We start from the raw sequence: 70,295 nt of genomic DNA, 5'->3' as shown, positions 1-70,295 counted from the left end.
ACGCGCACACACGCACGCGCGTGCACACAAATAATATAGTAATTTATTCTGAAAGGTTTTACCGGAAGTAAGTGCAGTGAATCTTTGGTCCTTTCTTATCATTTCAGGAAACGCCACCGTCCAAACTGAACGTTACAAGGCAAACATCAAGAGCAAACATTGAGCGCTTTTTTTTTTGCGGTGGACCGAGTTTTAATTCTGCAAGGTAAATATGCGAAGCCCCCACGTAAGGTGTCATCGCTAATAACCGGTACCGAGGTTGTTTGAATGGCAAGTTCCAACTAAAGGCTGTCTTGCATGGTCTTTTCTTGGGCTGAATAGAATATGATCTGCACCTCTCAGCTATTTGATCGCGCCTTTAAATATGCACGCGTATGCGTTAAATTGTAATGTTTGTAAGTGATGTTTCAACAAATGGAGTGAATGATTAACGGGAAGAATAATATCAGATGTAGTCGAAAGTGATCATTTCAGTAACATCTTCGTGACTGGGGCAGTCGCTTCTCGCAAGGTTGTCTAAACTTTTTCCTCCTAGGGCTGCAAACACAAAAATAGAAGGAAACAAGTCCCATTTTGATATTGTCTTACTTTAATTGATCAAACACGGTGAAACCAATCGATCAAACAAGAAATTATACATTGTTTCAGTAGTAAATTTTTTTAACTATAGTTGCTAAGGCAAGGTCTTCTGATAAAGGTGAAAAGACAAATGGCAGAGGATTTTTTTTGTTTGTTTTTAGGTTTTGGGGTGGCCTGTGGCCCTGTATCCCACTTGAATAGGTCGGCCCCTTGACTGAGCAGCAACTGAGAGCCATCTCCACATTTAAAACTAAGACAAGAGCAATCTTCAGTTAGCTGACCATACTCATAGGATCATATTCATGTGATATGTTCACAAATCAGACTTGGGCACAAAGCAGAAAGTGGAGAAAACAATTTTTGGTTCTGACTCTAATTCATCTTTTTTCCACAGTGTTCTAAAGAGAACCCCCGTTTTTATTTTAGCTGTAAATTAATTTTCATCTTTGCATATCTTTAGTAGAAGTGGTGGTCCCCATCACTCTCATCCCACCCCTTTTTCGACAGCTTCAAATGCTGCATCAATCTTTACCAAAATTCATGTGCACATTTGTCGGTATTCCCACATCAATCTGTGAAAATATGATAACAATATTTAAGATTAATATCTTCCTCTCCGTGGCGTCCTGGTGGCCCAGTGGTTAGCGCGTCGACCTCACAGTGCAAAGCGAGGTCATACCATAAGGTTCAAAGCGAGGTCACATCATAGTCAAAGTATGTCTGTTCATAATATGTCGTCAAGCTGATAATGCACATAGCTAAATAATGGCTTCACTAAATAATGGCTTCACAAGACAAGTCAAGTCAAGTACAACTTTATTGTCAAATGCGCTGTATGTGCAACATACAGCAGAGATGAAATTTCTTCCCTCTCAACCAGACAACAAGAGGAGCCGTTGCGGGTGCCTGCGCCACCATCAACAGAACAGTTAACATAAAATGACAAAATAATACAACACAACACATAGGACACAGACAGTCATGCAACCTTAACCACTTTTCCTGCATACACTTTGTTGTTTGAAGCAGTTATAGATGAAAGAGGGCAGTAGGTGGGGGGACACCCTGAACCGGTTGCCAGCCATTCGCAGGGCGCACATAAACGAACAACCATCCATGCTCACACTCACACCTAGGGACAATTTTAGAGCGTTCAATCAGCTTGCCATGCATGTTTTTGGAATGTGGGAGGAAACCGGAGTACCCGCAGAAAACCCACACAGGCCCGGGGAGAACATGCAAACTCCACACAGGGAGGCCGAAGCTGGAATTGAACCGTGCACCTCTGCACTGGGAGGTTGACACGCTAACCACTGGACCGCCGGGCCGCCTCCTATGTTGCATCAGAGCTTTATTTCTTCCTGGAAGCTTGATGCGCGATTGCCAAGTGGCGAAGAAGTCATCACGCAGAACAATGAAGCACTCACAGTTAGCGCCATAATTACTCTTTTTATGTGTTTGACAAAAGGCCTTGAAGTGTTGTGTACACTAATATTTTCTGCAGCTATGCTATGACTTTGCAACTGCTTTTTGGTCGGCTATAGACATACTTGACAAAAGGCTAACTTGCATTTAAATTTAGGTTACAGTGAACCCCCATATATTTGTGGTTGATTGAGCATTTGCAATTTCACCTATTCACATTTTTCTTGGGAACCTTTTCTCATTTATTTACGGGAAAAACATACCTATTCTCTGTTTTTGTGCTTTGGCCAAAGCCTTGTCTAATTTCAAAATATTGCTCTCGCATCTTTTTGTTGTTGTTGTTTTTTTTTTTTGCACCCAAGTCTTAGACATTTGAATTTGAGTGTCTGCCCATATACCGACTCCCAATCAGATTTGGCAATGCATTTAAAAAAAAACAAAAGCACATCCAAATTGTCTCAACTGTGCTCATCTCTTAGCATGAATAGAAGTCTCACAACATGATACCATTGTAATGTCCAATAAACAGTCCCATATTAAATGAACAAACTAAAATCTAAAAATATCAGAAATTCTTCTTAACTCTTTCAGACACCCTGTAACCTTTTTACATGATATATTGTCCACTGTAGTAACCGCTTTCCCTGAAAGGGTTAATGCAGTATCAACATAAGGATGGATTTTTTTTTTTTCACGCGACATCGCTTATCTGCAAATGACGTGATCTGCTCCAATTTCTCATCACGTGTGATTGGGTTGGGACGACACTAAACTTACCGTCAAGGAAGTATGTTGACGTAGGGGGAGGAGTTTGTCAAATAGAAAAAGTTCTTTCCGCATCTATAACAAGGTGCAAACCTTTTTGGGTGGGTGTTACTTTTAGCAGATTTTTGTGTACCCGTCCCTTGCGAATAGCGGATGTTCACTTTCCATCGCCACCAAAGCAGTGATCCTCTGCTGTAAAGCAAAACTTGCTCTGTACATACAATAAATTATTTTTGTTTTCAGCATGCTCCTGAGAATACTTGTCCAGCTGGGCCTCCTGTATGGTTTTTGGCCTCTGGTTACTGGAACGTGTCAGCAGCAGCATCCTCCGCCGCCGCTGCTGCTTGTATCGTTTGATGGCTTCGGAGCCGACTACCTGCAGAGGTTCCCGATGCCCAACCTGACGCGTCTGTACAGCCAAGGAGTCCTGGTGGAGCAACTCACCAACGTGTTTGTCACAAAGACCTTTCCCAACCATTACAGCCTGGTGAGCCAATCTTAATATGAATCACCATGTCAAAAATGAAAGCGTAGTGACGGTTTGAAAGTAATACAAGCATAGACTCAGCAAATGCAACAAACACTGGATTTGAGTGAATACATCAATAATTGGTACAAGTTTATAGAAGGCAAACCGAATGCATTGATCATGAACTAAAAGCCTATCCATGCAAATGGATGTATGGAGTTTGTTTTTAAAAATCTGAACATTCTGAACAGTTCACAGGTCCGTAGGAAGACTTTTTCACACACACGGGCTATACATAGTAACGAGCAGCTGCCTAACCTCAGGTTTTGGTTTTCAGTCTAAGAATTATTAAAAGGCCAGAAGCAGAAGCCTTCAAAAGCCTTACAAGGTAAAAAACAAAAAAGTTCAATTTATTAAGATGGCACAAAGCTAATAAGAAACTTAAAACCCAATACGAAGATTTGAAAATAGATCAGAGATGTACAGCCAGCCACAGGTGGAACCTGAGAGGGAACATATTGTGGAAGACAGACTTTTCGTTTGGTTGCAAACTGTTGGGTCCACAGAGTGCCTGCCTACCCGTCAAGTGTAACATTCTCATAAAAGCGTTATGGATTTTTTGGAGGCCGATCCCGATTTTTGGCAGCTGAAAAGATTACCGATTTATTCAAAAATGTACTTTGCATATATCTTTCAATGGCCGTCAATTATACATCTTATATTTCTTACATGTGGTTACAAATGTATTTTCTGGTTGTTTTTTTTTTTTTCAAGTTATATTTGAAGTTGAGTTTTGGTAGTTGAATAAATATTAAATTTTGAAATCAACGAATAAACATGATTGTCAATCGTGATTTTGTTGCCATTTTTACCGGTAGTACCATGACAAAAAGGGACCATTTTGGTCGCCATATGTGTAATGTTTACACCATATCATGTCGACTCTCAGCATTTACATGTTTTTGAGTTTGAAATTGTGGTCGAGTTCATGAGCAATCGTTTTGCCGTCCCGCCTCCAGGTGACGGGACTCTATGCGGAGTCTCACGGGATCCTAGCCAGCAGAATGTACGACCCAATCAGCCACAAGCACTTCCACGCTGGCAAAACTAGCGATCCAATGTGGTGGAATGAGGCGACACCTATCTGGCTCTCAGCAAATCATGCAGGCTACAGGACAGGGGTAGCCATGTGGCCTGGCTCTGATGTGGCCATCCACAACCGTACGCCTACACACTTCTTGCCTTACAGCAGTGATGTGACCTTCCGGGAGCGTTTGGACAGTGTGACAAACTGGATGCTGGGAAGTGAGAAGGTAGCCAGCAACATGTCCTCCTTTCTCCTTCAAGGCAAGTCTTCATGTGGCAGTTTGGCGAGTTGGATTTAACGTGGAGAGTTTGTCTCATTCCAGGAAGAAGGAGTGATGTTCGCAGCTCTCTATTGGGAGGAGCCAGATCGCTCAGGACACATATTTGGACCTGACAATACTTCGGCCATTGGCAAAGTGCTGAAGGAAGTAGGAATCTTTCTTAATTTGCTTACTTAATCGTGGAACATTGATTCATGAAAGAATCTAACAATATAGAATTGAGGAAATTGCACTACTCACAGAAGTGTCAGATATTTGGCTTTTGCGTGAAATTGGAGGACTAACCAAAATCTAATTAGGTGCACCTGTAAAGTAGGGCTGAGAGATTTTAGGAAAAGGTTGAATTGCGATTTTTCTGACGGATATTGCCATTTCAAGACTTGGGCGCAATATTCTCCGTGTACGGTAAGATTTACAAACATAACGGAAAATTCTGCCATACTATCAAAACCTTAAAACGCTCTTACTGTTCTAATAGAGGCTGTGAGAGTGAGGCAATCCTTTTTCAAGATTTTTTTAAATGGTTCAAGAAAGACAGACCTACAGCTTGCCACCATACATCTATCACTATGCAACTGTGATACAGCTATATTGGCGTATGTAACAAATGTATCCATAAAAAGTATTCCAATTTGTACAAATGGAAAAGTTCCTTGTACATAAATGTGCAATTGTTTGTCAATATTCTTATTTCCATATTTTTATCAGAAACTTGGCTGAGGGCTTAGCGATATGGCCTGAAATTCATATGGTGCTATTACTTGAATCCCTTCACAGTAGTGGTGAGTGTGAAAATCAGAACGGAAGTATTTCTGAGTGAGTGAAATGATGAAATGATCAGAAAGCATCATTTTCTTCTCTCTGCTCGTTTTCATTCAAATTTTGCATTTTCATGTGAACATGGCTGATTTTTCTGTTCTGAAATGAAATCGATTCAACAGATAAAAACATGTAGTCCCTTAGCAAAGATAAATTGAGTTTTGGAGAAAAGATGTAAGAATTTTAATTTTGAGGCTCTGGCAGGATGGGCGGCTCATGGGGTTGCAACACTTTTTTTTATTGAGCTCAGAGCTGATCGGTTAGGGTTTTAAAAGAGCGCACCTTGGATGATGGTGAAATCCTGTTGTCTGAGATCATGACTTGGATCCCAAAACCATAAATCGTCCAGCCCTACGGTCAAGGTTACAGCATAAGTAAGCTTCATCCTGAAATGTTACCTTTCAGCCACTTGTGAGTAGCGCAAATGTGTGTCCTCGGCCGTTCAGCTAACTGATGACCAGTCCAGGTCACGTGACCGAATTGTAGGATAATAATGGATGGCTGCTCGATATCTTTCACACGGAATGAAATTGTGCTGTGCTTCTCCCAGGTTGACGACGACATCGGCCTGCTGATATCTGAACTGAATCGGACCGGGCTGTGGGGCCGCGTGAACATCCTGGTGACCAGTGACCACGGCATGGCTCAGTGCTCGGCCGATCGCCTCATCCGACTGGATGACTGTTTACACCCCGACAACTACACGCTGGTGGAGCTCACTCCTGTCGCAGCCCTCATCCCAAACAACGGTACGTAGCCACTTGTTGTGTGCGATGACACCGAGCAAAGCATTATGCCGACACGGGCGTGCCCTGTTCTTGTGTGCTGTTCTAGAGCCAAAGGCTGTCTTTGCGCTGCTTGAGAAGTGCCACGCCCACATGACCGCCTATTTGAAGGAGGCTATCCCAGATAGTTTGCACTACCGCAACAATGAACGTGTCCAGCCCATCATACTGATTGCTGATGAGGGATGGACTATAATACAGCAAGGGAACAAACTGCCGAGACGTACGTCATGATTCCAAATGTGACGCGAGAAACTTGACGTGGCGAAGCTGATCTCTTTGTTCCGTCCTTCAGTGGGCGATCACGGCTACGACAACTCCCTACCCAGCATGCACCCCTTCATGGCGGCAAGGGGGCCCAGCTTCCGGAGTGGCTACCGACTGAAGAGTTTGCAGAGCGTGGACATTTACCCGCTCATGTGCCACCTGCTAGCTGTGCCCCCGCAGCCCAACAATGGTAGCCTGGCCGAGGCCCGGTGCATGCTCGTGGGTGAATGCAGCCAGGATGTGCTGGTGATCGCCGGTCTGGCGATGGGTATCCTGATCGTGCTCGCTATAATGCCCGGTAAGTGAAATCTCCACGCTAATAGCGTTATGATTGCATACTTTGCAAAGCACGGGGAAGTGAAATGCCCTGCAATTTGTTTTTCCACAGTTCTGTTCAAGCTACTGACCCGCTGCTTTCGGCCATCCGCTCCCCAAGCCTTTCGGAGACTTGAAGTTGAACCCGGCAATGATGAAGAGGAGTCCCTGCTGGAGTAACTTCCCTCAGGCTTTGCCTGCTCATGCACTTTACCCACCGAGGTAGAAGCGGCGAATCCATTGAGATCAAGTCATACTATTTCTGGAGTTGTGCACTGTTACTTGAGGATCCCGATTGAGGAGACCTGTCAAACGATGGTGGCGAACCTCTGCCGGCTGACATTTTGACTCTGCTGTCGAAGCAAGTTTTCAACCATTCTTCATGTTCCAAATGCAGCTCTGTTTTTTCTTTTCTCTTTTAAGACAGACCTAATGACTCTAATTATCTCCTACCCAAATGTCACAAGCAAAAATCTTGCCAAACGGGCTTTGCAGAAGAAGGGCGTGTATACAACACGCAAAAGGGCATAAATGATGAGGTTGTCAATAATCCAAAGAAAGGCTTTTTTTTTTTTTTTTTAAATTTAAAGAGTTATGTAAAAATTCCAGAAAAGGAATAGCACGTCCGGGACCCTTGTGAGAATAAGCAGTTCAGATAATGGATGTAATGGATGTTTTTTGCAAGGTTAATTCACCTATTGCTCACTTTTGTGTGTGTGTGTGTGTGTGTGTGTGTGTGTGTGTGTGTGTGTGTGTGTGTGTGTGTGTGTGTGTGTGTGTGTGTGTGTAGGGGGGGGTGTCTGTAATACTAGTTTTAGTCAGCAGAGGGGGACGATACCTGACTTGTGCAATGCATTGAGGTATTGCAGGGAATCTTGAAAGTCCATCATTTGCTGTATGCATTCATACATGAACGAAATGACTGTGGCACGAGAGATGCCGTTTTGCACAGTAAAAAGCAGCAGGACGCCGAAGTAGCACCTACTGGACAAACTGGTGATTTTGGGAATGTTATTTTCTATGCAAAACTACACTCAAATAGAGTTTCTCAGGGATCTAATTTAGGCCCGTGTTAAGGATAATACCAATGTACCCTTAGCAGGAAAAAAAGTCCTAATTCCATGTGACATAGTGGCTTTGTTTTCAGTGCTTTTTAAGTTGGAATGTTGCTTTGCTGTCCACTCTATAGTGTTTGGAACATGCGGGTCAGACCCAACAAATTAAATTACACTTCTTATAGCATTACTATATGTAAAAAGCATTACTTTCTAGTTGTCTTTTTTTCTGAGATTCCCATCCTAAACAGTAGTTGGGGACTGAACACAGTGCTGGTTTGGTAAAATGGGATTGCGTCATGGGTCAGGTGTGGCAGCTTTGAACCTGTGTCTGGCCTTTCACTTTCAATTCTCTTCCGTGATGTCAGATTTTTGTCTTCTGCTGCAGTACATGTTTTAAATATTTGTAATACAAATATTTAAACAAAAATATATACTATTTTTGTATTTATTTTTTTTCTTGGCGGGCTGGAAGGCAATTTCAGGCCTAAAAGAGATTCTCACAATGATGAGATTTTTTTTTTGTGTGTGTGAATACATTTCCTGAAAAGTTTCTTTTTCAGCTTACTTCAAAGGAAAGGAAAATATGGCAAACATTTGGAAATTTAATTCATAATTCTTTATTTCATATATATATATCTTTTTTTTTCTCCATTGCAGACACAACAAACAATACGGTGTAACAAAAGGGAAGTACTGTATATCAAACAAGACTGACATACATACTCTTGTGTTAAAATCCAAACAAATAGTTTCTGTCTTTTACATTATTCGACGTGTCATCATGTGGTTCTCTACGTCACTGTAAATCTTTGCAGATAAATAGACTTTTATTTTCAGGAGGTATTGTAAAAAAAATAATTTGTAATACTGGCCACGGCTGAGCCATTTGTGAAAAATATTCAACTCTTTCCCAGAATGATTTGATAATATTGTAGACACAGTATAGAAAGAAACCAGCCATACACAATGCATGCTTGTGTTTCCACTGAGACATTTGGTGTGAGTTTGGGGTTTTTTTCTCCCCGAAGACAGGTTGGTTCCTGGATAATTGTGAGGTGCACCGACATTTAACATGGCTGATGACTGTACCCCTCACTCAACTTCCTTCTCCGCGCATAATGTGGTGAAATAAAATCTCACATTTAACCCTTCCATGACAAATGACTTGCTTCAAAGTTGGGACGAACCTCAAACAAGCGATTTTTACGTTTCATGCAAAGCAGGCTATGACGCTGTAGCCGCGTTGCCTGTAATTAAATCAAAATCCAGCTTCTTTGTGTGCTCCAACTGGGGGTACAATAGATTCAAATGCTTTTATTTCATTGCATGTGAATGAATAATCCGATTGCCACCTTGGCAGTAGCCTTCCCAAAACGTAAGCGTGTGTTCAGAGACTGGTCTCATCTATCATTGCGCTTCTATTTAGGACAACACGTTGGCACAGACTCCTACAAAAACACCTCTACTGTATTGTATTTTTCTTTTCTCCCCGTACATTCTGGATATTTATAGAGAACACTTACTAGCCTCGGAATGAGCAATCTATAAGTCAACTCAGCCAATATTGAGGAAACTGATGAGTTCACGCAAAATAGCTATTTACAATCAAAATGCCACAAGAACTCAAAAGCTACTTTAGCACATATTTAGCACAGTTTCTACAGCTACTTAATTTCCAGCTCAAGACCACAGTAGAAAAGCATTAGCCCCCGCCCTCCCCCAGCCTAAAATCCAATCATTTTTCACCTGATGCAACTATAATAGGTGATGATACTTTCACAATTATGTAACAATCTTTCTTTTTTGAAATGTAGCTTCATAAAATGCGATACACACAAACATAGCCTCACATAGGCATCATATGCTTTGCAAACCCTGATCGTGGAACATTTAAGTACGTAAAAGCACAAAAAGTTCTGTTTCTTCATAATAGGATGCACATTCCGCAGGCGGGGATCCCAGTTTTTTTCCCAAAATTACCTTTCACTTTTTTTTAACCCCTTCCCAGCTAATTTAAAGAATAGGTCAGTGGTTACAAACTGCAAACAAGTAACACAAGTGTATCCTCCTTTACACCGCATGATTAAAAAAAAACAAAAAAAAAAGGCGAACAACTGATATGAAAAGCAAGGGTGCCCAGAAGCTGCGCAGGCGTGATCTTGCATAGCTGTGAATGCGAAGCAATACAACAGGGAAGAAACGCCGCACTGAAACGGAGGAACCTTTTGCACATACAGTGATGCAGAGTCGCCTGTAGCTAAACAGAAGCGATAAGGAGGAGATACCTGAGGCTACAATCAAGTCTGAGCACCACACATGCAAAGCAGGACGCTTACAGTCGATCAGAAGTATTAAGACATTGACAGTTTTTGCCTTTAAAAAGCCACCACGATGGCGCTTGTATTTCAGCGGTTGCCCTAAATGATGGCCTTTTGCCATTTAAGAATTATAAACATTAGATTTTTTTTTTCTTTTACTTTAATAGGACCTTTAATATACGGAGGACCAAAAGACAACCGGAATGAATTATGCCAGAGAAAAGCCATAAACATCAGCAGTTGTAGATCATTGTTAAAATCTACAATCAAGAGCTTGTCTTCATATTATCCTCAATATCGGCGACCCATGTCAGAAATGTTACAACTGCCTCGCGGCGGAATGGTGTTTTTCTGACCCGAATAAAAATACAGGGGTAAACCCTCTGGAATCAGACTCTTTGGGCAGAAGACAGTAACGTCAGTTTATATCAGAAGGATGCGAATAGAAACGTGTGGCGAATGAAAGGATCGGACCATCGTCACCTGCAGCATGTACCGCATCCTGTGTCACGGACATGTTTAGCTGCCAGTGGAACTGGGTCACTGCTGCTTACTAACGATGTGAGGTGTAGAGTGCTTGAAGCGCGACACACTTTTTGCCACAAGCTACAAAATGGATGTGGCGCTTCACAGTATGGATGAATAGGGAGTCGAAACATATTTTTGGAGGACGAACGGAATGATCTTCAACAGTCAGGTTCTCAAGCCAAGACTGTGTGAAGTGTCTTTGTCAGTTTTGCAAACACTTGTAAATGTGATATTCTCTGCACAAAATGGCTGTCCTTCATGAACGGTAAAGAAAGCTCTTAAATTAAAGCGGAAAACTGACAGTACTTTTTGGTTGTGTTTGACCTGATTTGGCTGTGAAACACCTGATTAGCTGGAGCTATCTGGATGTGGCAGAGTGGTTGTTCGGGCGGTTGCTGAGTATGTGAACATAGCACCCACAAAACACTTTATAGGCAATAAATACTCACTCAGACACATGAATTCGGGGCTGTTTTTTTTTTCTTATATGGCACACTATGTTGGGTTAGCACACAAACAAATTCCGATTCAGACAGCGCTTGCCATGGAGCGTGTCGCAGCAACGCCCCCTGGAGTTTCCCTTTGAAAAATGTCCACATTCACTTCAGAGTGTGTTGCTGCTTAAATGTGGAGCTCACAGCACAGACAGTATTTTGCTGAATTCACCGTGAGACTGTAACCATGACGATACAACCTAGCAATCTTCACTTGATAGCACCAATAGAATCTCTTCCCAAACTGTAAAGGGGTCAAGGGGTCACTGTATCCGTTTGTGTGTTCAAGTAGTGAGGATGGGATACATCCCATGTTGTTCTTACACTACTTTTCACCGAATGCAAAAACAAATTAGCACCCTGCTCTACAGGACAAAACTGTTGTGAGCGCGTTAACTAAGCACATCTCCCTACAAGGAGAGAGTTGCATAGCAATGGTGTGTGTGGCTGCAGCCTGATGGCCACTAACTGAAGGCAGTACTTGAGTTGCACCATAAAATCCAAAGTGACAATCTGCCCTTTTGCACCTTGATGACGCTTGTATGTGTGTGTGTGTGTCACATATCTGCATGTGAACATACTGTATGACTCGATTGCATCTTCACACTGACTAATCTACTCGTCTGTTGGCAGCAAATGAACTGTAGCACCACAGAAAGTGGTATGAAATAATTCATTGGTAGTGCGTATACTTAAAACGAGTTGCAATCTCAACTGTACCTTTTCCATGGTGTCGCCCCTACAGAGCACATGACCATATTTGGCAACATAAATTAATTAGGCAGGTGAAGCCCAGTGCAAACATGTAACAAAGAATGAAAGAAAAGTGCATCACATGTATAACATCACCCTCATGAATCATTGAAAACAATAACAAAAACTTTGGACAAAATACAAGACAACAGTAATTTGTATTGAAGGGAATTTGAATTTTCCCAAAGATTTAAAACATTGACTTCTTGCTTTAGCAACCCCAAATAGTTGTTCAATAGCAACATTATTTAAATCTTTGTTTTTGGTTCGAAGACCACCAGTGTATATTTGGTCAGTTTTAGTCAATGTAAACAAAAAGTAGCTTCAGGTTTAACGTCAAAATTGTATTTTCATTTCTGACTCTCATTTGAGCTCTTTTGTGTGCCTGTTCCCCAGACAGCAAAAATAATAATGTCGCTATGTGTTCTTCACGTTGCATCATATTTAAAAAAAAAAACCCTGTTTTGATTCCAAAAGCCCTCCCTAACCAGTACCACCCCTCAATTCAAAGACTCCCTGTTTGCGGTCATCATGACGTGCTCATGCGGCTGGCGCACTGACCACGTGTGCTCAAGAGATGACTAAGGCTCTGTACACATGTTTTCTCCTGCCAATGTAACAGCTTGGAATTAAAAAAAAATAATAATAATAAAAACATCACAGCTTATCTGTAGGTGGCTTTCGATGAGTGGGTACTCTCATGCGTCAAGAGAAGAAAAATTACATAAATAGGCTTACATTTGCTCTTGTTGAAATTTCCTTTTGGTCATGATCTAGCATTTGTTGAATATATTTGCTTCAACTCCATATTATGTCTTCCATCTTATTTCAGACATCGGGCCCTGTTTTCGTAGACAGGTGCACATGCGCTTGGCGTAGAAATTGGCCTATCTTCATTTTTGTGAGAGGGCAAGTCTAGTTTAGCGTCTTTGAGAATTTGGCAAAGCGTTCTGTGCCTCGCTTGGGCGTCCCAGCTGGTTGAAGGCATTTTCTTCCACACGCCCCTGACAATTTGGTGGGATAAAGTAGACAACAATTTAGACCAGATAAAAGCAAAGAACAATGTTTGTGTCAATCCCTCTGAATCATTGTAGAAATTAATTAAACAAATGATTATCATCTTAAATATGTTTCATAAAAGCACATCCCTGACCGGGACACAACTATGGTTTTGTCACATACGGACACACGATCGGGGTAGAAGGCGGTCTCCAATGGCCCACTCTATATCAGGGGTGACTCATTTTTGTCGCGGGCCACATTGTAGTTACCGTTTCCATTGGAGGGCCGTTATAAATTTTGGGAACCCGTATAAATGTTTAATCCCCTCCACATATTACATACACAGCGCACAACAAATTGATGGATAACTAGTTTTAAAATCAGAAGTCAAGAATAATGACTGTTATTGTGAAATACATATGACAATTTGGAATTTTTGTTAAGACTGTAGCAAGCATCATGGAACTTGAAATGCTTGATTCGCTTTTGCGGGCAACATAAAATGATGTGGCGGGCCAGATCTGGCCCCCGGGCCTTGACTTTGACACCTATGCTTTATATAATCCGCAAGTAGAGATCTTGCGGTTCATTTTAAATGTACTTTGCATGCGTCGCTCTCATGGTTGGACTCCAGCGAGTCCTTCCATCATGTAGACCATGCACTTCTTGTACTCTGAATTTAAAGGGAATGAGGCTTCCTTTGGATGACAATCAAGTCGGTTGCGTTGCCTCCCACAACGGCGCGAATGCCCCCTTCCAAAAGAAAGAAAACTCCAACCATGCAAACAGTTAAACTCCGCTTTGCGCAAGACCTGACCCTGGGCACGAAAAGAGGGCCCCATTGTCTTAAGATGCCTCCTCTAAGGATAACAGGGAGGATAGACATCAAATTTTCTCCCTTCCTCTCCAGTTTGTGATTGCCCATCATACACATTCATTGGCAGGAAATTTGAGCATTGGCTCAAATTACAGTCTCGTCCATGGAACTCAGATTTTTGGAAAGCCATATGATTATTTTTTTACACATCCTTTTTTAAATTACAGTAGCGAGGTTTTGGTTGCTTGTACAGAGAGGGCCTTAATCCCTGCAACAACCCAGGTTGACATGAATTTACATAAGCGGGTTGCTTTTTTTTCACTGTCTCATCTTTGTAGAGGTACTTGTGAATTTGGGGAACAGTGGGGAACAAATAAATCTGGTGAGAATATGTTCATGGTTCTGAAACTGACACATGGAAAAAAAAGAGGAGGAGTTCTCAATGGACTCCCACTGAGGCAGCTTGTTGAGTCATGGCCAGGGGACTTGCAGGTTGAAGGTGCTTGCAAGGAATGTGTGTGTTTTTCTGAGGGTGTGTGCATTGAAATATGACAGATTGCTTGAGTGTCTCTGTGCTTATACCAAGTGTGACGTGTGCGTTTCTTATTCCTCTCTGAATGTGACCATCCATGAACACCAACATGTCTCTTCACAGTGTGTTGTGTGTGCACTCATTGCTGTGTGCGTGTCAAAGCGAAGACTCGTACTGTAGAAGTTCGTACAGCAGGGGTCCATCGCGGTAGCGGATGCCCACTGCGGCCGGTGTGATGTACTGCAGGATGTTTATAGTCCTTCGCAGGCGCCTGTCAACGTAGTGGGCATCCCACGCCGGGTAACGTTTCCTGGGCATGTCGATCTTTATAAGTGGGCCCTCGGGCTTGGAAGTGGGGGGCACTGACCTCACCTGGAAGACGGGAAGACACGTCTCAGCCACATCCTCTTCTGTCTGGGACTTGGTCATGTGTGCAGGTGTAGGTGGGGCGGTCGGTGGTGCAGAGGGGGGAAGGGGAAGACCCCAAAGCAGTTGGGCGCAGCAGGAGGAGGCGGGGCTTGGGTGGATGTGGGCAGTGGCCGGGTGCAGGAAGCCGTAGTACAACAGCATGACCAGAACGCCGCCAGCAAATGTCAGGTAGACGCCGCACAACGCCGGGACGGCATATGAGTCGGTCAGCACGGGGTCCCTGTAGGTGTACCTGCATGTGGACACAGTCATGTTAGTACTTACTTGATGTAGGTCAATAATTTTGGTGTATTTTGTATGGCCACCGCAAGCCTTTAAAATCTTGACTCAAGCCATATTTTTCACTCTTGCATTTGGTTAAATTACACCAAGTCTGCGACGATCATCTCTTGCCTGCCTCATCACCTCGACACCACTTGTTATCGGGTAGCAGGTGAGCTGACTTTTCGTAAAAAGTGGAGCACACCTTGCCTGTGCTCCTTCCGATACGTCCATCCATTTTCTAATCCGCTTCTGCTCAAGAGGGTCGCGGGTGTGCTGGAGCCGATCCCAGCTGTCAATGTGTGCCAGCCAATCGCAGGGCACACATAGACGAACAAGACATCCGCGCTCACACTCACACCTCAGGACGAGGTCGAGTGTTCCATTAACCTGCCACGCATGTTTTCGGACTCTAGGAGGAAACCGGAGACAACCCACGCAGGCACAGGGAGAACATGCAAACTCCACACAGGGAGGCCAGAGTCGGAATCGAACCCCGCACTGCTGTACTGTGAGGCGGACGTGATAACCAGTCCATCACCGTGCCGCCCGCTACCAGTATGCATATTTTAGATTTGATGTATTTCGTATTGTTTAAAACAGATGCAGGACAAACAGTGTGATGTCACGTGGTCACATGGGCTGCACGACCAATCATAGGTTTCAGTATTTAACATGTGGTTGAAGCAGGTGGAGGCAGCTAGAGCGATGAGATGCATGTGACTTTTTTGGACTGTGACTAGCACAACTGACTCCATTCAGTCTAAAGAGCGTCCTTTGTCAGCTGCTTGACAAACAATATGCCTATTCCCCGGAATGTAACATGTAAATCAGCTGATATGAAAAGCCGAGTGTCCTCTGTCCGTGGAATGGTCACACTCTGGCACAATCTGGTAGACACGACTTCACCAATTTATACGAGTTATGAGTTGTCATGATCAGGAAACGTTACAAGGAAACAACGTACACATCGAAGTGTCGCTATGATTTCATGGGGCACGCAATTTTCAACATCGGCAGAGTTCTGCTCATGTCTTGATCGCCACAAAGAGACCAGGTGGATAAGCTGTCACATTTGTTCATGTTTTGAACTCACCACAGGCCAGTGAGAATGGTGTTCTCGGCCAACACCACCGTGTAGTACGTAATCATCCTGTGTCGCGTCTGGCCCTCCTTCACATTAAACCAGCAGAAGATGTAGACAATGCCCACCACCATGTTGAAAAGCACCTCCTCCCACTTGGACATGCAGAAATCGGTGCCCCCGTGCACCACCCAGAAGGCCATGGCGGACCAGTGGACCACCACAAAGATGCCAAAGTAGATGTGAAAGAGCGACGCAAAGAGGGCGAGTGAGAGGACGCGGGACGAGATGGTAAAGAGGCGCCAGAAGAGGTGCAGCAGGGCCCCGCGGTAGCTCATGCTGCGCTGGTCATCACGCGAGTCCCGCAGCAGTTTGTGGTAGGAGGCCAAGACCCAGGCGAGAGACAGGAGCGAGGCGAGGGAGGAGATGCCTGCGGGAGACAGACAAGACTCATGCTTCACTTCCTCCGAGTTGAATCCTTTTGGAACAAAGTTTGGAGAAACTTCAAGTGAGTAGACACAAATTTAGGTTGAGCTTGTTGGGGTTGTCTTTAACTTGAACCAAAGGTAACTTCTTGAAAGACTCACAAAAATCACACACGGACAATAATTGGACATTACAAGATGTTTTACTCTTAGGATCATTTGATACTGTCGTTATGCTTCAAGTCATTGTTACATTTGTCAGTATTTTTCTTAGCCGATTGGCTGCGAGAAATCATACAGCCCCTACTGAGGTGTGCATGAAATTATAAAACCTTGAAATTGAAAATGATTTTATAGACGGGTATAACAAGAGGTTTTCTTTTTTCTTTTGTAAAGCGCCCCCCCCCCCCCAATGTGGTTAGCTTTATGTTCACAGTTCGGGTGCAGGAGCGCCTGCCGCTCCACCGTATTAAATGACAGCTGCGCGATTAAATCAAACTTTCTGCTCAAACCGGCCAGAGCAAATGATTGTCACTAACTTTTTTTTTTTTTTTTTTTTTTTTTTTTTAAACGCCCCCCCCCCCCCCAATGTAGTTAGCATTATGTTCACAGTTCAGTGTAATATAATTCCCCTTATTTTATTTATTTTTCTAGTTTACCATAAGTTTGGCTCGGTGAAATCACCTACCCGGTAGTATTATGGCATGGAATTTGACGTGAGTATGGTTTGTTGCTGTATCATGTTCACATCTCAGCTACTGTTCGCCCTTGCCTTCAAAACATTTGACATATTTTCACTTGCCGTGAGCGGGTGACCCCACAAATGACCAATTTCCTGGATGACAAAGCAAGCTCACTGGCCAGCAACGCAACACGAACACTTGAAATGATTGTGCTTTCCATAACAAAAAACAGAATCTAAAAAGCGGCAGCATCGTCACCCAAACTCCGAAGCACAACGGCTATGAATGGCATTCGCACAGCTCCTGTTGTGTGTGCTCTTTTTGCGCGCCATGTCAAGGTATCTCCTCGTCCACCTACACTGCAGTGTTTCGGCACGGTTCTCCTGGATCATGATGCACAGTTGCAGGACCAGCTGAGGCGCCGACTCCAGGAAAGTCTCCAGCAGCCGAAGCATGTTGACGTCTGCATACTCGAACATCATGGCCCAGTACCAGCGGCGCTGGTGCTCCTTCTGCCGCCGCGACATCAGGCCAAGGTAGAGTGTCCTGATGTACCTGCAGCAGTCAGAGGTAATAAATAGACTTAACTAATCAATTCATTAGGAAAGTACTGTATACCTTAACCAGCTGGTGTATATAGAGATGATAATAGCCAGTTTTGACGAATAATCTTGGGTGGCGATCACAACTACATTCTTCTCTCACAACATCACTTAGTGTGTTGTCGTCTCTCTGAAGCCAGAAATGATGATACCGTACTAATTTGAATCTTTCATTGCACCTCATTATAAAGTGCAGTATGTAGGAGAAGCATCCTGAATAACATTAGGTTATCCAATTTTGCAATTATTAACGAGAATTGGTTTGTAATGATAAAATATGATACAATTAAAATTAAAAGAAGCATATTCAATGAAACTTTGGAAATGAATTAAATTCAGTTGACCTAAAAAAATGAAACCAGGTCATATTAGGCAGAGTGGTAAAATTGTACATTTCGCATGCATTTACATACATGTACCATATACACTATATCGATGAAATTTGCCAACAACCACGCAAATAACGTATAACATCAAGCAGAAATGTGGTTCCGCATTTTTCCATTCTATCTTTCTTCAGGTTGAGCATCATTTTGCACTTCCTTTACACTATTTGAACAAGATCAAAGACGGAGATCATTTAAATGGGAGAAGCGTGAAGATGGGTGACACATATTTTGATGCTTTTTTTTTCATCAATCTGTGAATAACCATGCAGACAAGCAAAATATGCTGGATACTTTGTTGTTAAGATACAGTTACGGCTCGTGTGGGTGAATGTAGGATTTCAATTAAAGTGCCCCTGGGCTCTTAGTCACGAGTGCATGTGTTTGTGTGGATGTGTGCGTACTGTGTACTACAATGACATTTTCCGTGTGCATAGGCGTCAGTGCATGCTTTTATAGCATGTCTGGTGCGGTGTTGCCATTAGAGTCCTCTGCTTCGCAAAAAGTACCAGTTACATCCACATAGCATGAATAATACAGCATCCAAAGTGGAGCTCATATACACGCACGCCCTGAGAGTAGCATGGATCCTGCTTTGACCTTGCATCAAAATGTGCTTGTGACCTTGACTCGAGTATTATTGCGATTTATTTATTTTTTTAATTATTATATTAACGAGTATGATGTTTGGCTGGGGCGTAAACACAACACAACAGCCTTTTGGTTTAAAGATGGAGTAGCGGGTCACCCTGACAGCTGCTTGCATTCGATAATTACAACCAGTAAGTGTGGATCTTCTGCATCAACCCTCCCCCAAGCACTTTCCCTTTCCTTCTCCCATCCCCCTTTTACTGGTATTGTGCGCAAGTAACCTTTTCCCGCCTCGTCCTCTTCCCATATCATCCCTTCCATTCTCTTCTTCCTCCCTCCTCCCATTCGCCTCCATCCACTCTTTTCGACTTTCCCTTCTTCTCACTTCCTTCCTCCCTCATCTCTCTCGCCTCCTCCATCCTCTCCACAGCCTCTCTCCATCTCTTAACGATCCATCTCAATCAGTCTGAAGGCTTTCCCCTGCCCCCTCTCTCCATGTTCCTCCTCCTTTCCTAGGTAGCACAGTCCATTCAGCAGTGTGAGAGGGGTGCTCGCAAGTTGGAGTGGCTGGAGTTGGTGTGCGTGTGTGTGTATGGACAAGTTGAAGGGTGGTCCATTTAACCCTTAGAGCTGGCCAAGCTGAAAAGCTGCACTGGTGTTTCTCCTCTCAGCAGGAGGTAAACAAACACACATGCGCACACAAACACAACAGGGAAGCTGCTACTCAAGCTGCCATCTGCCCAAAGGCAAGTGGACACCATAAACGAATATTCTCCCAGAGTTCAGCCAGGAAGGGTATATGTGCACTTGACATCAGTTTGGTGAGCGACTTTGTGCATGGGAGTTCTCTAAATCAGTCTACATGTGTTTTGTGGACTTGGAGAAGGCATTCAACCGATTACCCCTGGAGATCTTGTGGATGGTACTTCAGGAGCGTAGGGTATCAGATGCCCTATTACAGGCTGTTCGATCCCCGTACGAACAGTGTCAGAGTTTGGCCCACATTACCGGCAGTAAGTCGGCTTCGTTTCCACTGAGGGTTGGACACTGCCAAGGCTGCCGTTTGTCACCAATTATGTTCATAACCTTGATGAAAAGAATTTCTAGGTGGAGCCAAGGTGTTGAGGACATCCGGGTTGGTCGTCTCATTATTACAACCATGCTTTTTGTAGATGATGTGGTACTTTTTGCTTCTTCAACTCTCACTGGAGTGGCTCACAGCCGACTGTGGAGCAGTTGGGATGAAAATCAGCACCTCCAAATCTGAGACCATGGTCCTCAGTCGGAAAAGGGTGGAGTGCCCCTCTCCAGGGCGGGGATGAGATCCTTTCCCAAGTGGAGGAGTTCAGGTATCTTGGGGTCTTGTTCACGAGTGAGTGGAGGATGGTGCGAGAGCTCCACAGGTGGATCAGTGCAGCGTCTGCATTGATGCAGACTCTGTATTGGTCCGTCGTGGTGAAGAGCGAGCTCTCGATTTATCATTTCGACCTACCTGTGTGTTCCTACCCTCACCCACCGTCACAAGCTGTGCGTCGTGACCGAAAGAATATGATGCCGGATACAAGTGGCCAAAATGAGTTTCCACTGCAAATTGGCTAGGCTTTCCTTTAGAGATAACTCAACTCAACTCAACTGTATTTATAGAGCACTTTCAAACAGCCATCGCATAAGGTAATAAATAAATAAATAAAAATAAATAAAATAAGATAAGGTGAGAAGCTTAGTCATCCTCCACATTGAGAGGAGCCAGATAAGGAGGCTCAGGCATTTTGTCATGAGGCCACCTGGGCGCCTCCCTGGTAAGGTGTTACGGGCATGTCCCCATTGGAGGAGGCACTGAGGAAAACCCAGGACACGCTGGAGAGACTATGTCTCCCGGTTGCCTTGGGAAGAGAGCTGGACGAAGTAGCTAGGGAGAGGGAAGTCTGGTTTTCCCTGCTTCAGCTGCTACCCCGTTGATTCAAACTTAGATAAGTAGAATAAACTGAATAAAAAAAAATGAAATCTTCACACTTGAGAAAAACTCTTAATCAAAATATGTGAAAGTACAACTTATTTTCGAGGAATACATTTTGGTAGCGCCTTCCATTTAACCAGAGTTTGAGCAACACAAGTTTGTCATCCTGTTCTGAAGACACTGTTCAATTCGACAGTAATTTGATGTCATGCGTTGTGTGGTGACCTGCAAATAAAATAAGTCTGGAGCGTACGGAAGCTAAATGCTAATACTAATGGACCCTCATTCTATCACATTAATGATTGGCAAGCTATTCACGTGTTACAAAAGCACACACATTTCAACTAAGGTGATATGACACACAGTAGCAGCCCAGTTCAGCGAGTTCCCATCAAAGGCAATGCAAGTGCATTGAGAGTAAGTCAGAACTTGCTCATTTCTCAACCAGTTTTCACACAGTTTACTTTTTTAATGCTAAAACGTGAGCTACCAATACACAACATGCATTATTGATTTATTTTGTTGTTGTTGGTGGTGGTGTTGTTGTTTTTTTTTTTTTGTTTGTTTTTTTTTTTGTGACATCCACGAAAATGGAATGCAGCATTGCCCATACGAATTTTGACGCCGCCGTAGGCACAGGAGTGTCGTATCTATTGTTCATATCTCAGAGGACGGTCAAGGTCAAGGTGAACTTTATTATCCACAAGGGGCAATTCCTTTTACGGCCACCAGTCAACATAAGGACACACCAATAATCCACACACACGTTAACACAACATAAAATACAATAGCACAGTATGCAGAGTGTGATACCATGCTATTTGTAAGGGCAATGAAAACTGGTCTGAATGATTTCTTACATCTCTTTGTCCCACACCTGGGCATGATGTATCTGCGCCCTTGAGGCTGCAGTTTGTATTCAGCAGACAGAGGATGCAATCTGTTGTGATGGAACGGGCCTTTTCTGCTACTCTCACTCAGTAAAGTGAGGAAAGATCTTGTAAATTTAGGCCTCCCATCTTACTGCACACACTGTGGTGTTAGCAATTTTTGTTCTTTCAAGTAAGGGATCCATACCAGCAAATAAAAGAACATGTTAAAACAGAATCAATAAAACAAGAATAAAAGAAAAAAAAAATCATCAAAGCACAATCAAAAAGGGAACCCCAAAGATTCCTGTAAAAGTGAATTTGCTGATTGGCCGAAGCGCAAACAGAGTCAATGTGGGCATCAAAAGTGAGCTTGGTATCAAGAATGATCCATAACTATTTATAATTTTTAACTATCCCAACAGGTTGGCCATCGATAAGGACATGAGAGCGAAGAGAAGACTTACTTCTAAAATCAATGAACATTTCTTTTCTTAAAAAAAACACTGATTTCTAAGAAAGAACGATCACACCAATCACGAAAAGCACGAACCACATTACCATCATTATTTAAAAGTGACACAATTACAGAATCATCTGCACATTTGATTAGGCCAAACAAAAAAGATAGTGTGTTTCCGGTAACAAGAAATTTCAGCATAGGGTCGGTAGGTCGGACAAAGTTTTTTTTTTAATCTTTATTTTTTCCCCCACGCCCATGGTGTTCATCAAATAGTTCGCTGAATTTTTTCGATACATCAATGGATGCTATTTTCTTAACATTACAGTACGAGCATGCGACCGTAACACAGAAAACGCGGTTTAAACTCGTCGGAGATCGCGGCCGCCGCCATGTTTCAATGTTGTTGACAGACGACAGGGCAAACGACGCATGCGCTCAACGTGAATATCATGAGAGTTTGCACCGATGTGAACCCTCTACACAAAAATGTCGAGGATTGTTTGAAAAAAATGCCGACCGTAAAGTTTTTTTTCAACGTAGAAATTCTCGGTCGGTCGGGTTACCGGAAACACACTACTTTTTTTTCTACGCCTTATGAATCTATCCACTTGATGACTCTGACGCTCATTTGTACATAAAACAATTAAAAGCGTTGAAAGAACACATTCCTGTGGGGATCCGGTGGAAGATAAAAGAAGATCTGAATAAACATTAACTCTCACTTTCTGGGTATGTTAAAAATGTCCATCAGCCGGCAAACTAGAATCAGGTCAACATTGTGAGGACTGGTGAGCCGATCTTCTGAAATGTGAGGTTTTATTCAAGTAAAAGCTGAAGAGAAATTCATTTTAAAATAGGCCGCCAGGTTCCCAGAATGCATTGCGTAGCGCAATACATTTAATTCATGAAGTTGTAAGGACAGTAATCCTTGTCATGTTTGTTTTTGTGTTACTCGTAGTTGAATGTGTGCCATATTTAACTGCCAGATTTGTTTCATTTATGCTACACGATGTTTTTATTGTTTTTAAAACAAACCCTAATTTTAGGTTGTGTGTAAAATAATGACATCCAGGTCAATTTTGATTAAGCATTAATATAAACCTTACATACACTTACAGAGAATGTATCTTAATGAGCATATCAAAGGATTGACATGGATACAGTTCACATTAGTAAAACAGTGCACATGCCATTGAGTTCCTCCCTGATACAAAAAATGGCCACATGAGGGCACCTTGGTATCGGCCGCCATTGCGAGTCCCCAATATTTGTTATCTTTCCCTGCCCATCCTGAGTGAAGTGAGTTGAGTTCACGAGCACCATACTACGCTCTTATCTCAAAATTTTGTTTGCAGATCAATGAAAAATTAAAATAAAATAAATACTAATCAGCCGGATAACAAAAAAACTTGCATTTCAAGGCATCACTGCAGAATTATAACAGTCTAGACCAGGGGTTTCAAACTCATTTTTGTCGCGGGCCTCTTTGGAATATGTCTTATCTCGGAGGGCCGTTACGACAGTGAAACCGATATAAATGTTTACTCATCAAATCATATACAGTCAAACCTCGGTTTTCGAACGTCTCGGTTCTCGACCACTTCGGTTTTCGACCAAAAGTTTCGAGTTTTTTATGCCTCGGATGACGAACAAATTTCGCTTCTCGAACAAACTGAGCGCACTTGAATGCGTCACTTGACTCCTCTCGCCTTCCTTACACGAGGAAGTGACGCTTCCTCGTGTTGCTTTCCATTGTGAGCAGACGTGTTCAGTCAACATTTTTATTTTAAAAAGAGCGTGGTTTCGTTTTTCGAACAATTTCGGTTTTCGAACAGCCTTCTGCAACGGATTATGGACGAGAACCGAGGTTTGACTGTAATTACTTGTACGAATTAAATTGGTGGATTACTAGTTTGTTCAATTATTGTTCTAGTGAGTGTAAACAGGGTAGCAAATTTCTTGCAAAATCTCAACGTTATTGCACATGACAATTTGACATTGTGATTGGTTCGTAGTCGCATTCTGACACCTGGCTCAGTGTGCGTTGGGCCTGAGATCAAGTACACCCATGACATGACAGACACAGTGACTAAAGAGAAAGATGTGTATAAGAGCAGCTCTTTTCCACTTCAATGCTTTTAATTACAATGGGCCAGAAACACAATATTTTAAGGTTATGAATGTCATGCAGCACAAGAACTTAGGCTCAGTTACTGCCATACTTCCTTTTCTTCATTGAATTATTTTATATTCTGACCTAGAAGTGTTTTTCATCTGGATTTTTACTGTAATTATGACATTCGAGGTCATAAATGGCGAGCACTGAACTAGTTTGTACAGCAGTGGAAAAACAAGTCGTCATGTTCAGTTGCCGCAACTTAACTTTTATTTGATGACTTTATATTTACAGCCTGAAAGTATTTCTCATACAAATAATTACTGTAAATATGACTTCTCTAATGCATTAATGTAGGTTAGTGATAGACCACAACCAAGGCACAAATTTACATCGCCGCGATAGGAACCCAACTCCAATATAAACCAAGAACCCTCTGAGTCCATAACCTATCTATCAATGTGTGCATGTAATAACGCGTACATGCATGTGTTTGTATGTACCCCACAAAAACTATAACCAAACCATGCACACTGACACTTTTAGCCATCCGCTCACCAAGCACACTGATACGCACATACACATTTGATGCTGTCCATGGTGCTACCCTTTTTTGCACAGCTCCAAAGGGGGTCTAATAATTTGTAAAACGCTTGTCCAGTTTTTGGGGATGATTTGTAGGCACAGTTCATTGGGAGTTTTCACACAGACAAGGAAGTAGTGTCTAATAACTGAAGCGTGAGGAAGCTTGGAGAGAGGCTTGCTCATCGAGCTGTCGTAGTGAAGCAAGCTCTTCTCCCACTCAGCTTTATCTACTCGACAGCATACTTCTCCTTCGGAGTGGTGGACCGAAGATTGCCCCAATTTAGGAGAATTAGTCGCCTTATCGATTTTTTTTCTTGTGACTATAATTTTAGTTAGGAGCAAGCTTCAGGTTTCCCTGAAATGCTACTTGAGAGAAGTGAAACAAAAATGTTTTGCAGTTCAGTGCCTGAATCCTTTTTGGAATAGTGGGTGGTGTCTATGATCTACTCTTTGGGCCCACAGTGTAGTTTAGGGACAAAGCGAGAGGCATTTGTAATGTAGTTACCATCCGGTGCGAGTATACACTTAAGCTCAAAGCAGTGCTGGGAAGATTGAAGTCATTGAACAAACGTATACATCAAGGGTCTCCCAAGAGTGCAGTGGTTTGGTGTTGGTCGACAGGCCATTGTTGTTTTGGGGAGTTGGGGACTCCCAAGTAACAACACAAGGGGTGAATGCTTGACTGATACTTCGACAGTACTCAACTGCAAAGTAACTGGTAAATTTCCAGTAAAATAGTAAAAGAGTGGAAAGCTTCAATAAGCATGAACAGCGTAACATGCCCAGCATGTTGTTGACTTTCAACTTGTCCAAATATCAACAAACTAACTTTTGACATATATTCACTGGCGGAAACTATGCCCACGAGGGTAGGAGTGATTAAATACATTATAGACATATGTGCAAGGCTACAAGAAAAAAAAAAAATCAACAAAAAGATAGCTGCAAATATTAATCAGAGATGGCTTTATGTTTCCCGAAATGTATTTTTGACGTTGATTTAAAAAAAAAAAAAAGTCTTTACGTACTTTATTTGAACACATCTGCTTTTCATTTTGTTTTTTAAATGGTTAAGCTTGTGAAATACAGATTTTACCAGGTCTTTTTTCTGATGAGCGAGAGGAAAAAAAACTGTGCTTATTTGGAATCACTGAAAAAAAAATAGAGACATTTAATTACGGTACATCACTGATTAAACATTTCGTAAGAATTTGGTGAGCAGTGTAATTTGTGGCCCAGTACCAAATTGTCCACTGAGCCACAGACTGGTGGTTGGTGAACAACATATTAAACAGTGCTGTTTCTTGATTAATACATTTTTTTTTAAATTGTGGTTATTTTTAGGGGCTGGATCAGGTTTGGCATTTCACTTCATTTCAATGGGGAAAAAACGAATAATATGAGTCACAGTCGTCAACAATTTAAACTATGCCATGTGGAGGAGCTGTGTGTGAAGGGGTGTGAGTGAAAGGCGTTTGGAGAATAGCGCGTATCAAGTGCTGTGAAACCACCACCACGCACACCCACGCCCACTTACCTCCACACTTGCCCCAGCTGGAGGATGTGTATGGTGGCCTGCCACAGCCAAATGGTGGCCAGCTGCAAGCGGTCCTTGCCGGGATAGTGGCACCCCAGAGCCACAGCACCCCGCTTCGTTAGACCCTCCACCTCCCCGAGCCCCCCACCAGTGTAGTCCTGCACAAACCAGCGGAAACTTAAAATCTGGACCAGCACCGAAGGTACCAGGACGAAGAAGAGCGTGAGGCCGAACCACAAGTAGTCCCGCCTCTGGTAGTAGTCGACTGCGAGGCACAGGTCTGTGCCAACGTCCCAGAAGAAGACGAGGAGAGCCAGTATGATCCAGAGGCAGTCCAACCACAGCTGCTCCCGGGGTGGGCAGTGAGTCTCCCGGACGCCGACCCCGCCGGCGGCAGCGGGTTGGCTCCCGCCGAGCAACGAGCCGAGGCAGGCGGAGCGGCAGCCCCAGTAGCACGCCGAAGAGCGGCAGCACTGGCAGATGTGGATCGCGGCCGAGTCCAGCTGCTCGTCGGCATCGACGTCGTAAAGCTGGGCGAAACCCACCCCGGCTTTACCGTCCGACTGCGCGGCCATGTTCCCCTTGCCGCTCGTACCCTCCGGTGAAAAGCACGACAGCCGCACCGTGGTGCTTCTTTTTCGTCGCGGGGTGCGGACACCGCGACGCTTTCCAGAAACCTGCTGCTGTACGCTCCCCTCGGTGTCTCCTTCCGGCCCCGGCCGCGGAGAGCCATCAGAGTTCTCTCACCCGGTCCATTGAAGACCCCGTCACTAGAACCGGAGACCTTGTCCACGAGCGCTGCATCATCTGGTCATGTTGGGCGATAGAAGCCTATGACGTCATGCAACGCAATTGTTTTAATATTTAAAAAAGATCATGATAATAAATACGCCTGAGCATGAATGGGCTTTGTGGTTTCTCTGTCTCCGTCACTCGACGACCCTTGCATGGCTTTCCTAACTTGAACATGGGCAGCATGTGCAGCCCCGGCCCGTGTCCCAGCTGGCCCGGCTGTCGGACCCCTTCCAGTGCTGCCCAGCACCGCTGCCACGCTCCATCTCTCACTCCGCTCTCTACCGGAGAACTACACACAGAGTCTTACGTAGACAGTTCGTTGTCCCAACACAGCGTCCGCCATATTGAATGTGGCAGATCTGCGTGTAAACATTTGCAATGGACATATCTGTCAACTTTTCGGAGCGCCAACCTGTATAAACTACCAAAAAAATCCTTATAAAGAGCAAAAAATCCTTATAACATACCAAAGCATTTTATATGTCAAAATAACGGCAGAAAAAAAACCCACGAAATATGAATGATATATTTGTTTCCTTGCAGAACTTGCTTGTACACTACCGAAGTATGCAATGAATACTCTGCTGTTTTTCAACTAGGAACCACGTGATTTACTGGAAAGTTATCGGAAATGAAAGCATTCGAGGAGACTAGCACCATTCTGGGCAAAAGCAAACGGAACTACCTGTTAGGGGGAAAAAAAAAATAACGGAAATTTTCAGAATCCCTATGATTTGTGCGATATGGCCATATACGTAAGATTCACCACAAAATCCGTATGAACTATGGCGAAACCGTATGAGTTGACAGGTATGAATGGACCTCCTTTCATTAAAGCGATGGTCTACGAAGTATTCACACGCACATAGTCGCACATGTACTTGCAGTCGTGGCGAGAAGTGAGTTTTGGACCTGAGCCTTCAGTGGGGAGTTAAATGACCTAATCCACCTCTGAGTAACACAATTATATCGAATATGATAAATGTACAAGAACACTAGATAATGGTGTGGGATTAAATAAGAGACAGGGACATTTAATGTATTTGAGGATGAATACAATTATTCCTAAAGACAGGATTGCAGTTGCTTTTATCCTCCAATACATCACCTCCAAAACTCTACTCAACAATATAGCAGTTCACAATCAACATTTCTTTGATAATATGACAAATAAACACACAAACTTTCAATCAAATAGTTCGTACTCACCAGAGATGCAGATGCAGACTTCCTGTCTGTGCTCCTGCCAGTCTGCATCAACTAGCTCAAACGTTCTTCTCTGAAAGTGCCCCAAAAAATAATTTTCTGAATTGAAACATACACGAGCTCGTTCTTCCCAAGAATGCAAATCTCTTTGTAAATTGGAAAGGCTGTGTACTTGTTAACTCACCCCCTGACTTTGATATATTTCTGTAATTGCAGCACAAAATGCATCTCGAGATATTTCACTTGTCAAGCTTTCACAAGAACCAACCAATGCATCCTTGGTTTGGGTCAGCTGAGAAGAACAATGTTCATATCCCGTTCATTCTTGTTTTGTTTGTACTTTCAATTGGAACAGTACTTGGGCCATGACTGATGACGTTTCAGGAGATCCCAAGGACGTAAGAACGGATCAGCACGCTTATCAAGATATGGCCAGTGGCACTGAAGAAAGCAGAGTCACCAGGATGGATAGTATATATAAATAAAGATGTTTTGTATTGTAAAGGCTCACAAATTAGCTCATCAAAGGGACAGTGAAGGTTATATTTATACTTTGGGGATAAAGTTCCAGAGAGCAAGCAGACTTATGGTTTGGACAATTCCAGAGAAGAGAGAGTGAGTATATCAGTTGAACAATGATGAATTTGGAGCTGCTGGGAAAAAGAGGAAGAGGAAGACCTAAGAGAAGGTTAAGGCATGAAGTGAGAGGAAGACATAAGGGCAGTTGGTGTTAAAGTGGAGGATGCAGAACATATAGACTTTGATGGAAAAGGACACACTGTGGTGACCCCTAGCGGGACAAGCCAAAAGGAAAAGAAGATGAAAAATGCATCTGCTTCTGATCGTGTTTGGCCTCGCAGAGAAGGCATGGGTCCCAGGCTGAGATGCTGCCTGAGCAGCAGATTATGCCTTAATGAATGGCTGAAGCGACCACAGAGTCATGGAAACAGCCACTGAATGAGACATTCTCAACAATCGATTCACTTTGACACATCCAATATGGCAGTGATGTTGACTGCCTGCGGTTAGTGGCTGAAACAGTGTGGACTTGGTGGAGCGTGAGCATTCCTCTCGTCAACCTCAACACACATTAGCTGTACAGTACTGTACAGTCTGTGTGTGTGTGTGTGTGTGTGTGTGTGTGTGTGTGTGGTTGTGTGTGTGTGTGTGTGTGTGTGTGTGTGTGTGTGTGTGTGTGTGAAAGAGAAGAGAGAGAGAGAGAGAGAGAGAGAGAGAGAGAGAGAGAGAGAGAGAGAGAGAGAGAGAGAGAGAGAGAGACAGAGATGAATGATTCTGTGCGTGTGCGAATGTGAAGGGTGACTGTTAGAAGATGATTCCTGATGAATGTCATTGCCAAAGTAATTACATTAAACTTCTGGTACAATATCTTAAGTAATCGTTTCTCCCTGCAAGCAAGTTGTTCATTTCCCCCCCTCTCAGCTTGCATTGGAGACAAGCCTTCTCACAGTTGTCATGGTAACTGTGGGTGTGGAGTTGATGATCTTCTGTCTGCATGTTGGATCTAGGTGTAAACCCCAACAGATTTGTTTGAAAACAATGAGTTTAATTTCAGAGTCAATCTTTTCAATTGTATTTTCTTTTCTCCAGAATACTTGCAAATGTATTTCACTGTACAAGTCCAGTACCAAAATGTGCATTTTCCAGTTCAGGGTCACTGGTAATGTTGTAAAGGTGACTTGTAAGTAAGATGTTGTTTACACCCTGGGCTGCCCATATGCTCGTCAGAGGACGATCATGAATCGCCAACTATATGATTACAGGGTTTTGCATCACTTTTTTTCCCAAATGAATGACAATTTTGCTCCAAATCAAGACCACATCAACTGCTACATGCTGCTTATTGAATTGTGATGCTGCAGCAAAGGGAGGCTCCTAGACTTCCCAATGACAAGTAAATTTGACAAGATTAAAAGGACCACCTCATTCTTGATAGGAATCATCAGGAGTTTTAATCTGCTCCGTATCTGTAGAAACACAAAAGATGCAATTAGTCACATCTGGGAAGGGAAATCTTTGGAACTGATGGTATTCTGCATAAATTCAGACATTATCTGATGTCATTCAAAAAGTTTGTTGATGCATCACTTAGAGCCCTGATTCTAGAATGATGGGTCAGACTTCAAGAGGTATTGGTGGAAAGTTAGTCATAACTTACATGGCGTTTTCGGTTATGACGCTACAAACAAACGACATTCTAAGTTTTTGAATGACACACAATGCACAAGAGAATTTGTGGTCTCGAAGCAAAAGAAAACGTACTCAGGCAGAGCCTCACCTGCATCATGAATAGTAAACCGTAAAAAAATAATGACAAAATACAACCAGTTTTCAATTTGAAGTCTCTTGTGTGTATGTTATTTTAATTATATTTTTAATACAATACGCGGTATGGGCAAGAAGGGAAATAAAGCAACAAGCAGCCTCACAGGGTGTGCAATCCTTCACTAACTTGGTTGAGGTGGCTTATAATTAGTAAGGTATGCCTCTGGATCGTACCAGGTGTCCACTTGGCGCACATTGGCCAAGTGATGCCCTGCAAATCTGCGTGGAGTGTCATGACAACAACATAAACCTGTTGACTGCAACCTCTTACGCCTGTCAGCTGTTCAACTGAGGGGTAGGTGTGGGACGCATAGATTCAACTTCAAATGCTGTTCGGGCACGTGCTACACGAGACGGTTGGTCACCCGAGAATGAACATGGAGCTCGTCACTTTAGCTGCCTACACCCGCTTGAACCAACAATTTTTAAATACAGTAGCGTTAATGAACCAGATTGACCGTGTAGCCCATGTGACCACATCTACACTTCAAAGTACTGTAAAGATGTCAACATAATATGGAATCTTAATTATTGGCGAATTAGTGTTATTCATTTTGAACAATATTAAACAGAAAACTCGAGTGACCAAGTTCATCCATCCATTATCTGATCCGCTCATCCTCATGAGGGTTGCGGGCTTGCTGAAGCCTCTCACAGCTGTCTTCGGGCAGCATGTGAGGTACACCGGTTGCCAGCCAATCGCAGGGCACACATAAGAAAAACAACCATTCATCCTCACAATCACACTGAGGGACAATTTAAGAGTGTTCCATGAACCTGCCAGGCATGTTTTTGGAATGTGGGAGTAAACCGGAGTACCCGGAGAAAACCCACACAGCCACGGAGAAACCATGCAAACTCCACACAGAAAGGCCGTCGCTGGAATCAAACCCTGCACCCACCGTTGCACCCCGGTGAAAACCGAGGCATCTGAAAACATGGGAATCACAGCACACACCCGAAACATGAGAACAGCATTTTGCAAAATGGTTACATATGCATCCTAGCCTTTACTTTTGGACTGCACTGGACTGTTATTTAATTAAATTTTAATTAATTTGTATTTTATTCTGTTTTAATAAAGTGACATGAATGTCTAAATGTATATTGTATATAATAATATGTTTATTATTGTGGTTTTAGTTTGCACCAGTGTTGAACTCAACTGTATCATGAAGTGAGCATCACATATTATTACATACTGTGTTACTCTCTGTGCAGTTCAAAACCACCGTAAGCTGAAACCCCATTAATAAGCAGATTGTTAAATGAATTCCTCTCTGACAATTCTAGCATTGGATCTTATTAGATCATGCAGGAGGTGGACCTTGTTTTGTGATCAGTGAAAGAATAACAGCAATCTAACTCGACTGAACCTTTTTTCAAGCTTCCTTTTGCCACTAACATGTCAAAGGTCTGTTTGTGGACTTTGTTACTGCAGAGCGATCTGGGCACTGATTTGTCTCCATTGTACGCCTATGTAGCGGAATTTGGCCGATCCAGTTTTTAGTCTACGATGCTTGAATGGGAGGTAAGAATATTATTCAATCTCCACAGTAATACCAAAATATTTATTCTAGGTTCTCTTTTTGTGTTGGTGATGGGATCTTAAGCAAAATAGGCCCCAATAAAAATTATGTGCGTGTGTGTGTGTGTGTGTGTGTGTGTGTGTACACACTAACATGACCCAATGCAACTTTGTGTACGCACACACACACACACACACACACAATATCATACCAAAAAAAAAAAAAAAAAAACCCTAAAAATCACATAAACTAACATGACCTGATGCAACTGTTGTCACCAGTCATCAGATTATGAGCCCTCACTTCCAGTTTCGGAGAAATCAAACCCCCTGACATGGGACATCGACCAAGCTTCACCCAGTCGCATTGTTCGGATGTTGCAGAACTGCGACGCCGAGATGTTTCGCGAAGAGACAGGAAGCACTTACCTGGTAAGTCAAGTAATGACACAGTGTACAGTGTTGTAAGTCTTAGAACCGGTAGAAATGCATTCCAATGTTCTTTTAGACGCTTTTGTGTGACAAAGTGGTGAAAACCATGATGGACGTGGCTGAGATAGTGGAGCTCATCCTCAAGGTATCGCCCCACTTGTGTTCCTGTTTCATTTCTGTGTCATTAAAGTGCGCCATTTGTTTCTTAGGAGCCAAAGGACAGCCTTGTTGTCTTGAGTGGCTGTGGAACGTCAGGTCGCCTGGCTTTCCTCGTGGCGGTAAAGCATCTAGTCAACATTTGTGGGAATGCTAACATTGCTATTGACTCGTTACAAATGAAAAATCTGAACAGGTTGTAGAATACTGTTTATGGGTAACAGAGTCAAAAGGATACAGGCATTAAGGAATTTCCTGTGACTTTTGTGTTTTAGTATTCTTGTGTTTAAAGGTGATTTCTCTGAGTGTTCTGGCTTTGTCATGCAAGATCATCTGAAGACTTGCCTAAAGGTGTAAATGTAGAAATGGTTGCTTGTCTCTCCAGTTGTGTTCAGAATAACAAGATGTTTAAAAAAAAAGCGACTACAGTAGTTATTTTTCTCACGTACTGTTTTTTTGTTCAGACTCAAAAATCCTTTGGGGCACTATCCATTTTATTCCGATTCGAAACATTGAATTACAGCTGTTATTCCTTTACATTAAAAGAACAAAATATAAGATTAGGTTTTTCAAAAAAACTAGCAGTGTGTGCATTTTTTAAATGTCTCCACTTAGAATTGAATGTATGCATTGCATGGCAATGAATGAGACAGAAGATGGCGGCCAATGCGCCAGTGTGGGTGGCAACCCTCCTGTTGCTTCGGCTTTGTTTCCCATTCACAGTGCTTGTTGCTATACTGACTGTGTGTTTGCTTGTTTACATACGCAATCTTTATTGCACTTACAACACAATGGAGGAAGTTTGGATGCATTTGAAGATAAGAAAAGGGAAAAGACGCTTTGCTGTGCCACTTTTGTCCTGTCTGGAGGAAATCAATGCCTGGATGACCATGAATTTCTTGAATTTCAATGAAAAGAAAACAAAAGTTATGGTGTTCGGTCGTCGTGGCCCTTGTTCATCTCACCCTGTTGACCTTCGCCCCTTAGAGCCTTATCTAAAGCCAGCAGTCTTGAACTTGGGTCTTAAACTAGACCGCGGTTTTAAATTGGAGCGTCAAATTGGCACTGTTGTAAAATCCAGCTTCTTTCATCTTAGGCATCTGGCAAAGGTAAATCCTCTCCTTTTCTCAACAGCACTGTGAAACAGTAATCAATGCTTTTGGTACATCTCAGCTGGATTCCGGTAATTCATTTTCTTTTGGAGTCAGCCAACCATCCCTCAAGCGTCTCCAGTTGCTCCAAAATGCTGCTGTCTGCCTTGAAACTGGTGCTCATTGGGAGCACATAACTCCAACTCTGGCATCTCTTCCCTGTTTCTCGGTCCATTTGACAGTTCTTTTCCAGATTATTTTATTTGTTTTAAAACATTTTGAAATGATTTTGCCCCTCTGAGCTCCTCCATCCCTACGCACCTACCCATCTCAGGTCAGCAGACCAGTTGCTACTGGTGGTACTGAGGACTTAGCAGAGTTCAGAATGAGCCTTTTCCGTTGCCAGTCCCTCTTTTTGGAATAACCTCCCGCTGAACATTAGGCAAACACACTCTCTGCCTATCTTTAAAACTCACCTTAAAAGACATTTTTATTCTTTGGCTGTTAGTATTAATGTATTGTTTTAACAGTCTGTGCTGTATTTTGACAATTTTTTGTTTCATGTATACCACTTTGTCTGGAGTGGTGGTTGTTCTAAAGTACTTGACAATTAAAGTTGAGTTGCGAATGTGGACAGTTATTTTTGTATACACAACTGTATGTGTCCCCCAGTCCAGGAAGTAACCTGTGTCCATCGCTTAAGATCATAGTCCCTTGATGTGGGGCTCTCAAACTCATTTTCACTTCAGGTTTGGGGTGAACTCACTTTTGTTGCCAGCCGTATAGACATTAACTTTACCACTGTTATGCAAGCCACTGGTTACTTTACATTGCAGCAAAGTGTCATTACTCCAATATAATGAAATATTTACACACAGAATATGACACACAATTTTATGACATGTATTTAACAAGGGATTGGATTTTTAAACTAGCTTTAAACTACCAGTAGCTGTTGATTAATGTACTGTACGTTGAGGAAGGATGCCTGTGATAATGTTTGTGTAAAAACTGAGGAGAAGTTACATTTGATACCTTTTTTCTTCTCAAAAGGGAAATAATTTCAATTGAACAGGAAACATGAAGTAGACACATTTTATTCGCTTTAGTGGGCCACAAAAAATGATGTGGCATGCTCGTTCTGGCCACCAGGGATTGGAGTTTGACACCTCTCCTCAAGAGCTACTAGCATGCTATCTTAGAATAGCTACCCGGTACTTTGTACTGTGATGATTCTTTTATTTGGCATTTAATGTCCTCTGAGGGAAGTGCTATTTCATTTTTGGAACTTCACAACGGAAGAATTATATTACCTCAAACTCGTGTGCTTGTGTGTAGTCAGGGTTCAACAGAGCACTGAGGGAGATGAACCACAGTGAGGTCTATGCATACATCATTGCAGGAGGCAACAGGTGTGTGTCACCTATGCATACATCATTGCAGGAGGCAACAGGTGGGTGTCACACTCACTCACTCACTCACTCACTCACTCACTCACATTGTTTACATCTTTAATATTTTAAGAGCGCTGTTTTCCTCCCAAGAGGCCCCAGAAGATGACCCCCACCTGGGCATGTCCTGTCTGAAGAAGGTCAAGAGTGTGACAGAAAATCTCTCCAAAGTATCTGTCTTCCGCTTTTACACGGAGTCATTGCATTTTTTCTTTTTAATGCCATTAGGTGTGTGAGGGGAAGAAGAGGGTCTTGTTCATCGGGATCTCCTGTGGACTCTCTGTAAGTATGACTCTTAAAGCATCCATCACAATGTTTAACATATCTTGATTTTAGACTTTTTTTTTTTTTTGCTTGTAATTGATGTACCGGTACCTGTAGGCTCCATTTGTAGCAGGTCAGTTGGAGTTCTGTCTGCGGCACCCGGAGGTTTTCACTCCTGTTTTAATTGGTTTTAACCCTGCACATCAGGCACGGTGCGTATGTATTCTTTACACACACATTGGTCATATTATAAATGACATTCCATATGAGAGTCGTATCAGAAATTCTGCAAAAGACGACAATGCTAAGTTTTGACACTTTCAGAGGTGTAATATTTTGACAATATGTTGATAATTTTTCATTTTGTTATTGTATAGAGTGCACTGTAACATACTGTGAGTTTTTCCTGGTATTTAATTAACATATTTAGTTACAAGCGTGAGGCTGAGTCTCATATGCATGCTACAGCTCTGGCCTTCCCTGATGAAGATTTACCACATCAGTGTCTGGGCACTGTCTAACTTTGTCGTAGGACATCTTTATGTGTGATTGTGACATAATCTCTGTACAGGAATGAGCCGACACCAAACTGCACGTTCACTTTCCTGAGTGTGGTCCAAAGAATGCAGGTGCTTGCCAACAGTCGAAAAGCCTTCCTCATCAACCCATCAGTTGGGGTGAGGGGTCGACACTGGTATTAATTAAGCACGTTCTCAGAATTAGAGGAGTTAGTGTGTGTGTGTGTGTGTGTGTGTGTGTGTGTGTGTGTGTGTGCGTGCGCACGTGCATGCGCTCCCCCTGTGCCTTGTTTATGTTTGAGTTTAGCCGGAGGCCATCAGTGGTTCTTCCAGGATGAAAGGAGGCAGCGCCACTAAGATGCTCCTGGAGGTGATCCTGTGTTCTGCTCACGCTGCCGCTTTCTCACGTGCAGCCACCACACACCAGTAAGTGACTGTGAAGCCACTGCCATTGCTTTGCTGCTGCGCCACAACAAACTACAACCCCAGTTCTAAACATATTAAAGTGACCTTAGTGCCAGTGTCAATTAAATCACACTATTTAGTAAAGGCCAATTTCTCTCTCTTTTTTTTTAATGCAGCCCTTGTCTTGGGTCTATTATTCTAGTAGGAGTGGATCTAATGTGAGTGAGATAAGGACTAAACTATGACATAATTGGGCAGCATAGCTCATCTGGAAGCACTTGAGACTTGTAGACAGCGAGTCGTGGACAAAAAAATTATTTGAAACAATCTGTGCTCAAGTGACGCAACACTGCTCTCTCTTCAGTCTGGTAATTCTCCTTGCATGCCTGCATGCGTGTGATCTCTGTGGAGTGTGCAACACAATACACAGTGTGAATTGAATTTCCCCTTGAAGCATGATAATAAGGGTAATGTGTTAAAATCATAAAAATAAGGGGTCAATAAATTCTAGAAAACACACAAAACAGGAAATTGAGAATTAAAGCAGTGTTAGAAAAAACAACAACAACAACAAAAAGACATCATTTGGGTTGTGTAATGTACTGTGCATTAATCACACATCCTGACAGGCATATCATTGAAATTTGACAAAAGCATGACCTTTAGGCTGCGACCTAAAGCAGCCTCATAGGACCAAGTGATGTGGCTACCTGAAGCAGTGTCGTGAGAGTCTCATTCTGGTTCATTCTTTATAACAACTAGCTCTAGTTTTCGTTTCCATTTTTATCCCGTCTTTAATGTTTCATGGAAAGGTGTCACGAAAGAGAGGGAAGGACTTCTTGGTGAGGCTGTTTGTACCGTGAGAATTGTTCATGCCATCCACCGAAAAATACACACCGGAAAATGGATACAGTCCCATCTGTGAATTAAATCTCTCGAATCAAATTAAAGGTGGGAACAATTTGTTGTTGTGTTACTGACCTCTAGTGGTCAAGATATTAGGCAGTGTCGTCCTTTATTAAATCCTTACCCATTAAGTATGAATAAAATAACAAATCTCACGGACACAGCGCCAAACAGCAGGGTGGCAAAGGTGGATCTCACAGGTTAATTCCTATCTAGTAGGAGAGTATTTTACTCTTCCGCCTGTCAATGTATATCACTTGCACAGATGAACAAATATGCATTATTGGTAGCAAACAATACAACTGTGACATTGAACAATTTTCCTTGACATGTCTGAATATCTCAAATTGCACCCAAATGATGGCGAATCACTGTTGTTTTTACGTGTTGACAAGATTGTGTCTCTGTTTCTTTTTTCCATATAAGGGTCATCTTGCAACACCTGGAAGCTTATGAAAAAACTGTCAAGGTCACATATGCTCAGAGTACGGCCATAGCTGCTTTGGTGACTACTGCTGGGCAGAGGTCAGTCAAGTCAGTCAAGCACAACTGTTCTCTGAATACCATAAACAACTGCGAATGTCCAAATGATAAGAAATATCTGGCTGCATTCAGGATGTTTGTTTGTGTTACAGTTTACTCTGTAAGAAACGTGTATGTTACCTGGGGTGGGGCAGCCTGGCTGTGCTGGGCCTCATTGATGCCAGTGAATGTGAGCCAACGTTTGGGGCAGGTGAGCAGCAGTGCCACACTCAAGTATTATAACGGCGATCATAAATGTGTTGCAATGCATTGGATTTTGGAAAACAATCTGCATGCTACTTATTGTCTTTTTTTATTGTGTGTGTGTGTGTGTGTGTGTGTGTGTGTGTGTGTGTGTGTGTGTGTGTGTGTGTGTGTGTGTGTGTGTCGTAGCCTACAGGGATATTCAAGCTTTCATAAGTGGAGGATACAGAGCGCTCAACAACGCTGAAGGTTCCATTGCTTTGCTGGTATATATGAGGGGCAATTTTTGCGGGATTCACTTTCCCCTCCTCACAATTGAATGGCATAGTCCAAAATTGATGTACCAATCCTCGAGTCAAACTGTCCAGTGTCTTAAAAATAAACAAAAGGTAAATCCAATACAATGTAATGTCGTGTGGCAGGAAAATCACACGGTTGGAGAGATTTAACATTTCATCATGCCTATGGGAATGATGTGAGTTTTACAAAGGCGTAAAAGACGTGAAATCCTGTTAAGTCAAATTCCAATGAAATCTTATTCTGAAGTGTCATGACGCCACATCATTGACGAGGATAATCACAGACATTTCTGTACTTTCTTGATTTAGGGTCCCCAGTTTTGCATTGCGCATGAAGACTTTTTGCTTCATGTCCTACCCACTCTCGATGACCAAGACACTGTCATTCTCATCTACACACAAACTGGTGAGAGACTACGCCGGAGCTTGACTGCGGTCCGTCGCTAGCCTCACATTCTCTTCATACATCCCGATTTCTTCTTTTCTCAGACAATATCACTGAAGTGATGAATGTTGCCTACAGAGTGAGGGAAAAGATGTCTAACCTCCACGCTATTTATCACCAGGCTGATGGAGATGATGACGATCAAGTTGGTTTACCACCCTACATAATATTGCATTTACTGACATACAGTATACACTCCATACAGTATCCGCCCACAGATCTCGCTGCCTGCCAGGCTCCTCTCTGCTTACCGTACCTTACACTGCACAATACAGCCTCATGTAGTTCAAGCAACTTAGTTCCCTTTAACTAAAAGAGGCACACATTTTTCAAATTTAAACTGCACTATAGTGGTCATCTAAAGTGTAGGTATACCCACTTTTCTACTGACATGATTGCCTACTGTACCTATCCTGTCTGGCTTTCTACCTATCTGCACTGAAAAAATGGTGTGTTGAATTTACTCAATTTTATTTTATCAGGCGGTTGCACAAAATAAAATGACTTTAGATACATGTTTTAAGTACATACATCGTAGACTTTAAACATTTATCTGCTTCCAAATGGTGCTATATTTCCCGCAACCACTTGACAAAATCATATTGAGTAAGTTCAACCAAAAAACATTTTTCAGTGTAGCTGTCCAACTTTTCTGACTAGCTGTAACCCTACAATCCTACCTAACAACAGACCAACTTAACTACTCACCCATCTTTGTACCCATTGACCTACCTTCCAAACTACCCACCTGCCTAACTTTTCTAGCCACCAATCACCCAACGGAGCTGCCCATCGACACTTTTACATCCCTTTCCTTGCTAATACTTGCCAATCAAGCACCCTACTAACCTTACCTATTTACCCAATGTACCTAATCTACTCTACCAGTACTAATGCTACCTGTACTGCCTGCCTGCCTACCTACCTACCTACAGCAGGCTACATACTGTACCTCCCTGCCGCCCTGCCTACCCTAGCTTTAAATGATTCCTTAACAATCTTTCTACCTTAATATCCACCATTCGGTTCTTTTTTTTTTCTTTGCAGGATGACATAAATAGATTGTGTATGTCCACGTTAACATTTTCTTGGCCATTACCTTCTTCTGGAAGTCTACAGCACATGGTACTCACTCACGCACCCACTCACTCACTCACTCACTCACTCACTCACTCACTCACTCACTCACTCACTCACTCACTCACTCACTCACTCACTCACTCACTCACTCACTCACTCACTCACTCACTCACTCACTCTTCTGTTGTGCGGCAGTGGGAGCTGTCCACCAAATTGGTGCTGAACGCTGTGAGCACGGGAGCGCACATCCTGAAGGGCAAGGTTTTCCACAACTACATGATCGACGTGCAAGTCACCAACAGCAAACTTTACCGCCGAGCCACACGTTTAATCCAGGTATCAAATTGCATCAACAATCGCACATTAACATGCTTAATGAAGATCAAATTACTGTGAGTCTGGTTAAGGTGTACACTTATTTTGTCAAGTTTTTTTTCATGTATTTACTGGGGTTGGGACTCAATTTAAAAAAATGTAATTATTTACTGGCTTCGAATTTAATAAATCCTGATTAAATGCATTTTATTTCTTCAAACATTGTTTGTCCTAAAAGGCAAACATTCTTAATTTAAATGGAACTTAGTGGACAAATGAATAAAATATCCATCCATCCATTTTCAACACCGCTTTTCCTGAAGAGGGTCACGGGAAGGTGCTGGAGCCTATCCCAAGTTGACTTCGGCGGAAAACGGACTACACCCCGAACTGGTCGCCAGTCAGTCACAGAGCTCATATCGAGACAAATGACCATTCACACCCACATCCACACTGTCACAGAGTGGGAACCGACCCCACTCTGCCCGCATACAAGTCAGGCGAGTGGACCATCAGCGACTTATTAAAATAATAGACACAAATATCTTTAACTCTGTAAAAATGCATTTAATTTCAAAAACAGCCCGAAGAAAAATAGTAAAAATCATCGGCCAGAACTGAACAGAACAACATTTAAATGCAATTATAGGACTTTTTTTCCAAACAATATTGCCAGTAAATGGTTTCTGCATGACAGTGGAAAAATTGGCATGCATCACTCTGTATCACATTTTCTAACCCTTTATCTTCTACCACGAATTGTGGCCTCCACTGTTCTCAGTAATCCACTTTGCATGTGAATTTGCAAGGTTGTCCAATGTTGACAGACTAGTTTTGGTCCTGAAGCGAGTCATTTGATTTGCTTCAAATTGGTACTCCGAATGCGAGCGTGAGCAGCTCCAGAGTGTTTTCTGTGTTCACTGTGTCATGCATTCATATTCAGCCAGTGGCGTGCAAAAATCACGGTGCAACTGGTGCAAAATGCACCAAGGCCCAGAGGGCGTTAGAAGCCCATGGACTATTTCAGAAGGGGGGAAAAAAAACAGCTGTCCAGAATTCCCACAGACCCCTGACTCTGTAAATAGAATAGCGGGTCAGTCACATTGAATGGTTGTAGGAGGAAATGATCATTTGGCCAATTACCCATCAGTCACTGTTGCAGCAACTGCTGTGTTCACACATCAAGGACGATATGATTTTACGCTCCTGATGCGAAAGCTATGTAATAGCAACTGGCTTCATGTAGTCGGCCCGAATTCCCCAAAGACAAAAAAACAAGGAAGAATATTATTAAATGACTGCTGAGCACAAGGGCCGTAAGATAAGCTTCTAATGTTTCGGGGACAGTTTCTTTTTGTTATGAATTGGAATTAATGGAATAACTTATTGGGGGTTTTTTGGTGCCACAATGAGCCTTTTGCAAATATTCAAACATTTAAAGGTTGTAAAATATAATGTATTGGAACATTTGTGGTCATATCGTTAATGTTTAATATACAAATGATGACATTAAAAAAGGCATCCAGCCCTGCAAAAATGGTGACAAGAGCAGTTCTCAAAAAACAGAGTTGAGTTAAGTGAGAACCTAATGTGAGTCATTGTAACCTTAGTATACAAAAGAAATTGCTCAGTTTAATTATCAGTACAGCTCTGGTTTGAGTATATGCGACAACAGTAATGGCCCCAACGTCTTGCACTAGAAATTGTCTGGTCATCCCGAGGCCCAGTGTGAGGAGGCTCTCTTGAAGGCTATCTACCAGGTGGACCACCTGACTGAGGACATGACCTCCGGTCACATGGCCACACACATAGCCAAGGGCAGAGAAAGGACAAAGGTAAATGAATAACGGTAGACAAGATGACTGTCGCGTGGTGTACTTCCTCCCTTTCTTGTGAGCAGGTAGTGCCTCTGACCTTGGTCTCACTGCTGACTGGTTGCTCTCTCGAGGATGCGAGTTCTCGCCTGGATTTGCAGCCAATCATACGGAAGGCTGTGGAGGCACTCATGTCCAAGATATAATATTCTGTAACAACTTACAGGAGACATTTTTCTGTCCATAAATTTGTACCAATGAAGATGAGGACTCTCATTTTGTCATCTATTTTTTTAGCTTATCTTTATGCACCTCAAATGGATTTAATGTTTTTGATTGTTTTTTTTTTTTCTGTGCTTTATCCGCATACATTGAAACATTTGAATGGGTATTCAGATCTACTGTGCTTCAGCGCGGATCATTATCATACAGATGTATTGTATTGCATTGTATATGATAGTCTTGTAGCCTTTACCCATAGTGTGTTTGTCATGTTATTTTCTTTCTAATCTTCCGAGACAACTCTCCTGTGGTCTATGTTTAGCGTGGTACAGGTCAGTGACTAATGTCTCCCTTTAAATTGGCTTACTGACTGATTACAAGTTTGAAGACACCTGTAATGCTAATGCCGGGGAACATTTTTTTTTGGGGGGGGGGGATCTGTTCAGTTAGATTTTTATGCTGATTAAAACTAAAATGCATGCTGATTCCAAAATTGCATTTTTTTTAGCATGTCAATTTTTTTCACCACACCTTAGCTTCCAGATCAGCAAAATTCCAATAATTAGCTATAAGACTGTGTCAGAAGAGCTAAGTGCGATTGACCTCATCTAGAACTGTGTGGTAACTTGTTTATGCAGTCACATTTGATCAAGTAGGCTGAGAAGTGTGTGCAGCTCCCAATAGTGCAGCACCATTAATATTTGCAAACAGACAGCTAGCATGGTTCGTATTTCGTGATGCCCGTCCCTGTAAAGTGAAAACAAATGTCTTGTAAATTTGTCATGCCACAGAGGAGTCCACTAAATGTGTTGAAACCCGGCCCACTCAACCGTCAAATGTCAGTCAAACGCCACTATATTTAGCATCTTTCTTATGCCTCAACGTCTAAACACGTCTGACTTGGTTGATATCAAAACCAGTAAATCAGTGGCGTGACCTCAATTTACCTGAAGCAACACATGCATCATTTCCTTCGCATGAAGTTGACCAGCATGTTGATTGTGGTCCACGGTATGTTGAGCCACTCCTCTTCGATCACTTTGCAAAGCTGACAGATAGTGGCAGGAACTGGAACATTTTGCTTTATGTGCCAAACTAGATCATCCCAAACATGCTTAACGGTTGACATGTCTGGTGAATATGCCGAGCATACAGGAAGTGGAGTGTTCAGGATCCCATCACTGTATCTCTGCATTCAAAATGCCCTCAATAAAAGGTACATGTGTTCGTTGTCCATAACACTACGCCTGCCGATACCTTAACCCCAGCGCGGCCACGGGCCACTTCATCCAAACCTGTGACATCAGCAAAACGCTCACCCACTTAACGCCATATACACTGCCTGCCATCTGACCTGTTCAGAGAAAACCGGAATTAATCCGTGAAGTGAATGACACCCCAATGTGCCAGATGCCATCAAATGTGAGCATTTGACCACTTGAGCCAGTTACGACAACGACCTGCAGTCAGGTGTCCTCGCGATGAGGACACGCATGGCAATGAGCTTCCCTGCAGCGGATCAGAAATCATTTGGTTACAAAAACATTTGTTGCAGCAACAGTTCAGGTGGCTTGTCTGAGACACAGAGGTGCTGGATGTGCAGGTCTCGGTTGTGAGGCCAGTTGGATGCTGCATTCTGTGACACGGCTTTGGAGACAGCTTATAAAAAATCTATTCGATTCTAGCGCAACAGTTTGGGTTTACTTTCCTGATGGGTCAGACTGTCAAATGCATGTTCCCTTCAAAATCTAAAGCAGTGTGCTGTATGATGAAACTGCACATTTTAGAGTGGCTTTTTACAGCCCATGACACACCATTAATCAAAAGCCTGCCCTTTCGAACTGTTCATGACAGCAGCACAAGTGTATACCAGTGCAAGCAAGATACATTATACAGTATTATTCCAAGATCCTTTAGAAGTTGAGCATTGAAATCGTTTTGTTTTTGTTGAAATTAAGAAAAATGTAACATATTGTGGAGTGTTTTTTGTTGCATTAACCCTTTCGGGGACAGCGGTTACTACAGTGGACAGTGTATTGTGTTATCAGGTTAGATGGTGCATGAAAGGGTTGATATAATATTCAGGCGTCCTCACTTTAGGTATTTTGGGCAAACCGATGGGTACGCCAGCAGCCGACTCTTCTGACCCCCTCTTCAAGCTCAGACGCCGAGCCACATACAGAACGTCTCTGCAAAGCTAGCATGGAGACGATCCACCTGAGCATGGCCTCGGTTCTATGGATCCACACTCGTACTATATAACCATGGCTAAGGTAAGGCATCAGTCATCGGTAACACATGTCACACTGCTGGTCCACACTGCTGCTATACACACACACACACACACACACACACACACACACACACACACACACACACACACACACACACACACACTGTATCTGATACATTTTTGTGCCTAATTATAATACATATGATGTATGATATTAACCGGAAAAGGACCTCCAGTAACGTGACAGTTTTGATAATATATGATCCTGGCCTCAAGGCGCTGACACTTTATTAAGGCTTCTAACAGTTTCAAACAGCTTAGAAACATCTGTGTGACTCAAGATCAAAGTAAATAACTATACTTTGTTGAATGTCTCCAATCCATTTCAAATAATGAATTTAAACTCATAATCTTGAGTGCGTCATATTTTTACATTTGAGAAGCTAGTTCTGGAACCAACTCGTCAGTGATGCAGAGAAATAAATCACAGAATATAAATTCAAAAATAATAAATAAAAACTACCAACTCTATCGAGAAGTCTGCCAAATCAGCACGGATTTAACATATTAAATACAAAAAAAAGTAAAACATGACTCATGTAACACTAATTCTACATTTCTTAGAAATACAACTTCAAAATGTACAAATAAATGAGTAGAATTAAAGACTGTAGGCTAGATTGTAGTTTCAAGTTTCATGTCAGACTCCCAACAGCAGAGAAATAAAGTGCATCAAGTGTTTTGCTGCGTCGACTTCAAATCAATTTGTGAATGAGACTCCCTCCCTTATTTCATGTTCAGTGTTTCAGGTGGAAGCGGGGCTCTCAGTCTTCCAAGGAACCCAACAAGGACTCCACTGAGGTCCTGGTGATCTGATGCAACACAGTTGCACCTCCTTCCACCTCCTCTGTCTCCTCCTTGTTTCCTGAATCACCTACCCCGGTGTCACTCGGACGGTTAGCGTCAGTTTCGGAGTCTTTGGCATCAGCCTCCTCGTCTTTGGTCACGCAGACATCACCAGTTGAACTAAGATCCTATATATATATATATATATATAAAGAGAGAGAGAGAGAGAGAGAGAGGGAGAGAGAGAGATGTAAATTTCAACATACAGTTAACCCCTGCATATTTTCAGTTCGGTGTTGGATTTGCAGATTTTTGAACAACCTAACTCACCTACTCGCTGTGTCTGTGCTCAAGACAAAGCCATGTCTAATATACACATTTTGCATAATTCATATTTGCATCTTGTGGAATCCTTGAGTCAAGCAACTATGTCGAGTTGAGAGAAGGAGTTTTATTTAATCGGGCCAAGGCCTGACCTTATCGAAAAAAAGGATTTGTGACATTTTTTGTGGCCATTACAAAACCTTATTGTGGATTTTTGCTACTTGCAGAAGGGCTCGGTCCATGTGCTCCGTGAATAGTGGGTGCTGACTGTGAACAAATTCGACATCGAACTTCCACAAGCATGAGCTAAGTTAATTATGGTAAGAGAAGGCAAGTACACTTATATAATGCTTTGCTCACACTATACCAGGGGCCCCCAACCTTTTTCGCCCCACGGACCAGTTTATGTCAGACAATATTTTCAGGGACCGGCATTTAAGGTGTGGCGGAAATAATACAACAAAATAATATGGTATGAGCTGCATGAAAACTGTGGCGTTTTCGAAATATAATAATAAACACAAGGAGCGTCTAATCTGGCCGCAACACTCCGATCGCTATGGCAATGTTTAATGCCTTCAAAATACGATACAACGCAAATTCAAAGTGCATGAAAATGAGGACTCACCACAGCACCAGACGGTCCCATCTCGTGGTAATAGGAGACAATGACACCTCAAGTGTGTGGTTTATGTCCAATCTACTTCGTAATTTTGTTTTCGTCGCCGTTGCTGCAGAACCCCCCCGCCTCACACAGGTAGGATGTCGGAAATAGCAACAGTGCTATTGTGGCGATCTCAGAGTATTCAGCCATAACTTTAATCCAGTTGTCTCGAACGTACTTTTAAGGCCGCCGTCATTTGCGATCTCCAGCGGTTTTCTTTACTCATTTTGCGAGCTCCCGCGTTTTGTTTTGAAGTAATCGGTCACGTGATGGAGAAGCGTGGCTTGACGTGTGTCAAGTGTAACACAGACGGATGTAACGGAGAATCCGGTAGTTTTTCAAAATAAAACATCTTTCGTATTCCGAAATAAATAAAACGGAATTAAGGCAAGTTCTTTCTGTGCGGCCCGGTACCAAATGCCCGGCGGACCGGTACCGGTCCGCGGACCGGCAGTTGGGGACCCCTGCACTATACCACTTCTCTCTACTTGCATCAAGGAAGACTGATACAATGCCGTGAAAAAGACCTTAACTGAGGCGACGGAGGCCTGCAGTTAATTTTTTCCTGGGTTTCTTAGTGACCTCCAATATGAGTCGTCACTGTATTCTTTGGGGTAATTTTTACAGACAGGCTGTTCACCAATGTTCCATGTTTTCTCCACTGCGGTTCATTGGAGTTCGACAGCTTTGGGAATGGCTTTGTAAATCTTTCCAGACTGTAAAATTTTTCTGACCTTATTCCTCATCTGAATTTCTTTGTATTGTGGTATTTTGTTGCAGTTTTTGGAGACCTTTTGGGTGACTTCATTTTGTCAGAAAGATTCTATTTTAGTGATTTCTTGACTGAACAGGATTGCACGTTATCGGCTTTGAGTGTGGTCAGTGAAAATGACTCATCTTTCCAAAAACTATGATTACCCACACTATATTCATCATTTAACAAGGGAGACAAGTAATTTTTGACACGGTCGGGTAGCTTTCTGAATTGGCCCGCCCCCTTAAATAAAATCACAATTTAAAAAACGGCATTTTATGTTTCCTTTGGTTATTGGTGTCTGATATTTACATCTGATTGATGATGTTAAACATTAAAGTGGGGAAACTGTGGAAAAAAATGAATTTAAGAAGAGGTCAAATACTTTTCAACTGTACTGTATGTTTCTCATTATTTTGCTACTGGGCTGTGGCAGTTAGTAGACGACTGTGACATCAAGAAAAGAAAAGTTGCAAGTCATACCTCTAGCATGGAGGCGAGTCGTTGCTGTGAAACAAAGCAGATTTGTTCAGTCTGTCTAATTGGATAGTGAGATTAGCTTCACCTGCTGTCTTGGAATTAGCATTTAGACTGTACTGGGTCACATTCCTTTTGAGGTAGACTTGAACCCCTTGGTCATGCTCACAAACAGCACGGTTATATTCACATAGCAGACCCTGAGGCAAATCATTTTGGACTTCAATCGAACTTGCTGTTCCTGCCTGCTCCCTGTCTAGGGATGGATCAGCACACAAATTAAAAAGTGATGAAGTGCTGGCTCCACGAGTTTAAAAGCCAGCATTTTAAGGGACTTCTATGCATTTCGCAGTTTTTTTGTTTGAAACATGCTGCAGGCATGTTATTAAGACACCTGGGATGCATGATGTCTCCTTTAAAGGATCAGAGAGTAAGAGACAGTAGTGTAATTTTCCTGGTAGGTCACCTTTATTTTGGTGCTCCGCTGTTTTTGTCCATATAAACCCACTTGGGTACAAATACAAAACATGTTGCGAAAAATGTTACAACAGGAGGCAATGATCTAATTCATGCTGGTCTGTACTCTGCAACAATGAGAAGACTTTCCTTTTAAAAAATGTTCACCTGTATATATTGAACTTAAATGTTAACTTATGAATACGGTTTTGATCACAGGTGTCAAACTCAAAGCCCAGGGCCAGATCTGCATTTTCTTGTTACCAAATCCCTCATTATATTAACTTTAACAATAAACCGTTATTCTTGACTTCTTTATATGGTTTCAGTCATAACGGCCCTCCAAGGGAAACGGGAACTAAAATGTGGCCCGTGACAAAAATGTGTTTGACACCCCTGTCATAGATGATATTGTATTTGAGACGCGTGTTTTTGTTTATTCTCTATTTAAATGTCCAGTGTGTCCTGACCTTTGGTGAGGCTCTTTCTTGCTGCAACGACGCGCCTTCTTCTTGAGAACCTCGAATGTGATTCTTCTCCTCGTCCTCCACATCATCATCATCTTCTCCGGCTGAAGTATTAGTGGTTCCTTGATCCTCCAAATGTGTAGATTCTTCAAGATCTTGATTTGGAGAGTCCACTGTGCAATCATCCTCCTCTGCATCCACTCCATCTTTACTTCTTTCAGTGCTCTCTCCTCCATCTGCCTGGGTGCTCTCGCCCTTCTCTTCATTATATTTTGTTCCAACACCTTCTTTGCCTGTCTTGGTGTCATCTTCAATATCCTCGTCCCTTTCTCCTTCCATGTTATCAATTGTTTTGTCAGCCTTCTCTGGTGTTTCTTCCCTTGTGCACTCTTTCTCAACACTGGTCTGTGAGTCCCGGGCTTCCCTGTTCCCTGTTTCTTCATCATATTCACCTTCATGGCCCTCATGTTTCACCTCTTCAATGGGATCCTCCTCATCCTCATCAGGAACTGTCTCCTCAGTTTTGAACTCGTCGCTTGATTCGTTGTCCTCCTCTTCCTCCTGTACAACCTCTAAACTCCTTACTTCCTCTTCTACGACAACACTGCCATTGCCCCTATCACTAAGCTGTGGCGCAGATGTAGGGACAGGTGCTGGGGTCTTCCTGAGTTGAAGAATTTTAAGGAGATCAAACTCCATCATCACAGGAGCTTCAGCTGCTGCCGGGTTCATTTTGAGAGGCCGTGTTGCCATTTTTTTGCGAACGCAAGCATCACAGGGACAGTATTCGTCATCACTTCGTTGGTCGCTGAACGCGGCTGTCATCTCGCTATCGCTGAAGGAATCGGCAGTTTTGACAGACTGGTTCTTCATGACCTGACAATTAAACAATACAATACCACATCAACCAGTTCAGAAGATGAATATATGGCTACTGGCAACAGCAACCACTTGCATTATCTAATGTTGCAATAATGCAAAACCTTTCTGATAGGATCAATAAAAAAACAAAAAAAAAAACAAGTATGACTACAGCAGAATTTACAATTTATAATTATCTGTTGCGATTATATAGGCGATTGAGTATAATATATATGAGACACGGATGTGGTCTTACCAACAGGTAGCAGAGCAGATATATACTTTTTTTGTATGTTGGCCACATGGTAATCTGAAAATCTGCTTCATACAGTGAGTTTGATTTGCATTAATGGAAAGTTGAATTTTGTTGGATTTACCTTGAGCATCCGTCGTCGTTTCTCCGTCATGGTGGAATCCCTGGATAGATTTGCTCCCTTTGGAGGCCGTGGTGACTTCCCGCGTCGACCAGATCGACTGTGGATCTTACTCATTTCCCGTTTAATGCTGCTCTGGATTCGTTGGCTAACCTCATCCCTCAGCTCTGCGATCATCGTGTCCAAGGTGCGGCTGTCATCAAGATCCCAACGGACTTTAAACTCTGCCATGGCATCAATGTAGTGGTTCATGAATTCCTTCTCCAGCTTCTGAAGAAGGTGCAAGACCCATACTGGATCGGGATCTTGGGATGGTTTATTTGACAATGATGTTTGCAAAACAGTTGGTGGTGTGGTTGTGCTGGAGTTGGAGCTATTATTGGCAGAGCTTTTGTCAAATGATGACGGGTTTGCATCTTTCAGACTTTGCAGAATTGCGGGGACTTCACTTTGGTTCTCGCTCTGCCAAGGTTGTTCTACCTCAGCCTTAATTTCTAGGGTGTGTGGTTCTATTCTCTCCTCTGAAACCCTCTCCTCAGCCTCATCATCATGTGAAGACTCTTTGGGGAGGGTTTCATCTCCTACTTGATTGTCTTGGTCCTTTCCCGAGCCACCAGATCCACTGCTCATGCCTACCCCTGATGAGGACCTTGGTGGGGTCGCTTGTTCGATACCAGTGTCCTTGGGCTCAATGTCCCTAGGTTCAGTGAGCCAAAGGGATTGGAGAATGGCTATAATGTCACTGTACTGGGGGTTTCTGTCCTCATGTTTGTTGCAGCTCTGACTTCTGACAGGCTCAATTAGCTGAAGCTGGGCCAAACAGTCCAGGAGGCCCCTGGCTGATGTGCTGAGTCTGCGGCCATAAACTGGAGACACCTGTGAAGCACAAGAAGTTCTGAGAATGTATATTACTTCTTGTATTTGCTTGTTGCATAAACAGAAAAATGCGCGATACACTCCAGACAAAATCATATTTTGTTTTATGTATCCTACTGTACCTCAGGCAAGCTTCTACATCGTCCCAGAGAGGAGCTGAGAAGAACCTTCATCACTGCAGCTGAAGAGCGCCAGTCCTTGGGTAATGCCTTTCCACTAATCCATGCAGAGTTGAGCTGGTGAGACGCTTTTACTGCACCGACACCTGTCGCCAGATCCGAATTTTCTTCTTCATTCACTGCAGCACATCCTTCTTCTTCTTTCTGGTCACCCCCAACTTCTTTCTCCATCTTGTCTGACTTATCTTCCTCATGATGTTCTTCCTTAGACTCTGTTACTTCTGCTTCAGCTTTAACCATCACTTCCTTACCATGCACATCCTCAATGAGCTCATCAAGAGCGATCATGTTGCTGTTAGAAGGAATGCTGCGCAACCAATCACTGACCACTTCACTGGGGGATGCATTGGGTAGACAAGCAGGGGTCACTTCTACCCCCTCACCCTGATCCTTCTGATGCCTTTTGTTTTTCTCTAAATGCTGTTTGCTGCTGGCTTTGCTTGCTTTACTTGACTGCTGACAGTGTTGATGTGCGGCCTGAGTGCCCTTGAGAAGGTCAGCAGCAGACACGGTGCTTTCACCATGTGTCTCTTTAGTGCAAGCTCTGGAGTTGCTATGCCTTGAGGACCTGACTGAGATGCCTTTCTTTGTAGAACTCGATGTTTTGACAGATTGGATGCTGCCACCGTCAGATGCTTCGACAGTGCCTTCTCCTTTACTCTGCTTCGAGCCATTTACATTTGCATCAGCTGCCAAGTCACATGCGAGGGAACAGAGTCCACTGGAGTGTGCATTAGCTGCCTTGTTGATGAGGCTTTTGTCTTTTTCTTTGGCTCTACTTGCTGACTTTTTGGAGCTACTCTTGTCAGAATCAACAGTTGTCACATCTCCATCAGGTTGTTGAGCAAGCTTAGAATTTTTAACATTGGCACTAACTGATGACAGCGAAGATGAGGTCCTTTTGTCAGTGATTCTTTTAGTGTTGGAGCTTGAGGCTGGGCTGGCACAAATATTTTCCTTTGGGTGGTTGTCAACATCCCCATCAGGTTCAGGTGCATCAATGGTAGGAATATCGACTGCTCTGGGACTCTCATTGACTTTGGAATTTTGAGACGATATTGACTGGACATTTGGAGTTGCTGCCCTCACACCATTGTTGTGATTGGCAGCGTGAAATGAAATGCAGGACTTGCAGCTGTCTGTGTCACACATTTCCTGATCATCTGGCAACCCAAGAGACACTGACCCAGATGAATGTTGACTGAGTTGATCTGTGCCTCTTGAGTCCTCCACTTCATTTAGTTCCATTTTGTCTTGCTGTTTCATTGCTTCATTTTCCTCCCCCGCCTCCTTTTTCTTCTGCCTCGCCTCCGCCTCTTCAAATGCTGAAGCTACGACACATTGGCATTTAAAACTTCCAGATTTGGAAGAAGCTATATCATTAGAACTGCCAGGTGATGCAGCTCGAACTTTCTGCAAATGGGACCGGGATGAGCGTATTCGCTTTGGTGACAACATTTGACCATAAGAGTGTTCAGAGGTTTTACTTTGGGAATTTCTTTCTTCCACCTCTTCACCGTCAACAGTTTTTGGTGCTGGCTCTCTTACATCACTTAACTCATCTACCCCTTGTGGAGTTTCAATGGTGACCACATTTGGTTTTTGGGATGTTGATTTTAGAGTCTTGGTAGAAACTGACTTCTGAGAGGGAGATGGGCTCAATGAAGATTTTGACTTTATAGATATGGGGCTGGTTCCCCGCTCTTTATCCTCATTTGACCTATTTCCATTCACTTCAATCGAGGAAACATCGGATTCCTTTAGATTGGGAGAATCTGCGGTGCAGTTTGAGACACAGGTTGCACAACAAGAGGTTGTTGATTTTGCAGACAAAGCATTGGACGCACTTTCTTCAGCTGTATGACAGTCTTGCTTGTTGCCTTCAATGTCTGGATTTTCCAGGCACATATCTGTTTCTTCCTCCGTTTCATTTGGTTCGATCGCCACTGTCTCATCTATTGCCCACTGACTGTTGGTGGACTTGTGGCATGATATTTTGGACTTTCCTGAAATATTTGACTTTGATGATGTAGTTGAGAGGACACTATTGGATCTGTCTTCCGTGCCAGAGTTGATAGAAACATTGGAATTTACAGAAGGATGGCTACAAGATCGACTGTCTTCCAAAGTTGCATTGTCAGAGATACAAGATTTTGCGTCTTGTTTGTACAAGGTTCCTCCCTCTGCTCTCTCTGTTGTTGTGACACTGGAACCTTCAACGGTGCCATTCAAGTTGGACTTGTGAGACTTGTTGGACTGACCTGACATAGCACTGGAGCTTCTCTTTATGTTATTTTCACTTGTGGCACTAGTACAAACAGATTTCTGTGTTGTGTTGGATTTGTGGCTTAAAGTCGAGCTGACTCTTTCTTGCTTTCTTGTTGGCTCAGGACTGGACATCCTAGAAATGGCACTGGATGTTTCACTTTTCAGGACATCGGCGATGGCAGATGTCTGTCCTGTGAGATTGGATTTATTGGATTGGGTAGACAAAGCATCATCGTTCATACAGTCATTTGTACTCTCTTGGTTTTGGATAGGTGAATGCGGGTTTGAATGGGCTTGAGCAGTGTGACATGATCTCCCTGAAGCTCTACTACTGCGATTGGAGGTGACTGCCCATTTGTAGCCCCCACAGTGAGGACACACACTTGACATCCGAGACAGGCCTGAGATGCCAGATGAAGCTTTAACAATGCTTATTATCTCTTCACTCTCGTGTGCTTGGTTCACAACTTTGGTGGAGATACAAGAAGCTCTACTTACATTTGAGCTGAATCTGAGAGTTTGATCTTTCATCTCAGATACACACATACATGAGGTGGCAGCAGATGCTGTTCCATTTGCTTGATTCTTCTGGTCGTCTGGCTCGTTGAGCTCACTCGAGAGGTTGATTGGCTGATTGTTGTTCAATGGAGCTTTCGGGGATGGCCCAGTTCTGTGGGAGCATTGTGAAGCGCTCGGTGGCAGGTCATCATCAACATCTTGGTCTTCTTTTAATGACTGCAGTACATGCGATGAGCTGCTGACTCTGGACAGTGGTTGACCCACCTCTTCTTCCATCGGCTTATCCACAACCGACCTCTCGCTAGGAGATCGTGCATTGCCATTCAGGGTGACCACTTCACTGCGACTGGAGCACCTACTCATCATACACACCTCTAAGTTAGTGTCTTCAATTTCCCCCATGTCTAATCTACGCTCTACTTGTTCCACGACACAGGTTTCCTCTTGGACAAGTTGGCTATGCTCTGAATCCGAACCTCTTCCACAGTTGGAGAGTTTTGCCTGGCAACGCACCACTCTCATCGAGTTACAAGATGACGAAGAGCCAGAGGAATGTGTGTGTCTTACTGTAGTGTGGGTTTGGCTCGACATATATGGGGGTGGGACAGGTGGCTGCTTATGACTGTGTATTGGATTTTCCCATAGGTTGTACTGCTGTTCTTGCATTTGGTAGCAGCAGTGGCACTGGCTCACTTGCAATGCATGACTGGAGTAGTCCATATAATCTGTGTCAACAGTTGCACAATCAGAGTAGCTTTCGGATTGACAGTTTTGTAAGTACGGGGGGTGGGCATGGCTTGGAGGGCAGTAGTCACTTGTCAAAGAGTGCGATTTTCCAATCTCTGTGGACCACTGCAAGGTCTCATCATTGCGCAGGCGAAAACGCACCCTCATCTCCACAGAGAGACTGCCATCCTTGTTGACTAGGACACGCTTTTCAATATCATCATTCACAATAGCCGGTCTCTGTTGCGAGTGTGCTCTTATACCGTTGCCAAAGGACTTCTCTGAGGACAAAGACAATCGAGTGGAGCGGGTAGATGAATCAGAACGAGGGTGTATGATGCTCTTTTTTGTTTCCAGACCAAAGTTAACTGAAATCAGAGTGAAAAATCAAACAGGAATTAGCTCTTTGTTGTAGATTTATGGGTCTTCACATACTGTATGTGTCAATGACTGATAGCCTACCACTTTTCCTGCTTTCCTGTCCCTCACTGCACTCACTGGCTCTGGACTGAGCTCCATGCGGGGGTGATCTTGCTTCTCGAATACCAGGGGATCGAGCCCCATTTCCAGGAGTCCTGGGACCAAGCCCGGGAGACTTGTTGCTCAAACCTGGCAGTTTTTCCTCTGAGCTCTTCCGCAGGATCTTCATCAGCAAGGGACTGAGGGCCTCTCTGCCGACACACACCAAAACTCCAGGGCAGGTGATCAGACTTTGAACGTTGTCAACCTAGGGACACATACAGTTTTTAGTCTACTCCAAAATTTAAATCATTAGTTAAAATGCAACTTCTGTTTGTCTACATGCACAGTTATACAAAATAAATTTACATGTGGCGATTCTGGGTGACTTTGCCTTTAGTTAATGCTGTTTATCATTTTCTCCATTTATAATGTATCAACCTGGATAATTTTATCAAAAGGCAGGACGTGGTCATCTAAGGAACTAATTAATGAGTGCTGTTCAAGTATGAAAGTAAAAATAATTTCTCACCCTGCGTCCCTCTGCACTATAAATTTTTCGGACATGGAACTGCATCACCTCAGACACCTCCTCAAGAAAGGCCCTCATACTTCGGATTGAACTCCTGTTCAGGACCACACTCCTCCGCATCCCTGGCTCGGTGTTTTTAATCAGAAGGATCCGTCGATGTCTGTGAGGTAGAAGGCCAGATGAGGACGTGGGCAAGGTTTCTGGTTGAGCGGTTTTGCGGCCGTGATGGTGCCAAATGCTTCGGGCTTTATTGGCATGCTCCATGTTGATTGGTTTTGGCTGGCGCCGGTCAGAGCAGAGGTAACAGCCCCCATCCTGGAGGTCCTCCAGATGTTTGATAACGTGTGTGCCGCGGGGGGTGGTCACAGTCCGCACACCAAATGGAAGGGGCATCTACACAGAGATAAAATATGTATTCATGTTGGCTCGAGCAGTTATCACCACTTCTGTGAAGTCAGTTATTACCACTTGTTAGCAGGACTTAACAAAAAACACTTTTATGAAACTTTATGAAGCGGTGGGCAGTGGAGGTCTGCACTCTCGTTATCGGTTGGTCCTTCCGGAAGGTTGAAATAGACTCAGCAGTACTCAATCCATGGTGAAATAAATAAAAGTGAAAAAAAGGTAATGTTTTGCATAACTAATGCCGCTGCTTTGGAACAAAGGTAATCCTGTGGTCCGCGTTTTGATACCTGCCACTCGTCCTACTAACCTTTTGTGAAAGGTCATCCAGCAGGGCATCAAAGCATTTGAAGCTGCGCTTGTGGATGGCCATCCTGACACCACCAAACTGGCTGTCCCCACTTCTGTAGAAGGTGATCCTCTTAGCTGGCGTAGCTGTCTCCACAGAGGCAAGGCGCGAGCTGGAAGGTGGTCGAGGCCTGGGTCCTGACACATGATTAGACTTGTGCGGAGGGTGCCAAGTCCCTTCTTGGACAGTCTGCATGCTGTACTCTCACACACACCTGAGGGTTGTAATAAAGAGCAACAGTGAATGCAGTGCTAGATTTTGAGATATATTTCAGTCACATTTCCTCTTTGCATATAATCATGTCATTTATCTGGTTGGTTGACTGAGGAGGATTCAGCTCAGAACATCCGCTAATCAGACGTATTGTCAAACAGCATAAGAGGTTTTACGTGTGTCATTTGGCCATGACAAATACTCAGTGCTTTTCCCTATTTTCAATACTGAATATAATGTCTAACACAAAGCTACAACTACTCATGAATGTGTATTTGCCCATGTGCAATGAATGGCACACCTTTTTTGGTCAACTAACTGAGACAGTGTCAGAACTGATCACAGCATTTTGATCCACTTGCACAATATAATGAATTCTAAGTTCGTGCCTTTATTTAAAAAATGCTTAATTTAGATTGACATTTTAATGAGGTATTCATTTAACAATACAGTATATTTATTATAATAGGTGTAGTTTTGCACTGTCATAATTGTGATATCTTAAGAGCGTATTAGCCACCTTAGTTAGCTACATGACAAAAACAAAACACAAGACAAGACTATCAGCAGAATGCCCGACAGTTATACAGGGTGTTCCAAAAGTCTTGGGCACATTTTGACATTGAATATCTCAGAAACTATGAAGGATATAAAAACGCATCTGGTAAATTCAGAAATCTTGAAATCTCAATTTTTACATGGAATGTTCAAAGATGTTCAATGTGAGCACCGTTGGTCACACGACACACATCAAGCCGATAGTCAAATTCTTGCCAAACGCGTCCCAGCATTGCATTGTCAATGGTTACAACAGCTTCTGTTATTTGTGCCTTCAGCTCATCCACGTCTCTTGAAATAGGGGGCACATAGACCAATCCTTTCACAAATCCCCACAACAAGAAATCGCATGGTGTGTTCCCTACTGGCTCTTCTGATCGATTTACGGGGGCTCGGCTGGAAAGCAGTTCGAACTTATTCAATCACATCTTCTGAAGTTGAGGGGCGTCCCGTTCTTTTAGCTGGGCATAAGTAACCATCCGTTATGAATTTACCATGCCATCTCACTATGGGCTTCCTCTCTGGTGGCTCCTTTCCGAATTTTCTGCGAAATGCACGTTGAACAACAGTCTATGATTCAGTTTCTGCAAATTCAAGCACACAAAACGCCTTTTCTGGTTGAGTGAACTTCATTAATGGGTCTGAAAAGAAATTTAAAAAATCAATAGCCTTACAAAAAAACTTCATGTAATTAGCTTTAAAATGGCACAACTTTTATCTTACTACCTTTCATAGTTAAGGAGATATGGGGACTTCAAATGTGCCCAAGACTTTTGGAACACCCTTTATAACTTCAAACTCCAACCACATTAATAAACATATTGTAAAATGAAAACAATCAAAACAAAACTATGAGAGGTTTTGACATGACTCGGTGCATTATTGATGTTAATTCCTTGGTTGAGATAAGAGGGCAAACAATTTCTCTTGGCTGCAGACAACCTCAACGTGACACTCCGCATTTTAATCCCTTCTAACAACCTTACATCTAGTGTTTGGTCCTGCGCATCTACACGTCTGCGCATGCGTCGAGCTAAAAAGGGCGAAGCCTCCGTGTCGGTGCGCATATCGCTCGGAGAAAAAGAGGGGGAAAAAAAAATCACTTACTTTACTGTCAAAACACAGGAGATTGAAAAAAATAAAATAAAAAATGTCCATGTTCCTTGCCCAAAAGACGAGTACATAAGCAACATCAATAAGGTAATATAAAATAACACAAATATCATAAAACGATATTGCCAGCAATGATATCATATCCAACAGTTGTCCTATTGAGCAAAAGTTTGCCCAATGTAGTTTGGGCAACACCACTGAACTAAAAGCAATAGTCAGTTCTCAATGACAAATAATAAAACACAATGAAAACACCAGCAGCCTCTATTTTTAAAGGGAAATGCACAGTTAAAGTTTTAATGTTTTAAGTAGCCAGTTGTTTTTATTTTAGTCATACAAACCAAATTCATGAGGCACATTTGAAACTTTCCACCTTGCTTTGCTTGTTAATAGAACTGCCTTATATAAGAAGGTGCGCGGTGAAAGTGAAGATGATGAAATCGAAATTCTCCAAACCACCTGAAGTAGAACCCGAGGTATTTCCCTCGTTTCCACATCATTCAACAAAACATTTTGCCAAAACAAAAATAGTCACAGCTATTTATAGCACAACCCTCACTTGGAGAAAAATGTATGAAAAATGCACAGATGTTGTTCAAAAACAATACTAGCTTGTAGCCACATATTTACACACACCAGCCCACATAGTGTCGACAATTGTTTATTTATTAGAAACATAAATCCTTAAATCTTACCAGAATAGAACAATTTAGAATCATTTCAGTTTTCACTAACTGTAGTTACTTGTTATGCATTTCACACACATTTTGCACAAATATACCAATAATAATAATAATAATAATAATAATAACAATAAGAAGAAGAAGAAGAAATAGCACTCACATTTTTAGGAAACATGGTCCAAAGACAATCTGAAAATGCCATAGGGGAACGGTCTTCGAAAAGTTTGACTGGTTGAGTCAGACAGAAAGTTTTAACATGTTTTTGTTCAAGCTACTGTGTGTCTGCACTTTGAGTCTTGAACTGAGATGCTTCTTCAGCTCCTACATTAAAATGGCAGTCACTAATCGGGAACATGGAGGAGGGAGGAGGAGGAGGATAGAGAGAGGGTAGAGGAAGAGGCAAGCTAATGATAGAAAGCAAAGCCTTCTTAAGAACCTGTGTGTGGACGGAAGAGGGAGGTTGCTATGGTGAGGACAGACAAGATTGTGGAGAGACAAGTGACACTCCCATGTGACAGGATGTGATGCACAAAACGTGCTATTTTAAACGCATCTTTGAAAGTTTCTTTCATTTTAACACATACTGCTCAGCAGAAATGCCTCCCCACCGCCCCCTTGGAAAAATACGATTTTTCGCTGCTTCTCAGTGAACACAAAGACAATTTTTTGACTTTTGATAACAAATGACTTAAATTTAGCTACATGCATTTGTTAGAAAAAGCCCTTTTTTTGTGTGCATATTGACAAATCTTATTTGCAATCAGTGGCCCACATTTGTACTTTGAAGAAAAGAAAGACTTTTTCTCACTTAACATTTTGTTGTCTACTTATTTATGCTGAGCAAAGTTTAACGAGCAACTCGCTTGCACATAATTAGACCTGGGCTGCTTCAATAATGTATTGCTACGACTGGTTATGTGAAACAAGGGATAAGAGCTAGAGCGAGGGGTCACCAACACGTTGGCACCATGTCGCCTGCAAGGACCACATGAGTCGCTCGGGGCCTGTTCTAAAAATAGCACAACTTGCAAGTGAGCTGTGTCAATGATACTTTTTTTTTCTGCTGTAATTTTTTTTTCCAAAATTACACTTGCATTTATATAGATTTTAAAATGACAAGGGCTTAAAAAATAAAAATAAATATGTTTCATATACGTAAAGTTAAGGTGAACTCTTCCTAGTTTGAAGGTCAGTGTTGTGTGCACGACAAAGCCTACGTTTGTGGCGAGAAAGCTAGCGGGCAGTGAAGTTGGTGCGCGGAGTGCATTATATTACCCCAAAACGTGGCAATACACAAGACAGAAAACGTATCATTTTCAAAGTGATTGGGAGGAAGAATTCTTTTTTCTACCATCAAAGAAGGCTGAGTATTTTTCATTTGTGGGGCAACTGTGGCGACAGTGAAGTGGTACAATGTGGAGCGGCGCTTCACTTTGCGTCATCAAATTTACAACGCTAACTACCCCCCACGGAAGCATTCCTTGTTTAGAGAAGGTCCGCAAGCTGAAGGCAGCTTTCGATCAGCAGCAGTCTTTTTTTTACGAAGCCGGCGAAAAAGTCCTGAAAAGCAACCAAAGCCTCATTTGGAGCGACACATTTTCTGATAAAGAAGAAAAAGAGGTTTTGGTGCCTTGTTGACACAGAAAAGTAGAGTGGCATGTACACATCAGCTACGAAGGTCACGAGCCTGTTTGGTTCAACCTGTGTGAGTCTGCATTTTCGAATCTGAACTTCATCAAAAACAAACACAGAGCACGCCTCACTAATGCACATTTGGAAGATTGACTCAGACAAGAGTGACCATGTCAAGTTACACACTTGACTATGATACGCTGGTAAACTACACACAATGCCGGTCTTCACACTAAAAAAGAAACAATGTTGTCAGTGGCAACATAGCAGTGTCATGGAAAAGGTGAATTAAAATGTGACAAAATAGGGTTGAATTTGGGGCTGCAAACCATCAGCTAATCACCTGGTTGAATCGATGATCATTTCGTTGTTGATTGGTTTTGTGTGACGTGTAAATTGCACTGTTTTCTATAGATAAAAATAAAGTATTAAATATCTCATCTGTAGCGCCTCGATCTCACAGTGCAGAGGTCGGGAGTTCGATCCCGGCTCTGGCCTCTCTGTGTGGAGTTTGCATGTTGTCCCCGGGCCTGCGTGGGATTTCTCCGGGTACTCCGGTTTCCTCCAACACTCCAAAAACATTCAAGGCAGGCTGATTGAACACTCTAAATTGTCCATAGATGTGACTGTGAGTGCGGATGGTTGTTCGTCTCTGTGTGCCCTGCGATCCGGTTCAGGGTGTCCCCCGCCGACTGCCCAAAGACGGCAGGGATAGGATCCAGCACTCCCCGCGACCGTTGTGAGGATAAAGCGGATCGGAAAATGGATGGATGGATACCTCATCTGTTACCCTCTCAACCATTTCCTTGCACAGCTCCTCACTTTCATAAGGCAAAAACAAGTTATGACTGATCATTGTATTTATACGGCAGTAATGTCAACCAGTTCACAAAATTGTTCTCTCTCTCTCTCTCTCTCTCTCTCTCTATATATATATATATCTATATATCTATATATATATATATATATATATATAGATATATATATATATATTTTTTTATATATAGGAGGGGAAGCTCAATTTCGGCCTACATCATAAAATGTGTCCGTTTATTTATACATGAATTCTACTCTCTGTTCCTTTTCAAGAAAATGATCTGTGACCCTGTCATATCAACAAAGCGTCTTTTCCAGGGTCTGAACTGTGGTGATATAAATCAGTCTGCTGACACAAGCAACTACAATAAAACACACCAGAAATAAAATATTAATCTGTCGCTAGTCGTTTTCAAGAAAGAGAGTGTCGCTAAAATGATTAGAAGAAGTCTCCAGTTCAACTCAGAACAGAATGAGAATTGAAAAATGGTCCCACGGACGCCTCCACCAAAAGATCGGTGATTGGCTCATTTTGCTGTCAATCAAAAAGAGATTCAGCCTCAGACACATCATCCAATCATCGTGCAGAAAAGCTGAGCGTCCGGGTCAGCCGATACATGCCCACCATAGACTCCCAGAGACGCTAAGCGTCCAAATAGGCGGGACAAAAAACAGCATTTATCCAATGACTCGTCTCCTTTCAATGCATTGGGACTCCTCTCTCGACGTCCAGCGTCCGCGCTGTAGACGCTGAGCGTCCACACAGTTTAAAGCACAGTGAAACTGCGGGAATGAATGAGAAGAGAGTCGCATCGTAACCAGTAATAATGTTAATGCATAGGTTTTTGTTCCGGGTGAAGGAAATTCCTTTTCATAGAATTCCGGGAATGGGAATATTTACTGTATATATACATACACACACACACACACACACACACACACACACACACACACACATACTGCTGCCCTTCACCTTTCTCGGTACCCATGAAGTCACTCTTGGTTTCAGAAAGGTTGGTGACCCCTGAGCTGGACCCTTCGATAGACCCAAACACCATCTTTTCAGTGACATCTCTTCTTATTTCAGCAAGTCGATGAGAAGCCACATATTGTACATTTTACAACAGCGTAGCTTCGTCGTAAAAGTGTGTGAGTACAACACCGGCATACCAGCAGTGTTCTCATTGACAATGGTTGGCGCCTTATTAGAGCACAAAATATGACTGGAGACTGTTCATCAAGCAAGAATGAGAAAAAATTCCAAAGACAAAGATTCAATAATGAGTGCCCTCAGTTCGCACACACTTTTTGAATGTTGTTAAAAGGACATTGTGAATGTATGTAAAAGTAAACAGAAAGACGTATGCAATGGATGTGTGTGAATGGACAAACCGATTCCACCAACAATTGTATGTGCCCATGATTGTACAAAAGCTTTTCATGATGTCAACTGTCGAGAGAAGGTATCTCAAAAGTGAATACACCCCCCAAATTTCAGCAATCACGTTGTCATACATTCTCAAGGGACAAACACTGCAGAAATATAACCTGGATATAACTTGCGGTTGTAAGTGTACAACTTGTACGGCAATACCATCCCCAGAAAATGCATCAACACAGTCATTCTCGTCTCAATAAACACAGTAGCTGGGAACTCAAGTGACTCCACCACATAGTTAGGGGCACCGGCAGCGATTTGAGACCCTGTGATTCGTCATCAATTTTCTCCCACTTATGGCGCCCCTGCTCATTGCAAACATGTCCAGAACTACAGCCTTGAATCTGCATCCACTCCGGTGGATTTTAGTGCTTGATTCAGTTTTGGACATACTTGGTCAGTTCATCACCTCCACCTTCAATTTCTGGTAATGGGCTGCTTGAGTTCAATAAACTGCTCACAGGCTATCTTATAAGACACTTGAAAAGGACAACAACCATGGAGACCAATTTAATGGGGTCTAGCACTAACAGGCTGATCTCCAGATCCTGCACCTTCTGCTGCAATGTTGGCAGCACTTGTGCATGTTTTCGAAGCATTCGCGCTACGGTGCAGACAACAAGGACCCAACTTCTTTTAGAATGACCTTAGAAGTGTTCTGTATTTCAGTTTCAAGCTTCAAATAGCGAGAGGCAATAATTGTGCAAATCACTAATTCTATTTCTGAAACCCTCCAAGAGTTCTTGGTGAACGTCTCGGGACCAGAATAAGACAATAGTACCCAAGGCAGGAGATTATCAGTTCTTATCCCTGATAAACACATTTGTATGTTTGACCTGATGAATAGGACAAGTGGCACTCACATGAGTTTCCAGATATTCATGACAATAATGGCGGTGTGTTAAATTGCTTTCATTGGACAACAAATCAATGCTGCATACTAGCTTTACACCGACTACTGGCATTATATCCAATTTAATTTCTACAGTATTGTCCCCTGTGAAAACCAAATATAAGGGTATCCTCACTTTTGTGAGACACTGTAGATAGAGAGATGGATAGAGAGAGAGAGAGAGAGAGAGAGAGAGAGAGAGAGAGAGAGAGAGAGAGAGAGAGAATTACATGCAACTACATTCAAGAGATAATGACACTCCCTGACTTGGTTTGCCATTATAATGATGTGGTTAAAAAGTAATTATTGTAGTTAACGTGGTCAATGCCATCGTGGTCATGAATAAAGCAAATGAGATTAAACGCTACTTCTCTTCCCTCCGTCAGCCCTTTATCCCTTATAATAAGTGCGACTGACCTTTCTCAACTGATTGTTTTGGCTTTCCCTATAGTTTCTTGAGAAATTCAAATACATAAGCTTTTTCTTACCCACGTGGACGCATCCCGAATAAAAAGATCAATTGTGCATTAAAAAAATTCAAGCGCGACCATGAAGCAAAGACGAATCGTGCATTCTCTCTCGCGTCTGAAGATCCGATAAGGGGAGAACCTCAGATTGTCAATACAGAGTAATGCCGGAAGCGCATCAATCTAGCCCTCCAAAATAAAATAGCATACTCACGACTAAATTGCTTTCAAAGGAAGGAAGAGACCATACGATAAAACCTTCCTAGTCAGGGATTTAAATTATGTCATACGCATAGTCATTATTGACCCACTTAGGCATTATTCATTAAAGCTAAGTGAAGGTACATTTTCTTAAAAGGTCAATAATAATAATTGTTATTCCATCGTTGTTGTATAACTATCAGAAAGTAGATCATGGGGGGTTGATAAAAGTGGGTAGGATTCATGTAGTCAAAAGAGGATTAGACTTGTAACACCATCTGTGACCCTCAGGCAACAGCAGTCTGCTGGTCTCATAGTGGCTAACCAGCTCAGGGCACAACCACGACTTGGGGATTGGTTCCCCCAAACAAATGCCATGCCCGCTCAGTTCAAATCTGTGCAAGCTTTCTGCTCCCTATTGAGCAGTTTATGTGCTGACTGTCTGTGATGGTGGGACTCTAGAAACAGCCACAAAATCATGTATTATTTAAAAAACTATATGATAGTTTTCTCAGTCGCTTTGGTACATTTCTCTGATCAGAACTGAAATTTGCAAAATAAGTGCATTTCTCAAAATAATTCATACAAATAGCAAAACATCATAGTTCCCGTGAAAAAGCAATTTTCTTTTTAAAAATCCTTAGCACATCGCTGAAAAGTAAATATTTGTGTCACAGCACGGAACATGTCAGTGCCACTCGAATGGCAAGTCTTTGGGTCATTGTAAATCAGTCAAATTGTTTAGTCATGTTATAACAGTGGACTCTTAGAGGCATGTTCTGATGTAACTTGTAGCTTAGGTTTTGATGACAAATTCAGTATTCTGAATTAAAAGTTACAACTTTGGAAGATTGGCTGTAAAAGACTGGGCAAGATTCACATTTTACTTTTGCTGTTTCCACTGTATGCGGCCCGGTGGTCGACTAGTTCGCACGTTCGCCTCACAGTACAGACGTCATGGGTTCGATTCCAAGTCCTGGCCTTCCTGTGTGGAGTTTGCATGTTCTTCCTGTGCCTGCGTGGGTTTTCTCCGGGTACTCCGGTTTCCCCCACATTCCAAAACTATGCATGGCAGGTTAATAGAACATTCTAAATCAGGGGTGTCAAACTCTTTTTTGTAGTGGGCAACATTTTAGTTCCGGTTTCCCTCAGTGGGCCATTATGACTATGTGAATGTCGTGAAACCGTTGAAATGTTTGATCACCTCCACATATTACATATACAGTGCACAACAAATTGGTGGATAACTAGTTTTGAAATCAAAAGTCAAGAATAATGGTTAGTTCAGCCAAGGCTTCCATTATGTAAGGGAATGATAATTTAATTTAACAATGATATTTCGATGTAATGATGGATTACACATGGCATTTTTAAATTTTGGTTCAGACTTTAGCAAGCATCATGGAAAAGTTGACATGCTCGATTTGCTCTCGCGGCCATACAATATGATATGGCGGGCCAGATCTGGCCCCCGGGCCTTGAGTTTGACACCTGCTCTAAATTTTCCCTCGGTATGACTGTGAGCGTGAATGGTTGTTTGTCTATGTGCGCCCTGAGACTGGCCGGCAACCAGTTCATGGTGTACTACGCTCCAGCACGATAGGCTCCAGCATGCCCGCAACCTTCGTGATAAGCGGATTAGTAAATTGATTTAATTGATGATATAAAGAAACACAACAGTGCAATATGACACCATATTGCAAGGGTCTCAAACTCCGGTCCTCAATGGTGATGATCAGCTCATCAGCAAGATTGCAGAGGCCCGGTAACGGCCACCTGATTCGTTTGAATCAGGTGTGTTGAAGCAGGGAGAGATGGAAAACACGCAGGAAAGCGGCCCTCAAGGACCGGAGTTTGAGACCCCTGCCATAAAGCGATAAACCGAAAAATAAACAAATTGATTTGTGAACTGACACTATTGGATGAGTGAATTTAGTTTTGAAATGTGGTGCAGATTTTCAGAAATGAGGACACAATGTCAACATGTAACAAGAAAAAAAACAGCAACTATCACCTCACGGACAATTCAACTAATTGCTGAGACCTGAAAGCAATAGTCAGCCACGCAATACTATGCCGTCTTTGTACCTCAGAGATGCTTGACCGTAAAAATTCAAGTAATATGTCATGAAAACCTCACTTAAAATATTGCTCACGTTTCCGGTAACATCACTGCATGGTTGATGTTTCTAACCAAACAATCTGTGTCCAAATCGGTGAAGAATGGACGAGTTGTGATGAATTTATTAAGGCCAAATGGCTACCTGCATACAAGTGAATGGAAGGGATGGCCAGGGACTCCCTGTTAAAGATTAGAGCTAAGTCTGCATGACACACCAAGGCTCTCTCTAGTGGCTATTTATCTTTATGGGTAAAACGGTAGGGAGCAAAAGAGTACTTACGGGACACCCCAATGGGCAAACGACGATGTACCGTAGATAGAATTCAGTACCTGTAAATTGTAAACACCACATCAGATCCATCCCAATTCTCCAACTTATTTTAAATTCTTCTACAATTAAACAGTTGACATCTCTTCTCCACAAGGGCATTCACACCGTCCATGTTAATGCTGCATCTTAAAATATTTCTGTATTTCCCCAACATACGGCCTAAAATTACAGTTTTGTGGAAAGGTTCATTTTAGTACTCCTACATACACTTGAAGTGATAAGTGAAACAGACTGCAGTAGAAAATTATTTTATTTAAATCCTCTTATTTTTCAAGTTTTCAGGTTGAATAGCAACAGTGCAAACGGTAACAAAACAAATGTGTCTAGTCAAGACAAACATGTAGATTTACACAAAAATGACTCCACTGCATTTATAACATGGTCAATGCAATGTCATAAAAACATGCAAATGTTACATTACATTGCCCTAACACTAAGTGATGCAGCAAAGAGAAAATGGGAAAGCTATTGAATCAGGAATGTCAGCGTAGTTTTCACTCCATAACAACTGCCCAAATATTTAACAGTGATGTAGTATTGTTGCAAACTATACTCCATCTACATTTGGCAACAAAATCATTTTAGGCCAGGAGAAAAAAAAGAAGAAAAATCACTGAGGCATTCAGTCAGTCTTCAAGTCATTTTAAATCCATGGAATTGTCATCACATCCCACAGTCCTCTGCAGCTCACGAATGCAAGGTACAATTGACTCACTGTGCAGCTGAGCCATCTTCATCCTGACAACACAAGACTGAGCAATCAGTGTAAAGCGAGACAAAGCAGCAAAAGGCAATATACTGAACTGTCTATATATGCACCCCCCCCCGCAAAAAAAAAAAGTCAAAAGGCTGATGACCACTGATTTAGGTGCCGTAAGCATTTATCACTTGAGAGTTGATTTTTACGTTTGTTATTAGAGTGGTCCGGTTCACATGGTCTGTGCATGGGGAGTCACATAACGGTGCCAGCAGACCAGAAAGCAGTGCGAGAAACTTATTCTGTAGCCTTTATTCACTTCCCGCAGCTGTGTGCATCACCGTCAAAATAAACAGTGACAAAGGCTGGAAGTAAACCCAGCCGCTGGGGGGCAGTGCCCTCCCCTGGGGGTGCACTGTTCCCCAGTGCCGGTCCCAAGCCCGGAGAAATGGGGAGCGTGGCGTCAGGAATGGCATCCGGCGTAAAACTTTTGCCAAGACGACCATGCGAGTTGGTAGGACGGTTTACAGGGGCGGATGGAAATTACTGACTCGCTGTGGCGACCCCTGAATAGGGACGTGCCGAAAGGAGAAGAAGAAGAAAGGCTGGAAGTACACTTTGTGCGCAACTATACTTTGTTACCAATAGGTGGGAGCACTACTTTTTGAACCAGAATGTGTTATTCAAGGGACTACATAAAAGTTATCACGTTGTTTGCCAAATCGGCAGCAATCCACTACCGGAAGCGGTACGCTTTGTCTTTCAGAATAAGGGCGCGATAGAGACGACTCAGGAATTTGCTTTGCAAGAGACTGATCCAAACATTTTTTTCGCAGAAACTTAAAATATTGCTTGAGTACGGAAGAGGATTAGGGCCAATGAAAAAAAAAAAAAAAGGTTGGCAAGATTCTCACTTTAAAGTCAGAATTCTGACTTTAATCTCAGAATTCTGACTTTAAAGTACTTGAGTCTGGACAGAGCTGCTAACGTTAATATGTATCTGTATATTATTGAAAAACGACATCTTATAACACTAATAAATACACTGCTGTAAAAGCCTCCTGTGGTCATCGCTTGTCCACAGGACAAGCATTCATTAGCGCTCATGATTCAATACAAAAAAAAAATGATAAAAATGCGTCTTCGTTGTCCATCTCAACAAAAAGCGATCACGAACACAGATTTATGAGCAATATTTGAAAGAAATGGGACCTACGTGTACATAAAAAAAGTATTATGATATATAATAGTTCAGCTCATGAAAACGGGGAGAAAAAAAAAGCATTGCCATGATATTTTTGTCCAGTTAATAATTATGGATGGACTTTCAGGCTGGTCTTAAACGCTGATGTCTAGCAAGTACAAGTGGACATAATTACATCATGATCGATAGATATGAAATTTGCCTGGCATTAGAACAGCAGCACCGTCATACACGAGCCATTCATTGGAAAACACAAATATTTTTTTTAAGAAATAGCCGAATCAAATGTTAAGTTGTTTCTTATGTGAAACTTGAGGTTAATTTCATCAGGATTTTTTTTTCTTTTTTTAGTTTTCTTCGTATGTTGCGGAAAGTTAAGTTGCAGGTCAACGGTTACAACTTCATACTGAACACTATACTTTGGATTGGCGTCTTGTTCCTGTGGTTTTATTCATTTTTTTTCTCTCTTATGAAATGTTTTTACTGTGTTTGTATTTTTTACCTGTACTCATTTTTAAGTGATCTGTACAGCACTTTGAATAAAAGCGCTCTGATGAAATTATTCAAAAGAAGGGGTTACTTCAAGTTCAAGACATTTTTTTTTTTTTAAATACACAGTGAAACCTCTTGGGTACGCTGGCGGCTCTGGTATTACCTCCTTAGCAGCTCATGTCCTCGACTTGGTGTCGGGCAGTGTTGCTGGAGCGCAGTGAGGCTGTGCGCTGCCATAACGCTGTAACACTGCTCTCGCAGAGCGTTGTGGCTTGCCATGTCCCATTGTGGCAGTTCGCTGGTATACCGCCACGCCAAGAGGGTGTGTTCCAACACAGCATCCCACTCTTTGTTCTGCAGAAGAACTTGGCCCCACTGCTGGCATGTAACCTGGGTGTGAGGCATGAAAAGTTTTAGAATGATGGTAAATGAAGTGCACTTTTATAGTGTTTTGCCAACACTATATTTTATCCAAAGTGCTTCGCAAAGCCTCTTTCTTGAAAATATATGAAGGTCCACAATAGGTCGTGGCCCTCTATTTTTTTATTGTTGGTGTGTTGGGGTTAATCATAGCATGTGTTCGTTAGCTCTCCTGTTTTGCTGATTGGTGGCCCTTGTTCACAACTTAGCCGACAAATCAGTGCAGGGGAGAGTAACTCAATTCGCAGCGAGTTTCAGGTGGGCCACCACCTGCGAAGATTTACCAACACTGTTCAAAAGGACTCAGCTGCTTTCAGTTAATGGCCAATTACTGCTTATCGTTTTTTTCACTGACTAATGAGACAGCCACATGATTTGCATTCCTCCATGATAGCTTTTTCATAGACCACAATCCTGTGCTCGCAGGTATTGCCTGCGGCAGCCAAAAGCGATCCAAGCTGGCCTTTCAAGAACGCTACGTCACGGCTCCGCTTCTGGCAGGCAGAGAAGGAGCAAGGATGTATGTGCGCTTACCTGCCAGGGCCTCTCTGACAGAAAGGACCTGCGAGCTATAATGCAGTGGAACCAACATGGGTTTGTATGCAATGTTTCTTGATATTTCTTCTGACCACCACGATGCAAACAAATGGGTGTTACTCACTTTGAACGCCACTAGGTGGGGGTATGCTTTTCTGTAGCAGTGAGCATCCCTGTTGGAGCCAAAGCGGGAGTATGGAATGGACCTGTACACATTGGCCTTCTTGAGTTGTAAATCCTCTTGAAGATACTTCAGGGCTGAGGTCAGGCTTTTGCGTTCTTGGCTCTGTGGTATAATGAAATACATTTCAGTGAAATTATATTCATTCAATTATAACCATGATAATAAGCTTTTTGAGAAACATCCTCGACCACGAAGAAAAGCCAGAGATAAACTAAAACAAACCTGCTCAACCAAGATGAGGGACCTGATAAG

The 70,295-nt window shown here is 42.6% G+C and overlaps 5 protein-coding genes across 9 annotated transcripts in view; 2 read left to right on the top strand and 3 right to left on the bottom strand.

Annotated features, from left to right (window-relative positions):
* The first annotated feature begins 82 nt into the window (after positions 1–82).
* On the top strand, positions 83–8,050 carry enpp4 (ectonucleotide pyrophosphatase/phosphodiesterase 4). 3 transcript variants are annotated; one of them, XM_019868584.1, is made up of 9 exons: positions 83–205; positions 3,013–3,256; positions 4,258–4,551; positions 4,648–4,752; positions 5,975–6,173; positions 6,259–6,432; positions 6,505–6,779; positions 6,864–7,507; positions 7,582–8,050. In XM_019868584.1, exons 2-8 carry the CDS (start codon positions 3,014–3,016, stop codon positions 6,969–6,971), a joined length of 1,398 nt encoding a protein of 465 aa, XP_019724143.1. In that variant the 5' UTR covers positions 83–205; position 3,013; the 3' UTR covers positions 6,972–7,507; positions 7,582–8,050. The 3 variants fall into 3 exon arrangements, with proteins under 3 accessions (XP_019724143.1, XP_019724142.1, XP_019724144.1); XM_019868583.1 differs by having other exon boundaries at positions 6,864–7,511; XM_019868585.1 differs by having other exon boundaries at positions 84–205; positions 6,505–6,774; positions 6,865–7,511.
* Positions 8,051–13,958: 5,908 nt separating this feature from the next.
* On the bottom strand, positions 13,959–27,370 carry LOC109515057 (XK-related protein 6-like). The gene is made up of 4 exons (XM_019868623.1): positions 26,282–27,370; positions 17,534–17,730; positions 16,080–16,497; positions 13,959–14,954 (listed from the first exon to the last, which is right to left on the bottom strand). The coding sequence occupies exons 1-4, from the start codon at positions 26,854–26,856 to the stop codon at positions 14,450–14,452; spliced, it is 1,695 nt and encodes a 564-aa protein (XP_019724182.1). The 5' UTR covers positions 26,857–27,370; the 3' UTR covers positions 13,959–14,449.
* Positions 27,371–32,015: 4,645 nt separating this feature from the next.
* gckr (glucokinase (hexokinase 4) regulator) lies at positions 32,016–42,691 on the top strand. 2 transcript variants are annotated; one of them, XM_019868400.1, is made up of 19 exons: positions 32,018–32,156; positions 32,436–32,585; positions 32,662–32,730; positions 32,795–32,863; positions 35,171–35,244; positions 35,357–35,423; positions 35,512–35,565; positions 35,665–35,759; positions 36,119–36,224; positions 36,373–36,491; positions 37,803–37,901; positions 38,012–38,109; positions 38,292–38,368; positions 38,711–38,807; positions 38,891–38,991; positions 39,894–39,971; positions 40,122–40,262; positions 41,942–42,076; positions 42,142–42,691. In XM_019868400.1, the coding sequence occupies exons 1-19, from the start codon at positions 32,142–32,144 to the stop codon at positions 42,259–42,261; spliced, it is 1,764 nt and encodes a 587-aa protein (XP_019723959.1). In that variant the 5' UTR covers positions 32,018–32,141; the 3' UTR covers positions 42,262–42,691. The 2 variants fall into 2 exon arrangements, with proteins under 2 accessions (XP_019723960.1, XP_019723959.1); XM_019868401.1 differs by lacking the exon at positions 39,894–39,971 and having other exon boundaries at positions 32,016–32,156.
* A 2,090-nt stretch (positions 42,692–44,781) lies between these two features.
* On the bottom strand, positions 44,782–63,977 carry rp1l1a (rp1 like 1a). 2 transcript variants are annotated; one of them, XM_019868396.1, is made up of 8 exons: positions 63,877–63,977; positions 56,005–56,257; positions 55,293–55,685; positions 54,764–55,028; positions 50,732–54,669; positions 49,737–50,609; positions 48,502–49,374; positions 44,782–45,544 (listed from the first exon to the last, which is right to left on the bottom strand). In XM_019868396.1, the coding sequence occupies exons 2-8, from the start codon at positions 56,236–56,238 to the stop codon at positions 45,335–45,337; spliced, it is 6,786 nt and encodes a 2,261-aa protein (XP_019723955.1). In that variant the 5' UTR covers positions 56,239–56,257; positions 63,877–63,977; the 3' UTR covers positions 44,782–45,334. The 2 variants fall into 2 exon arrangements, with proteins under 2 accessions (XP_019723955.1, XP_019723954.1); XM_019868395.1 differs by lacking the exon at positions 63,877–63,977 and adding an exon at positions 58,771–58,932.
* A 2,764-nt stretch (positions 63,978–66,741) lies between these two features.
* Positions 66,742–70,295, bottom strand: part of LOC109514931 (uncharacterized) — a 4,385-nt gene continuing 831 nt past the window's right edge. The window contains exons 3-6 of the mRNA XM_019868397.1: positions 70,266–70,295; positions 69,984–70,145; positions 69,066–69,292; positions 66,742–67,247 (exon numbers count right to left, since the gene is read on the bottom strand). The exon at positions 70,266–70,295 is cut by the window's right edge and continues 98 nt beyond it. Of these exons, the coding sequence (XP_019723956.1) occupies positions 67,148–67,247; positions 69,066–69,292; positions 69,984–70,145; positions 70,266–70,295 (519 nt within the window). The 3' untranslated portion in view covers positions 66,742–67,147. The remainder of the gene's footprint in view (positions 67,248–69,065; positions 69,293–69,983; positions 70,146–70,265) is intronic.

The sequence above is a fragment of the Hippocampus comes genome, unplaced genomic scaffold (assembly GCF_001891065.2).
Source record: "Hippocampus comes isolate QL1 unplaced genomic scaffold, H_comes_QL1_v1.1 scaffold41, whole genome shotgun sequence".
NCBI lineage: Eukaryota > Metazoa > Chordata > Actinopteri > Syngnathiformes > Syngnathidae > Hippocampus > Hippocampus comes.
The sequence above is the reverse complement of the archived record's forward strand: the minus strand, read 5'-3'. Positions and strand labels throughout refer to the sequence as shown.

Coding starts and splice junctions, on each gene's coding strand:
- enpp4 (XM_019868584.1), top strand. CDS start 3,014: ATGCTCCTGAGAATACTTGTCCAGCTGGGCCTCCTGTATGGTTTTTGG. Junction 6,174..6,258: donor AGCCCTCATCCCAAACAACG/GTACGTAGCCAC, acceptor GTGCTGTTCTAG/AGCCAAAGGCTGTCTTTGCG. Junction 6,433..6,504: donor AGGGAACAAACTGCCGAGAC/GTACGTCATGAT, acceptor TCCGTCCTTCAG/TGGGCGATCACGGCTACGAC.
- LOC109515057 (XM_019868623.1), bottom strand. CDS start 26,856: ATGGCCGCGCAGTCGGACGGTAAAGCCGGGGTGGGTTTCGCCCAGCTT. Junction 17,731..26,281: donor CAGCTGGGGCAAGTGTGGAG/GTAAGTGGGCGT, acceptor TGACTGCTGCAG/GTACATCAGGACACTCTACC. Junction 16,498..17,533: donor CCGTGCCGAAACACTGCAGT/GTAGGTGGACGA, acceptor TGTCTCCCGCAG/GCATCTCCTCCCTCGCCTCG.
- gckr (XM_019868400.1), top strand. Junction 35,566..35,664: donor GGATCTCCTGTGGACTCTCT/GTAAGTATGACT, acceptor CGGTACCTGTAG/GCTCCATTTGTAGCAGGTCA. Junction 36,225..36,372: donor TCATCAACCCATCAGTTGGG/GTGAGGGGTCGA, acceptor GTTTGAGTTTAG/CCGGAGGCCATCAGTGGTTC.
- rp1l1a (XM_019868396.1), bottom strand. CDS start 56,238: ATGCAGACTGTCCAAGAAGGGACTTGGCACCCTCCGCACAAGTCTAAT. Junction 49,375..49,736: donor AACGACGACGGATGCTCAAG/GTAAATCCAACA, acceptor TTTAATTGTCAG/GTCATGAAGAACCAGTCTGT. Junction 45,545..48,501: donor AAGAAAGAGCCTCACCAAAG/GTCAGGACACAC, acceptor ATATATATATAG/GATCTTAGTTCAACTGGTGA.